This window comes from Triticum aestivum, chromosome 4B, assembly GCF_018294505.1.
Source record: "Triticum aestivum cultivar Chinese Spring chromosome 4B, IWGSC CS RefSeq v2.1, whole genome shotgun sequence".
Classification (NCBI taxonomy): Eukaryota; Viridiplantae; Streptophyta; class Magnoliopsida; order Poales; family Poaceae; genus Triticum; species Triticum aestivum.
The window spans coordinates 558,432,061-558,503,481 of NC_057804.1; the positions used below are offsets into that span (position 1 = coordinate 558,432,061).

The 71,421-nt window shown below is 49.7% G+C and overlaps 3 protein-coding genes and 1 non-coding gene across 4 annotated transcripts; 1 reads left to right on the forward strand and 3 right to left on the reverse strand.

Moving 5' to 3' along the window:
- Nucleotides 1-5,678: 5,678 nt before the first annotated feature.
- LOC123090210 (uncharacterized) lies at nt 5,679-10,626 on the reverse strand. Its single transcript, XM_044511618.1, has 12 exons — nt 10,389-10,626; nt 10,108-10,217; nt 8,361-9,109; nt 7,656-7,748; nt 7,505-7,577; nt 7,298-7,417; nt 7,095-7,214; nt 6,836-6,941; nt 6,594-6,739; nt 6,358-6,507; nt 6,146-6,259; nt 5,679-6,048 (listed from the first exon to the last, which is right to left on the reverse strand). The coding sequence occupies exons 1-12, from the start codon at nt 10,624-10,626 to the stop codon at nt 6,046-6,048; spliced, it is 2,022 nt and encodes a 673-aa protein (XP_044367553.1). The 3' UTR covers nt 5,679-6,045.
- A 13,256-nt stretch (nt 10,627-23,882) lies between these two features.
- Nucleotides 23,883-26,125, forward strand: LOC123095216 (neurogenic locus Notch protein). Its single transcript, XM_044517014.1, has 6 exons — nt 23,883-24,161; nt 24,256-24,402; nt 25,222-25,305; nt 25,407-25,535; nt 25,616-25,732; nt 25,826-26,125. The coding sequence occupies exons 1-6, from the start codon at nt 24,044-24,046 to the stop codon at nt 25,894-25,896; spliced, it is 666 nt and encodes a 221-aa protein (XP_044372949.1). The 5' UTR covers nt 23,883-24,043; the 3' UTR covers nt 25,897-26,125.
- Nucleotides 26,126-30,606: 4,481 nt separating this feature from the next.
- TRNAS-GCU (transfer RNA serine (anticodon GCU)) lies at nt 30,607-30,688 on the reverse strand. Its single transcript has one exon. It is a non-coding gene; the product is annotated as a tRNA-Ser (tRNA).
- Nucleotides 30,689-30,887: 199 nt separating this feature from the next.
- LOC123095217 (EPIDERMAL PATTERNING FACTOR-like protein 5) lies at nt 30,888-32,063 on the reverse strand. Its single transcript, XM_044517016.1, has 2 exons — nt 31,642-32,063; nt 30,888-31,537 (listed from the first exon to the last, which is right to left on the reverse strand). The coding sequence occupies exons 1-2, from the start codon at nt 31,712-31,714 to the stop codon at nt 31,269-31,271; spliced, it is 342 nt and encodes a 113-aa protein (XP_044372951.1). The 5' UTR covers nt 31,715-32,063; the 3' UTR covers nt 30,888-31,268.
- Nucleotides 32,064-71,421: the final 39,358 nt, after the last annotated feature.

Here is a 71,421-nt window from a genome sequence, read left to right on the forward strand (position 1 = left end):
TTGCTAATTCTGGCTTTGGCACTGAAGAAAACAGACGAGGAGGTTAGTACAATAAACCAGTACAAGGCGTCAAAGGTTAAAAATCATATGCTTACCCCGGAACAGTCTTGAGTAAGGGCATTTGTGTGGCTGATGACTCGCCAGAGGATGAATGTGAGGTTCCCTGATAATTTGAATCAGACGGATTAAGAGGATTTCAGAAGTAACCCGCCTTGGGATAAACTATATTAGAAATATAAGAGACCTCTGGACGACGCTTGCGGACCGGAGAATTTGGTAAACCGGAAGAGGTAACTTGTTGGCCACTATGTCGAGTGGTGCGACGAGCTTTAGGCTGTTGTGTCTTCAAAGAAAAGCGTGGATCCAAATAAGCAAGAGGGTGTGAATGTCTTACTTTCCGGACTACGCGATGGAGTTTTTGTACCAATGCATGATTTGAGTCAGAAGATAGAACAATTACCTCTACATCGCCAGCACGGCTAGCTTCCGTTTCATCCTGATAAAAATCATTGTCAATGAGATGTACGAAAAAAGAGCCAAGAGAGTCAAGGTCTACCTCTGACTCCGGGTCATCCATCTCTTCATCATTCGGAATATCAGAAGCATCAGTGGTTTTCTTCTTTGCTGGCCTCTTTGTGACCTTGGTCTTAACACGAGGTGCTCTCACCAGTTTGTCTTGCGGTTTCCTCCTCCAGAACGGATCATTGCCCTACAAAGATGAACAGAGGATCATCAGGAAGTGTTTAAAAGGGGGTGGATTAAAATAGAAAGATGCAATTCTTACAGCTGGCGGTTTGTTGGAGACATAAAAGGGACTCAGCCCTATCTTGCTGCAATCAGATATAGATTCATCCAGCATCTTTTTCACAGCTTTAGTAACTTCGAGGTCAGTTAGCTGCATATCAGTGTGACGTTGAGGGTCGTTGACGTCCCCAGTATATTCACACATTAACCCGGCGCGACGGCTTAAGGGCAAGATGCTCCAAGAAACCCAGCAACGGACAAGGTCAATGCCGGTTAAACCGTTCGCCATAAAAGCTCGGAGCTTAGAAAGTTGTGGTGCATATTTGGATCATTCCTTGGTAGTTAGCCGTTGGGTCAATGGATGATCACTGCTGAGCCGGTGAGCACGATAACCTGGCAGAGGATTTTCATCATCAGGGGCAGTGTTCCGGCAGTAAAACCAAGTCTGATTCCAATCCTTGGGGTGGCTATGATGTCTGGCATGAGGAAAATTGACTTCTTTCCTTTTTTGAATTGACACCCCGCCAAGTTCAGTGTTGGGGCCATCTGTAAATTCAGTACGGCGGTTCAAGTGAAAGAAGTCTCTGAAAAACTCAACGGTTGGTTCTTCTTGCAGATAAGCCTCACAAAACACTTGGAAATTGCAAATGTTGGACACAGAGTTCGGTCCAATGTCTTGAGGGCGGAGTTGGGAGCTGGCAAGTACATCACATAATTTTTTTGATCCGGGAGGGCTAAACCCTCGGTCCAGATGATGTACAAACACAACTACTTCTCCATCTTGAGGTTCAGGAGGATTCTCAGTACCCGGGACTCGCCAGTGGATGTTTTCTTTGCTAGCTAAAGCGCCAGTCAAAACATACCCAGTCAATTGCTCTTCCGTAACCCAGGAGGGAACCCAATTGCAAGCAGAGAACTGTTTGGCCATTGTTGATGACAAGCTATAAAGAAGATTAAAAACCGGTTCATGGTTCAGGGCAGGTATGCATAAACCGACGTCAGGCCGGGGGAAGAAATCGATTAGAGCATAAGTACACGATTAAACCAGATTCTGATGTTAATGTAGAGTTGGCGGTTTAAGCAAGGGCTAATGGTATCTGGCAGATTATCATTCTCTAAAGGTTAAACCGCCTACAGTGATATGGAAGGAACATATCTAAAAATTACTAAGTGCTACAGAAACAGGTTTCACAGACTGATGTTATACTTATGGATCTAGCATAGTTCAGGAAAAGGAAAAAATTTCAAAACCCTAAGTGGTAACAGCGGAACAGGAAAGGTCCAGATGGGATCTGTTTATGGAAGAAGGGATGCTATGGGGAGGGAAAATAAAATTATAAACTACGGCCGCACAGGGAAGATACCAAATTCATCAAGAGAAGATGTAACAATAAGGTCAAGCAATGAACACCGATGAACACTGATGAACATCGACGGATACATGAAACCCTAATGCAGATCTAGGGTTGAAAGAGAAGAGAACTTACTAGCTTCACGGGAGCAGCGGAAAGGTGTTGCAGTTTTCTGGTGCATTCAGGTCGATGCAGCGGCCAGGGTTGGTGCAGAGGTTGAAGGTTGAGGGCGGCGGCGGAGCTCCAAGGCTCGGGCGATGCAAGGTTGAAGACGAGGCGAAGAGGCATGAAAGGGGAGAAAAGAAAAGGGCCTTTGGTCCTATTTATAAGGCGAATGGATAAAACAGCAGGAGCGAGAATCGAGGAGCTCAAAACGGAGAATGGGATACAGCTGTCGCCTCGGTCTTCGGAGGTCAATTAATAAAAATAAGTATTTATAGGTTTTTTATAAGCAGGTGACGTCATGGCAGTTTACGATGATTTCAGAAGATGACGTCATGGCGGTTTACAAGGATAACACGAAGATGTTTAAGATGGAATTTCTCTAAATTGATGAGTGACATGAATAGGTTCAAATCAATTTGGGGCCTAATGTTGGGGATATAGCTACTGAGTATAAACCGCCCAGAAGGGGCTGGGTTATGCTCATAAATGATCATCTACATTGAAGCCCATGAAGACAAAGACTATGGCGCTTTACTATGGAGGCTTAGAGGCCCAGAGCCCAATGGCGGATTAGGGCCTATATATGTAAACCGCCATGAGATATGTAACTTGTGTTGTAAGTTAGGAAATGAAGAAACCGAGCCGGAGTCTTGTATGAGCCGGCCTCGGGATTCTATAGACCGGCCGGGCGTCAACCTATGTATATAAAGGGACGACCCAGTGGCGGTTCAGGAACAAGAAACAATAGCTTGAGAACTAGGAAAAGCGGATTCACTCCCTGGTTATCGAGACCCCATCAATTCCACCATAACTAGATTGTAGGCTTTTACCTTCACTGAAGGGGCCGAACCAATATAAACTCCCTGTGTCCTTTGTCCGGTTTAACCCCTCTAAGCTAACCTAGTCGCGATGGCTCCACGACTAAGTCCTCTCACTAGGACATCTGACGTGATAATTCCACGACACTATTCATGTTTTATCCACTATTTTTATGGATTAAACTAAACGGGAAAATGCCTAATTATTCAACAATCAAAAAACCTTATGTGTGTAGGCAATTTTCTCCAATTGCATTTGCTGCTACTCTTAAGCCTTCTGTGTTCGAGGGTGTGAACTATAAGAGGTGTCATGCGAGGACAGTTCTTTGGCTTACCACCATGAATTGTTTTCACACCTCTAAGGGCAACCCAGAGGGGGGGCTAACTGATGAGCAGGAGCAAGCTTTCTGGGCTACGGACACCCTCTTCTGTGGTGCTGTTCTGAGTGTTCTTGGCGACAAGATTGTCGGCCCCTTCATGACCATCATGGTCGGTAAGGATATGTGGGATGCGCTTGAGGCCAAATTTGGAGTCTCAGACGCAGGAAGTGAGTTGTACGTCATGGAGCAATATCATGACTACAAAATGACTGATGACCGCTCCGTTTTAGAGCAGGCTCATGAGATTCAGTCGCTCATGAAAGAACTTGAGCATCTTAATTGTGTGTCACCGGACAAATTCATTGTCGGAGGCATCATTGCCAAGCTTCCTCCTTCATGGAAGAATTTTGCTACCTATATGAAGCATAAGAGGCAAGAGTTTACTGTTGTCAATCTAATTGGCACTCTTAATGTAGAAGAGAAGGCGAGGGCAAAAGACACATGTGCTCGTTTCCATGAGGGGAATTCCAGTGTCAATTTGGTACAAAAGGGAAATTTCCAAACCCACAAACCCAAGAACAAAAACAACTATTTGTCTCTTATTCTGGTTAATAGATTAGTATTGTGCATCGAACCAAAATAATATAAATTTCAGAACTATTATGAAATGACCTAGTACTTAAGCAGTTGAGCATAATTGATTGATATGCTATCTTCTTGTAGGTTTACTGATTTCACTGACTGCCTAAGCGTAGGTGAAAACATTGGATTGTTTGAGCTTTATTTATTAGTGTATTATTGTGAAAATAAATCAAATAATTAAAAAAAATTCAAATGACTGCTATAATATTTCATTGCAACATCTTACTCGTTCCTTTTATGCTGTAATAGGGTCTTGAAATGGATACAAATGGATATTTCACTGATTTGTTATGGATGACTCACAACCAGCACAAAATACCCAAAGCTTGGGAAAATGTGAGTATCCTTTAAATTTGCATGTCGTCTGTTAAACTTAGTGGTTAACTAAAGACTAATTGTTCTGTGTATTGATGCAGCCTAGCATTTGCTTGAATGTATGGTGTCACCGTGTTGGTATCCCATTTGATCCTCTATGTAGCTCAGCTTTAGAGAACCTTGGTTTTTATCAGATTGCTAAGATTAGGAAAAAATCAATGTCTACAAATATTTGATATCGTCATTGGTGGAGCGTTGGTGGCCCAAGACAGATAGTTTTCACCTATGTGTACTAGAATTTGAAAAATCACTGACAGATGTTTGATGCAATGACGAATATTGCACTTTCATACCTTTGTGTTTCCCTTTTCAATTATTAGTGTGTTGCTTGCACCACTCACTTGGCTCAACATGTGTCAATTTTTCTTGAAATTAACATATAACTCTATGACTTGTCATGTTGTCCGGGACTTGGTCTTTTCAAAATTCATGGCCCATCCTCTTTCCTCATATACTGGAATTAATTGAAAATAATATGGTCCAGGAGCTCCAATATCAAAGCGAGCTGAGGACTGTCATTATCAGTTACAAGTCCTCGGCATGTCTCACTCTTGATGTCTTCTCGAAGCAAACAGAGCAAATGTTAATTTGGGAGGAACACTATACTCCACACCCATGGATCCATGTTGCACTTCACCATCCACCTAAACCAGAACAATTAACATGTTCTTATATTTACCTACAAACATGAACGTGCAGAAAGTGAGTATCTTAATTTTAAATTGATGTACTGTAGACTCATGACTGGAAATTTGGCTTCTCGTAAACTAGCATAACTTAATTTCATAAGGCTTCTATCTGTCGCTAGGAAACGACCTGGTTTAGTCCAATCTGATGGTTGGGCGAACAACATATCTGGACGATATTTGTGATGGCGTCCACACCTGGAGGCTGTTCTCAATAGCATCCAGCCCTGGACGCTAGTATTGTTCATTGCGTCCTTTCCATTTTTGAAATTTCCACCACCCCTTGACTAGTTTCAAGATTAATGAATTATTAATTACTATTAATAAAAATTTCGGCCCTTGGCCTTGTGTGCCATGATAGGACACATTTAACTTGTCTTATCGGTTTCTTTTCATTAATGAAACAGTGGTGTATTGGGCGCCCGTCTGACTTACCCTGGCTTGACCCCTTGAAACATCGACGTACGTAACTGATCCTGTCTGCAACGTACAACCAATCCGATGCATCCCTACGGTACGTACTCGGAGACAGAGTTAAGCCAGTGATACGTGAATATATCCAAGCAACACCCAACCGGAACCAATGCAAAATTGATTAACCAATCAAACTGGCAAATCTATGATCTATCTCACTTGCATACAAGTATCAAGAATCAATCAAAAGGGTTGTACACGTGAAGCCTCTGTTTCTTTTCCTTTCACTTTGGTTAGCCACGCAAAAACAAGTGTTGGACATATGCATGGTACCGCTGTACTGCCTCTGCAAACAAATATAAGACCTTTTGAATCGCTAAAATAGTGATCTAAAAAGTCTTATATTAGTTTACACCGGGAGTATATTCTAGTCTACATTATGCCTATTGCTGTACTTTCAGCAGTCTCCCGTATCGGTGAACTCAGCTTTTAAGTATCGACTCTCTCAGCTTTTTGCTTCCGCTGTCGCTCACTGCAGAAGGAAAATGTTCAATTAGATAAAGATGATAAAGCCCACTGCAAGAGGTGCAGAATACAACGAAAGGAAATTAGATTCTACTCCTACTTACGTGCTGATATAGCCTAACTCCTTTCTTGGAAGAGAGTGCCGCGACTACATTTTCAGAGTGAGTCCAGGTCACTCCAAGATCAGCGTGAGCATAGCTACTGCCCCCTTCCACCATCTGCATTGTGACAACCGGATCACCACTACTTTATAAGGATTTGAGATGCCATGATTGAACTTATAAACTACGCAAGTTATGCTCCATTGTAAGATTACCTTCCTGTCGTAGACGTCATAGCAACTTATCGAGCCATCAACATGTGAAGCGAGGAGCTGACCTAAGTGATTCCAAGACAATGAGATTACCCCTGGAGCACCAACGTTGTACTGATAATATGGAACAATGAGTTTTCTCATATCCCAGATCTGAGGAGAAGCGAAACATCGACGAATCAGTTGCTAAATGCAGTTTGGTTCCCATAACAAATCACAAGAATGATTCTTCGGCATACCGTAACTGCTGCTGAGGCACCATTATCAACTGTTGAAACAGCTGCGTGCATGGGATTCCTCAGACTGAATTCAAGATCTGAGCACATCTTCACTTTTCCGGCTTTGCATGTCTTCAGCGACTTTTTGGCTCTAATATCCCAAAACTCTGCGAAATAATTAATGAGAGAGATAGAGAGAGAAACGCGCACATGCACACACAGAGACACAAACTCACAGAGAGAGAGGGGGGGAGAGAGAGTACTTGTGCTTCCTTTATTAGTCGTGGAGGCAAGAATGCATGGATAAATCTTGTTCCATTTCAGGGATGTGATCTCAGTCTCCACCTCCGACGATCCAGCATCTTTCAACTGAAAAAACATAGCCGAACCTGTTTACTTAACACACCAAAAACCTGATTCTAAGCATTGGGGAGGGCCGGACCATTGAAATATTTACAGTTTTAGCAGAATTAAGCAATGATTTAATGAAAAAAAATTGCTTAGAATCTGGGATATACCTACCTCAAGTGTCAGGTTTGATAGCTTAATCGGATAGCTTAAATCGTGGATAGTAATGGTCTCGTCCGAAGCACCAGTAGCAATCAGGTGAGGTTTGATGTCACTGAAAGATAAACCCAGAACCTGCAGTAGTTTCCAATTTTCAAGCTGGAACGGCTTCCAGATTATGTATGCTGTTTACAGGATTTACAAAGTAAAACACTCACCGGGCCTTCCAAATCATGAGATTCCGTCAGCAGATCCATTTCGTTTGTCACTTGATAATGCACCTCCTTGGGACAGATGTACCACTCTGCGTTTGTATCACGAACATTTGACCCAGTTTTCTGCATTATTTGGTATCGGTGTGGTCAGAATTGTGGAAATTACACTGTTATTCATTTGTACAATACAGGGCTGCACAATATTCATACCTTCCACTTCGTGTTTCTCGATGCCCATTCGATTTTGCCAATTGTGTCGTTCATACCTGAGACAGTTTGTGGGCTGCAAACAAATAGAGAAGTATCAACAAACAAATACTATTCGGAAACAATGTATATATGGCATAGGAAACACACGTACAGATCTTTTTCGTAAACCAGCGCCAATGCAGGGTTGTCGTCCATTTTCAGCACAGGCTTTGGCTTTTCTGCAACGCCCTGATTAAGATCCCAACTGCACAAGCAGCAAATGGTTCTCGTTAGTATTTGATTTTTTGGCTTCTTTTTTGAAAAAGAGGGTGCCACTCCCATTTAATTTAATTGAAACCGCATCGTCTTGCAAAACAAAAAGCGAAAATACAACATCTCCTGACGGGTTTGGCAGGAGAGGAACAAATGCACTTTCGGAGCAAAATTTGCTTCTGAAGTCCACATTCTAGAGGCTGTCAGAAGGGATATTGATATTCTGGCATCCCAAAAGCTATCTGCAAACAGCTACTCTAGCCCCAGGCTAATACTACCCTCTGCCCAGGCGAACGGAAAAGGACGCATGGCGTTCGCCTGGCAGGCTAATCAGCTGCCTGGGCTGTCCAGACCAGGCTTGCTCTATTTTCTTCAGGCAACAACCAAACAAAGCTCAGGCAGCTATCAGGCAAGGTCCAGGCCAGGCAGCATCTAGCGTGGATGCGAACCAAACTAGCTCTAAGTCCATCGAGTCACCCTTTGGATCTACCGCGAGAGATCAGCTAGAACTTACAGCAGGCATGGAACTACAGCGACATTTGGCATCAGGAAGTAAGACACGCCTTGAATCAATTCACAAAAGGGGTCGAGGGGGAAGACTTACAGCAGTGCGGGCTCGGGATTCCAGATACGGACGGTGCCGTCATCGAAACCGCCGGCGAGGAGGCCGGCCTGGTATAGCTCCTGATCGGCGAATGTGAATCCAGGCTCGTAGCCCGTCGGCGGCGCGGACCACGCCAGCCTGCGCAGCCCTGGTGCTCCGACCAGGCAATCCACCTGCAGCGGGTATGCAAGGGGGTGCTCGCCGCTGGGCCGGAGGAGCTGAAGCACATCCACGCGCGACGTCCGTCTCCCGGCGTCACCGCGGCCCTGCGCCGCCATCCCGACGGCGAGCAGATGCTGGCCCGGGCAGAGCGCGAACGGCGCCGCCGTCTGGTGAGTGGTGACCCCCCGCGACGAGCTCCATTCTGGGGAAGAAGCGGAGGAAGGCGGACGAGTAGAGCGCGGCGGTGGCGGTGGAGGCGGAGGGGAGGAGGGGGGCGAGGTGCGCGGCGCGGCGGTGGGGGGTGGAGGGGGGCGAGAGGCGGTAGCCGTGGAGGGGGAGGGACGGGATTGAATCTGGCCAGGAGGATTTGGGGGAGGTCCGTTACGCTCGGCGCCCGCTTCCGTTGTGGGCACGTCAGGCTCGATGGAAGTGCGGTGCGGTGCGGTGCGGCACTGTGAAATCGGACCCGTCACGCCGAGGACTCGCGGGGCTGCCCGCCTCGACGGACGACGCCGCGCCGGTTTTCCCGTGTCGGTCCACGGGAGGAGCTCGAACTCGACCGCGCCGGTGGCCCGGCTCGTCGCGTACTTTTACAAGAGTGCTTCCAGATGTTCCACAGGCCGGTGTTGCTGTCCGGCCGTGTACATCTAGACCTTTTCTTTTTAACAGAACTCCTCCTCCTTTATTCACTTAGCAAAATATTGGCATCGTTTACAAGTAATGGAAGCAGTACATACGGTGCCGAATCCATTCAGATAGAAGGAGGAGAAAACTTAACTATCCTAGCAAGTTCATGAGCTACTTTATTACTCTCTCTATTACAATGATCATAAATTACATGATTAAAATTTGACGACATGAAATAGCAATCATCAATAATTGCACTTGCCACCGAAGAGGAGTTGCCTGCTCTCAAAGCTTCCACAACCTCCATGCTATCTGAGTTGATCACGATCTTGCTGCATCCAATGGTTCTGGCTAGATTCAAACCAAATATGACTATCAATGCCTCTGCAGTGAATGAATCATAGCATATGTCCACTCGTTCATTAGCTGCCGCAATAAATTTTCCGTTGTAATCTCGGATTACTGCCCCCACTTATCCCTCAAGAAGATCACGGTCAAAGCCAGCATCTACATTTAATTTCATATACCCCTGTATCGGCTTCTCGCGTGAACCAACACGTAGCTTTGCCTTAGTGGAGCAAGCAATAATAAAGTTTGCTGAGAGTCCTCGGATAGCGAGAGCAATTTGTGAGGGGTTTTGGGTGTCCTCTTTATGGTACTTTTTTTTTTGTGTTCATACCATAGATACCATGCTGCAGTGGCGTGTACTCCCTCCGTTCGAAATTACTTATCTCGAAAATGGATGTATCTAGAACTAAAATATATCTAGGTATATTTATTTTTACGACAAGTAATTCTGAACGGAAGGAGTACATCTGGACCTGGCTTTGGTTGCCTCGCCTGGAGTACTGACTATACGCGCACGGTACACGGTACAGGGGCGCTGGTCGATTCGATCGATTGTTCCGGCTGGAAGCGCACTCGGTAACACACAGTAGACACCGATTTTGATGCTCACCCTCGTCTCGCAGCCGAACCTGGGCTCAGAGTGGCTCAAGGTCGCCGCCGTGCACCTGGCCCAGAGCCGTGCGCCGATCTCAGTCGCCGCCGATGAGTAGTCCAAGCGCGCTAGGACAACTCCAACACATCTCATATTCGTAAAAAAAAAAAAAGAAGGAAGTTTTGGGGAAAAAACGTCTCCAACGGATCCCAAAACGTGGATAAATTTAGAGGATCTATGAACTTGACCACAACTTCCCTCAAACTTTTTGGCGGCAAGGTAGCCGTCTGAAACTTTACCGTGTGCCGCCACCGCCCCATCGAAACGCTGCTGCTGCCCGCCGACGTCGCCGCACCGCCGATGCGTTGCCGCCCCACCGTAATGTAGTTGCAATGCCATTTTCCGCCTCGTCGCCGCCGATGCGCCGCGGCGCCGCCACTCGTCGCCATGTTGTGCCACCACCGCTGTTGGGCTGCCCCGCATCACCACACCACCTATTGCCAGCGGCCACCGCACTGACTCGTCGGAGGTTGTCATCTGTGTCACTGAATGGCGGGCCCTAGGCCATTATCTAGTTCTATCTACGAAGGATAAAATAAAAACATATTTTAGAAGAAGTTTATTGATGCGGGGCATTCCACGTTCATCCCCATGTACACTCCCACTACTCTCCAAGCCCCAAGTGGACATATGACGAGACCTCGAACAAACGCCATTGGACACAAGGTGAACTCGCTCCTCTCCGAACCTTCACTTCCCACATGTGAGACATGGTTACTACCTCAAATATATGTGCTATGCATGACCAGGAACAATGAGGAAGATCATGGACAAGACGACGAGGACACCAAGTACAAGGACCAAGAGAAGAAGCTGCCCGAAGCTACAGCGGCCGGACGTCCGACCAGGACCGGACGTCCGACGACTCCCAGGCTCCGGACGACCGACCAAGGCCGGACGTCCGATGACCATCAGCCACCGGACGACCGACAACGTCCGGAAATCCGACAAATCCACACCCGAGCCAAATCGCCGGACGTCCGACAAGTACCGGACGACCGGACCCTCGCGAGCCACCGGACGTCCGGTACCCGTCGGACGAACGGCGCCTGTGCGCTGCCATGTGTTGGGCCGCAGCCCATGTACCCCTTCACTTACCCCTTCGTGGCCCTAGACTATATATACTCCTCCACCTCCTCTTAGTTAGGTTTAGCATTGATTTAGCTCATATTTTGTGTGAGAGCCTTGCTCATCCACTTGGTTACTTCTCCTCGGAGCTCACGACCTTTTTGAAGAAAATCCCCCAAGCGGATTCAAGACCCCTTTCTAGGGAAGACTATCAAGACCTCCGTACGGAGAAGAACGGTTCCTTTGTATCCTTACCTTTGTTGATTGTGGATCATATGTTACTCTATGTTGTCGTTGATCTAGTACTTGTGTGATTGATTCATTGTTGGTTTAGTGATTCTCTCCCTCGTTTTCCCCGTGTTTCCCCTTTGTGTTTCCGTGTGTTCTTCGTGATTCCCCGTAGGATCCACTCCAAACGTGAAAGATCGTCCACATAGGGTTCCACCCTACATCATCTTGGTATCGTGAGCCACGTTGATCACGTTTTTGGAGCCCCTACCCCTCTTTTTCTAGCTTGATTTTGTGTGTTCTTGCCTAAATCCGAAAATCCCCACCAAAAATAGTCTCATTTCTTTTGTGATTTGTTGGTTTGATGATGTTTTGTTGATTTTGATCCATGGATTTGCTTGGTTTCAAGTAGATCTAGCATCTCTCCAAGTTTCTCTATCTTTCCTCCACGAAATCTCGTCAATTTTGACCCCGAAATCTCCATTTTCCGTCCAAAATCGCGCCCCCGAACTCGCATCTCGCGTTGACCCCGACCCACCGGACGACCGGCGTTTTACGGACGTCCGGAGCCCCAGGGACGACCGGACATCCGACCTTTTCTGGACGACCGGAACCCCTAACCCGAACCGAATTTACGGATTTCCGACCTTTCCGGATGTTCGACGCCCCGGACATCCGACCTTTCCGGACGTCCGTAACCTATAGTTTCAGACTTTGGCTGATTTTTGTTTTGTCCATAACTAATTCATCCGAACTTCGATTTTGACGTTCTTTAGCTCGTTTTGAAGCTCTTGACATCCTCCTTCCCACAAAAATACCACCAACATCATTTGACACCATCAAATTTTTGAAAATTTGGCAAGTTCACCTAGGCCCTCCACCATATCATCCACATAGCCACCACCGACTTCCGCAACCTAACCCATTTTGTTCACCATAGCAATAGTGGTTGCTTGAGTAGTGATTCGAGTATCCTAAGGTGTTTCGGCTACTTAGGGACGATTGCTTCTTCATCAACCACCACCACCACTTCCGCATAGGCTTACCCACCATACACTTCCACCCCAACTTAACCCAATTTTGTTTGAGCTAGTTTGAGTTGTGGCTTGTGTCTCCTAAGGTGTTTCGGCTACTTAGGGACGGCAACTTCAACTCCGACACGTGTGTGGCCCATCATTTCACTTCCACATTGCCAAGTGCAAACCACCACTGCATTCCCGCTACCACCATTTGACTTTTGTCCTTGAGATTTTGAGTTGTGGTTTTTCCGTCTCCTAAGGTGTTTCGGCTACTTAGGGACGAGTCTTCATCATCTTGGTATCAACATCAAGAACACCGCCACTCATCATCGCAAAGGACGGTAACCTCGACGACACCATTGTATATTCCCCTTGCAAATTGCATTGATAACCCCTAGCCCATTTTGCGTTACTTGCCTATCGAGACTAGCCATTTGAGTATTGCCGGCAACGTTACTTGTGCACATTAGTGATCATACTTCCCATAGCATACATACCATATCATCGTGGTGCATATATTGGTATCACATCTTGTGTCACAAGTTTGTTCCCGCATATACACAATTGCTATCTTGGTTTGTGCATTGTGCAAAAGTGGCCATAGAAAAAAAAAGAAATAAAGCTTTTAAGCAAAAGAAAGAGAGCAAAGAAGCTTGTAAGCAAGTGCCATAGCATCATACCACATTGCATATAAGATTGTCATATCTGATCATCTTGGATCATCTTGAGAGAAACACCGGGAACCATACATACATAGCATACTTGGGATAGAAAGTTTATCCATTTTGCATCTTATAGGTTGTGCACAAGTGTCGTATCCGCCTATTGAGCAATCGTGCTAGCGTCTCTCTTGAGTTGTGCAACACGAGCGTTTTCCGTGGATTCCACATTTTGTGCTCATTCCTTGGTTGCACGACCCCATTTATCTATCCGTGTGTGTGTTTCCGTGTGCCTTCATTTGCTATTGGTCCATTTGTTTCACTTGCGAATTTGTGAATCTCTTTCAACATTATTGACTCTTGCTAACATTTTGCATTAAATTTTTGTGCCACTATCCTCACCGAGCTCCACCATAAGCTTTACTTGTGTAGGTGTGAGAACCGACAAGGATTGGTACCAATAGTGCTATTTTATTGTCCGCATTTGAGTGAACTTGATTCATTGTCAACATCGGTCAAGGTACATTGGTATAAGTTCTTCTCTTTCTCCCACTCATATTTGCTCGAGTCTTGTGATGGATAGGCAAGGCATTTCCTCTCCGGTCTATGACAACAATGATGGCATGAACAACTACATCACCAAAGCGTCACTCTTCGATCTACAACAACAAATACAAGGCGCACAATCAAGATTGCGAGAGCACATCGAGAAGAAGCTTTCCGCACATAAAGAGGAGCAAGATGCAAGGATGGAGGAGATTCGGACCTTGCTCAAGTCTACTTCCCCTTCATCATCTTCAAGGCGGCGACATCCAAGCCACAAGTCTTCGGAACGCGAAAAAGATGCAAGTGCAAATCGTCCTCGTCCACATCTACATGGCGACCACCATCACGTTCGTGATCAACATCGTCATGAAGGGCAAGTCACCGCCAAGCATCATGTGCACGACAACGACGAACACCATGGAGCTCAAGCACGACAACGACATCATCATCATGAAGATGCTCCACAAGCGCAAATGCGCAAGTCCCAACAAGCCATACTCCACGCCAAGTCCAAGCTTCATGAGAAAAAGAGAAGACCGCGAGACGACCACCACCAAGACGGCGCTACGACTACAACCACCACATCGGCATCTTCGCCAAGTGCTATCAAGGCATCTTCGCCTTTGGACGTACGACATCTTCGCCTACTTCCCACGAGTATACCTACATCGACTTCATCAAGTCCAAGGAGACCACCTACAAGTGAGGGCGACACTTCCATCTTCGGAAGCCCCCCCCAAGGAAGATGGTCGAGCATGGGAAACTCCCTTCGGTCATGGAGACGAGCTACGAGGTGCCACATCATATGGGCCTCCAACAATAAGACGACGACAAGACGATTGAGCAAGGGCCATCCCCTTCGACCATGGCGACGAGCGCGAACCTCTTCAACAACATGAAGACGACGCCCACTTTGGACTCATACCCCGAGTCAAGCTACGCGACCGCGCATGGAGACATTTGCACCAACATCTCTCCGACACCCACATATGTTGAGATGCCCCAAGTGCCATGTGAGGAGAGCCACCACCACATGAGTGAGATGAGTGACTCCACCATACATGACATTGAGAGCATTTCCTATGAGAGGATGAGTGTGACCACCACTAGCCCCACACATGAGAGCATGCCACACATCCTATGTGAGGTTGAGCGCCATTTGAGTGACTCCACCAACCATATAAGTGAGAGCATCCTTGAGGGAGTGAGTGAGCCACAACACTTAGCGAGTGAGGTAGTTGACACGGCATGTGAGGCCATTATGATTTCTAATGACTTAACCTCTACTCCTAGTGTGTTTTCTTCTTTGGTGCTAGGTCTCCTACATGACGACATGCCTATACGCGACGAGTCCATCCCTCCAATGGGAAAACCGATGGCCATGGTGGACGATGATGCACCCCCCACATGGTTCCATCAAGATGAAGATGACAACGAGTGGATCTTCAACACCTCACCTACAACACATGAGCGACGCTCCAAAGGTAACATAGGTGATGGTGCTTCTCTTGTCCCACTAGTGGACTCTCTTGACATTGATTGCTCCCATGATGTTGACCCACCTATTCCCATGCTTCATGCTAGTGACACTTCTTCATGCCTTGACTTACCTATTTATGATGAATATGATGATGAGCATGTTGAGTTGCCTAGTTGTGATGCTATGCTCCATAGGATTTCATGTGAAAATTCTTTTGGTCACATCATGTTTGACAATCCATTGAACTTGTCATATGCTATGAGTGAGATCTCCCATATTGTATCTTTACAATCTCAACATAGTAACTATGCATGCCCCATTAAAATCAATCCCATTTGCACTTATGGCATAGATGACGAGATGATGGTCATTGGCTTTTGCTTCTCTTGTGATGATATTGCCATGCTTCCTTTACATGATTTGCGCAATTCATGTACTATGTCATGCCATGATCACATTGTTCCAAATATGCATTGTTTTGGATGTTGTCAATATTCTCCATGTGATGTTTCCACTAATGCTCATGAGGAGACCCCCATAGTTTCCTCATACATATTAGGAGATCTTGATGCATTCCATACTTTGCATGATTTCCATGATTGCTTGCACCATATGCATTCCATGAATAACAATGCTCTAGATATTTCTCATGATGCATTACATCATTTGAGTCTCCATTATGCATACATAATAACAAACCTATCATGATGGATGACATGTTTCTATATCACGTATCTCATTTATTTGAGCATTGGATATTTTGTGCTAACCGACACATGCACATGCGCATCATGATGGATGATGTGTACATATACCACGCACACACAATTTTTCCTTTGTCTTTGTTTTGTGTAGGTACTCATGTATACTCGTCAACCTCTCAATCCCAAGAGTTGACGAAATGAGCTCTTGAGAGCAACGATGCTTTGCGATCCCGTGGACTATCCTTACCACCGTTCCCTTCACGCAAGGACTACGCGCATCTCTTTTACTTGGCTCTCACACGGCTATGTGCTATTTACCACTTGTCACCTTATGCTCATTTTCCTGTGTTCACTTTGCATGTTATTCTTGCTTCTATGCCTTTGCCATGCAATTGTGACCCTTGCTTGCATCTACCAATGCTTCACCATTATGATACTCCTATGTGTATTTGCATGCTTGGTGGAGTTCCTTGTTGCTTTTTCCATGTTTATCATGTGCCACATGCTATAGATGTTTGTTGTGTTGGGAGAGTCATGATGACCACTTGCTATTTACATATGGCTTCTCACCAATACATTCATGCTATGTTCCTCACATCTTGCTTTTATGCTTGTGCTATGACATGTAAATTATTCATGCCCACTATTTGCACACATGACATGCTTGCCATGATTCCTCCTAGTATGTTGCAACTTCGCACTACTAGCTTGCTTAACTTGATTGCTATGATTGCTTGCTATGTTGCATCACCCATGTTCCACTATTACTCGCTTTCTTGGGTTGATGACATATTTGTTCATGCCTCTCACATGATACATCTTCTTCATTGTCGCTTGCCTCCAATTGTTGCATGTATGCTTAGTGCTCTTGGAGACTTGGACACTTTACTTGTGATGCATGCTTGTTTGATTGAGCCTCTTGTATTTGGTTGTTCTTGCATCATATGCCTCCATACTATGAAATGCTCCCTTGTACCTTCTTATGATGAGCATATTGCATACACTTGTTGGGTATATTACCACTCGAATGATAGGTTTTGCATGTCCGCTAACCTCATTTGTTTTTCCAAGTGTTTGTCATGTTCTTTCATTTTGGAGGATTCACAAGGCGGTGCCCTTATGCGACATATTGGTTATGTGAAGGCATACATGATGTACAACTCCAACATCTTTGGGAACTTTCTTGAGGTGAACCCCTTCTCTTTGAGCCATCCTCAAATACGCATATTGGATGGGTCACTCTTTCATTGTTGTTTCCTGCTTGTTGTCTACAGGATACATCTCGTGAACGGAAGAACAACATTGGAGATTGGCTACATGGACCCTCACATTGAGGAGCGCTCGCATTAGATGCACCTTTGAAACTCCACTCATGCCTCGACATCGAGCTTTGGTACACCAACACCTCCATATTTGTTGATTGTGCTCATACATGTCATGCTCGATGGACATATCATACTCACCACAAGTTTGCACCCCATGTATGGATTGACTCACATTATGCTTGTCTTGTTGCATCTATTTCCATGTCATCCATGATATATGAGCTTGTGCACTTCCTTAGCAAATTTGTTGTGATCTACCTTGATGGCATATTCATGCATCATTATCATATTGTCCACCATCAATTGCATGATAGCTTACACATATTGAGCATCCATTGCCATATTCATGCTATTGATAAACCGTCTCACTATGACATCATCTTGCACCGTGGTTGCATTGATCATATTTACAACACATTTGTGTGCACAATGATTGCATTTCCTCCCATGAATGCTTTGCATCTCATTCTAGATCATCTTGATAAGCTTCATGCGCTTTGTCACGACCAATCTTGCCGCACGGACTCATTTTTGCATGATGGACACTCTGTGTGCGCTAACCATTGTATTTTCGAGTGTTGCTTGTGTTTGCTCTTTTTGCATGTCTATCACCCCGGCAACACCTTGGACTACTTGGATTGCGCAATGTCTTCAACTTCGTCCAACTACAAGTCCGTCTACGACAACCGTTTCCATGGTGATGAGGATCACGATCCGAGGTCGGATCTTTCCCAAGGGGGGGGAGATGATGCGGAGCATCCCACGTTCATCCCCATGTACACTCCCACTACTCTCCAAGCCCCAAGTGGACATATGACGAGACCTCGAACAAACGCCATTGGACACAAGGTGAACTCGCTCCTCTCCAAACCTTCACTTCCCACATGTGGGACATGGTTACTACCTCAAATATATGTGCTATGCATGACCAGGAACAAGGAGGAAGACCATGGACAAGACGGCGAGGACACCAAGTACAAGGACCAAGAGAAGAAGCTGCCCGAAGCTACAGCGGCCGGACGTCCGACCAGGATCGGACGTCCGACGACTCCCAGGCTCCGAATGACCGACCAAGGCCGGACGTCCGACGACCGACAACGTCCAAAAATCCAACAAATCCACACCCGAGCCAAATCGCCGGACGTCCGACAAGTACCGGACGACCGGACCCTCGCGAGCCACCGGACGTCCGGTACCCGTCGGACGACCGGCGCCTGTGCGCTGCCATGTGTTGGGCCGCAGCCCATATACCCCTTCACTTACCCCTTCGTGGCCCTAGACTATATATACTCCTCCACCTCCTCCTAGTTAGGTTTAGCATTGGTTTAGCTCATATTTTGTGTGAGAGCCTTGCTCATCCACTTGGTTACTTCTCCTCGGAGCTCACGACCTCTTCGGAGAAGATTCCCCAAGCGGATTCAAGACCCCTTTCTAGGGAAGACTATCAAGACCTCCTTACGGAGAAGAACGGTTCCTTTGCATCCTTACCTTTGTTGATTGTGGATCATATGTTACTCTATGTTGTCGGTGATCTAGCACTTGTGTGATTGATTCCTTGTTGGTTTAGTGATTCTCTCTCTCGTTTTCCCCGTGTTTCCCCTTTGTGCTTCCGTGTGTTCTTCGTGATTCCCCGTAGGATCCACTCCAAACGTGAAAGATCGTCCACATAGGGTTCCACCCTACATCATTTATGGGATCTGGTAATAGTAACTCTGAGGGAACTTCCCCTCAAATTTACAAACACCCGTAAAACCAGTTTTATGGGGTGTTTTTTTAGTAAAGTTGTTGGAGTTGCTCTAAGTCCCCCACGCTTGCCTCTCGGGCACAACAACCTCGCCGGCGAGGAGGCGGACGCATCACCGCTTGTCACTCATCGAGTCCTTCTCACCACCGCCTGCTTCGACATCAACACCAGCATAAGGGTTTTGTGGTCACACTTTCATGGAAAAAAGGTTTTCTCTCTATTTTATCGATAAAGCATGAGACACAAGTACAAGTACAATGCCCCAACAATCACGATTCCTCTTCCGACGAGGACTCTGGAGGTTGTCCCCTGGCTACTAAGTCGTACATCTCCACCATAGCTTGTGATGCCGCCATGGATGTGTTTGTGGCCGTCGAGGAAGAGAGAGGTGGAGGCAGAACGATGCGTAGAGGCACACACCGACGATGATGTGGGCCGCGAGGAACAGATGGGGGCCATATCAGAGCTTTGTGAAGGCGCAAAGACATTGTGTGCAGGCAAGGTCGATATAGGAGTCCCCAACAGGAATGGAGAATAACGACTACGGCATAGATAGGATTTGGGGAGTCAAAGAGGTAGGGGAAGCCGCTGAGATCGCCGAGCCAGAGTGCAAAATAATAAAAACAACAACGTAGGGGGTGTTTTATACGGTATTACAAAGTTTGGGTGACTACAATTCTGGCTTTAAAAGTGAGCAGGTGGTGCAGCCGGAGTGTGATACATTAGGGGGTTAGGGCATCTCCAATGACGTTTTTTAAATCGGACTCACTAGACGCGTAGTGAGACACGTGAGTCGGCCATCCAACCATGTTCATCAAATCTTCGCACCTATTTTCTTTTGGAAGTAGTAGCACCACAGATCCAGGAGCTTGCACGGGGCGTGGTGTTTTAGTCCAACAACTTGAAAAACTTCACCCCACCACCTAGGAACTTGCAGGTGATGTGATGATTTGGTCCAAAGCCAATCAGGACGCGACAAGTTGTCCCATGCTTGTTGAGCCCACCAACAATGCACTTTTGCAGATAGCCCCCTGCTGTTTTTTATAATCAACAACGGCTACCATTTTTTTTCCTTTGCATCTTTCTCGGAGTCCATGTTGCCGGTCACCGTGAACTTGTGGTCAACCAAACAACACGCAAACATCGTATTTTACCCTATCTTCTCTCAACTAAGCCCTGCTCAGCCTATCTCGTTTTACTCCTCTCAACCAGGCCCGGCTCAACCAAACACACCCATATGAGATGTGATGATTTAGTCCAAAGCCAATCAGGATGCGATAAGTGGCGCCATGCTGGTTGAGCCGGTCAACAGTGCACTTTTACGGATAGCCCCCTGCCGTTTTCTGTAAACAACAGCGCTTGCCATTTTGTCAAGAAGAGAGCAAAATAAAGATGTTTGTGTGACGCCTTGCCCATAATAGTCTGGCTAACCGCATGAAAATACAAAAGCTGGGCATGGACTTGGACACTAGATGCCCTGTTTGCCATAGGTTAAATGAAGATGGAGGGCACACCTTCCTGAAGTGCAAGAAAGCTAAAGAATGTTGGAACATTTTGGCTTTGGGAGAGACCCGGGAAAAGCTCATGCTCTGCAATTCAGCCCACTCCATGCTTCAGGAGCTGTGGAGGTGTGATGAAGACACGCAGCTGAAGGTCGTGACCTTTATGTGGGAATGGTGGAATGTTCGCAACAAGGCCAATGCTGGTGAGGCGGCTCCTAAGCCTCAAGCGGTTTATCACCGGGTGGAGAAGATGTTGATTGAGTCCCTGGGCTTGCGCAAACTAAACAAGCCTCCTAGGCCACCGGACATTCACAAATGGAGCAAGCCCCCCGTGCATCATGTGAAAGTTAACTTCGACGGTGCCTTTGATGAAAATACATGTGCAGGGGGCTGGGGCTATGTGGTCCGTGATCAGGCTGGCGAATTTATCGCTGCTGGTGCGGGCAAGTCCGTGAACCTGAAATGTGCTTTGCAATATGAATCTGTAGCCTGCCTTACCGTCATTGATGGGGCGATCAGGATTGGGGCAAATCGAATCATCTTTGAGTCTGTTTCCTCAACCCTTATACAGGCTTTGAAGAGCAACGATTATGACAAGGCAACCATTGGTGTGTTGGTGAAGGAAGCTAGAAGCCTATGCATCCTAAATTTTGATTCCTATGCTTTTTCTTTCAGCCGACGCACTTGTAACTCTGTAGCCCATGAGCTTGCCAAGCTGGGCGTTCATTCTAAGTCAGATGACTCTTTTTGGGAGGCCTCTGCCTCCATTTGCATTGTAAAACTGTTAGCCAGTAACATTGCTGTGCTTGAAGTTTAATGGAATTTCCATTTTCCCGTCAAAAGAAGAGAGCAAGTCGGTGAAGGGCGGGCCTGCACTTTCGGTGGGCCGCGTCGCCCGGCACCTCAAGGTCAGGCGCTACGCGCGCCGCGTGGGCGCGGGCGCCCCCGTCTACCTCTGCGTCGTGTGCTCGGGTAACTCGCAGGCTGCAAGTGGACACGGGAAGCCCACGGTGCCCACTTAAAGGCCCTGGAGCTGGCCAGCAACGCGGCGCGTGACAACAAGAAGACCACGATCTCGCCGCGCCACATCCAGCTCGCCGTCCCCAACGACGAGGAGCTCAGCCGCTTGCTCGGCGGTGTCACCATCGCTGCCGGCGGCGTCTTGCCCAACATCCACTTCGTGCTGCTCCCCAAGAAGCCCGACGGCAAGGGCGCCGGCACCGGCGGGTCCGTCTCACAGTCCCAGGAGTTCTAGAGCGCCAGAGATCTGATGAGTAGTGTGGCGCAGTGATGGTGATTTAGGATGGTACTAGATTAGTTCTTCTTGGCCAATGTTCTTGTTGGTGCTTGTATCGATGGTGGTTCTGGTTGGAATGGAATGCTATCAATCTGGTTCATGCTTGCTGTCTTTGATTTGTCAGTGTGGCAATAGTCTGACCGAGTGGTGATTTTCCCCCTCCGACATCAAATCATCTGCCTTGTGAATTCGCGAGTCCTTTAGTGGATCTGGTTTGGATGTAACGCAATCTGGTTCTTTATGTTCCTTGTTGCCTGCGATTTGTGAATGTTAATCAGAATGAATCCGAAGTGCTAGTGTTCTTCTCTGACGAATGAATGGTGCAGCACTTCCTGCTGTTAAGTATGCATATCTACGCAATCTTGTGATATTTAACTGGTGACGAGTGACGACCACTAGTACTCCTAGTACTACTTTGTAATTTACCATGGCTCACGACCAACCTGTGAACTCTCTCCTCCTGCTTCCCCTTTCTCTGTGTGTGCGCGCGCGTTGGAGGCGTCTTGGTGGTCATAGATATGGACATAAGGGGTTTTGTCATTGCGAAGCAATATTCACTCGGTGTTTGGTTGCATACATGCATAATAGTTAGAGATGCTCATGCCGGAGCCTCCCCGCTGCTGCGCCAGGGGACTACCAAGCTACACGGTGTGCGCCGACCATGGAGTAGTGCTCGAGCACGGCCGAGCATGTGCTCCTCTCTGTCATCGGACCAATCAGCACCAGCACCAGCACCAGCCTACCAAGGTCTCCTGCGCTCCCCTTGACCCCCTTTCTTCTTTTCCACGTGCGTGTGCCCGTGTTAACCAGGAGCGCCATGGATGACCAGCCTCGAAGCTTGCAGCCGCTGTCGTGGGTTGTCCCTGTGCTCATTCGATGACGGCGCATGCAATACGAAAGTCGTATCAAACAGCGAGGTGAAACTACTCCTCAAAGAAACTCCAAATGATCGACCGTGTCTCACGAATTTGTCAAAATTCGTCCAAAAAAGCTTCAAATATGAATACGAAATTCAGCATATAGAGTGAACGAAACTATGATCCAATCGCCTAAATGAAACCATAACATCTAGGCGCATATTTTTCATGTACAACTTATCGCGAACCAGAGCACGATTGCGTAGAAGCGATAAAGGAGACCAGAGAGGTGCTTAGAAGAAAGTACCTTATGTACACGCATGCAGCCACCCACGTGGGCTTGAGAGAATCGCTCGAGCCTGGCTCGCCGGAAACTGTCGATCTGAGCATTTCCAGTGATGCAGACCCAAAAATGTTTTAAGAACCGTGCGAAGCAAGCCAACAGTGTTTGTGTAGAACGAAACACGCCAACAACAAAAAAAGATGCATCCAGCGGCCCTGGTTGGGCTAAATGCGGGCAACCAAACGCGTCCTACAAGTTTCTGGGTGGTGGGGTGGAGTTTTTCAAGTTGTTGGACTAAATCATCACATCCCGTGCAAGCCCCCGAGTCTGTGGTGCTATTGGAGCTTCTGCAGCCGGGCGCCTCAAACGCGCCTCATACGCACGGGCGGGCCGTCCGGTCACTGTCCGGTCATATTTTTTTTTACCCAGACGCCCCTCTCAAACGACCCTCAAACGTCTGGGCTAACCGGCATCCCTCATATCCAGCCCAAATATGGGGCGGATATTGGGGCGCACGGACGCACCCGCCACATCGGACCTGGCCCACGCTGGCCCACTCGATCCCACATAAATTCCTCTCCATCCGCTCGCCAGACCAAACACTAGCCACTTCACTCCCCTTTCCTCCGCCACCTAAACTCGTCTCCGGCTTCTTCCGGCCGTCTCTGGCATGGCGGGCAACGGATACGAGTCCTTCACCTTCAGATCCGTCGACCACGAGTTCATCCCACGTGGCCCCGAGGAGGAGATGATCTTGCGCGAATATATGCTGGTGGTTTGAGGGTCCTCCTTGGAGATACTACTCTCGTAGCCTCTCTTTTTTGGAAAATAACAAAATTATTTCTATATCCATCGAGCTATAGTCACTAATTTCGATAATAGTTTGTGAAAAACACAAGAAGATAGATTTGAAAAGTATCCGGGAGCGCCATCTGGAACGGAACCCACCTTGACTTTGCTCGGCTCCTCGCTGCCAAGTCAATGTTGGAAGCCCCCATAAAACCTCCTCATCTCCCTACCAACTAACTGTACACATCCATCCGCCTCTTTAAGCTCCATCATAACAACCGCCCACACACACACGGGAGCGCAGAGACCGGAAACAAACACCAACGGGCAGCAGCAAAGCAGTACTAGTGGGCTACTTGCGGCTGGAATCGACAGAGAACCCAAGAACCCAAGATGAGACGACTCGCCGGCGGCGCCGCGCTGGTCCTCCTCCTCCTCCTGGCCATCACCGCCAGACCTGCCGCCGCCGACTTCTTCTCCCCTCTCAGCCCCCTCCTCGCCCCCGTCATGGGTACGTCTCCTCGCGCACTTCTCCCCCCGCCCCTCCCAACGCCGCCGGCGGTGTTAATTACGAGCTTGGCCTGAGGGTTGATTGATGCGAGCAGGATCGCTGTGCAAGACGGTGGCGTGCGGGAAGGGGAACTGCACGGTGACGACGGGGCTGCCGGGGTACAGGTGCGACTGCGAGCCCGGGTGGAAGCAGATGCACGTCGGCGACAGCCTCAGGTTCCTGCCCTGCGTCATCCCCAACTGTAAGTGCGCGCTCCTTCTTGCGTACCTCCTTTCTCTTCCTTCATCAATGGGCAGGCAGGCCAGCCCAGATATGCCGGAATTGTTTGTTGTACTGGTGACGGTCCATAACTGCATACCACCTACGTCTCGGGATGCCTAATCTGTCAGCAACTTCTCTGTAGTCGTGTGAGTTTGGTGTGCAAATGGTCAGTGGTTACAGGCCATCTTGCAGAGGATGGGTAATTCTGACCCACGATTAGCTTCTGATGAAGACATATCATCGTTTTGTTGTAAGATTAGTTCTCAGAAAAATAGAATAGTTCAGCAGTCTGAACTGCGCCAGAACTCCCCATGATTTATATGCATCTCGAATACATGGTGATGTGGACTTGCAGAGTCACGAAGTCCATTTTGTACTCAAAAAGGATGTCCCCTTTTCAGTCTGAATAAAGTCGATTTTAGGCACTGAAAGTCCACATGTACATAAATCTCATTGGTCCACCCAAACGCGTAGTAATCACAGTTTCTCAATTCTGTTTGCTGTCTCTATTGTTGAAACAGGCATGGGCCTTAATTTTTAACACGCATCTCTATCAGTCAGAATAGGGACAGGTTACTTTTTAAATGCTTCTGCCTTCATGTCATCTTCAGATTTTTCTTTTCAATCAAAAGTGCTCTCTTCAGAGTTCTTGTTTGTCAGTGTGTTTCTTCCTACACCTGAAGGAACACTTGTGTATACTAATCCAATGCACAGAAATTAATCAATATTATCTGTGCAGAAAATATAACAGACATTGCTTATATCATCCCACATAACCAACAAAAGAATATCCCTGCAGGTACCATTGATCACACATGTTCTAACGACACTTCAGCCCCAACACCGGCGCCTTCACCCAAAAATGTCTCCGTCTCAGCAAACCGTACCACTTCTTGTTTTCCCATTTGTACATTTTGTGATCATGTTGTTTTCATTTAATCCGTAGTCATGTTGATTAATCTCTGTGTACAATCCTATTTACAGCTTGTGACTTAGCTTACTGTGGTTCCGGGGGCACATGCAAGAACGCCACCGGGCTCAGCTACCACTGCGAGTGCAAGGAGGGCTTCAGCAATGTTCTGAACATGACCACAATGCCTTGTTTTCAAGACTGTAAGATCATATGGACACAAGCAACTTCCCATGTGTACAGCAAAACCACGCATCTCACATCTAACTCCTGCATCATTCAGGTTCTTACGGAGCGGATTGCGCAGCCATCGGGATCGTACCATCCACAAACTCCAGTTCTACAGCACCACCAGCTGGCTCTGCAAGTGTTTCAAACAATTGCAATGCACCTGTTCCAGGTATAAAGTCTTGCTTCAGATATGTCTCGACATCTGCATCGCTTGTATATACGGGTTAATTTACTGTCATCGCCTTTGTTATAACATTTGCAGGATCTGTTTTGCGGCAAATTCTGCTTCCTCTGCTGATATTGGCCTCACTGGCCATGGGTCAGGCGACATGAACAGAGGATGGTTTTATACCACGGTATAACACTAGATGGAGTATTTGTTCACGGACAGGGTAGAGCTTTTAGCCCGTTAGAGATGTACTTTGTTGGGTGTATGTCGCTGCTGCAGTATACTTTTGCACTTGTTAATTCTTCTATGGTGCGAGAATTGATGTTGTAGTGTGAAAATGGAATAAACTGTCTCTGTGAATAATTTTATAATATTAAATAAACCGATTGTCTATTTGATCGTTGGTTGGCTGAAACTTTTCATGTTCTTATTTCTGATGTCGATTTCCTCAATGGCAGAATCCTACGCGCTATAAATAGAGCAAAGCAAAAGGAGTTTGATATTTTTATCATAAAAAAGCTACATAGTACTTCTTTTAGATTTTGTTTTTAGGGAAAACACCCGGGCTTTATTAAGGGGGTACAGTAGCAGATACAAAGCCCGGGGGGCTCCAGGAGCGAAACATGGCGGCCTGGACATAAAACTAGAGACATTCTAGCAATATTATGAGCATCTACATTATACACCCAACATCAGCACGAAAAATAGCTGCAGGTGCTTGGCTGCAGCTATTTTTCATGTTTGTTTGGAGGATTTTCATAGGAAACACATAGGAACAAGGATCCCAGAGGAAAATTTCCTATAGATGTGTTTGGTTTGTAGGAAATGTGTACAAGAATTTCGCAGGAATACTATTCATTTCCTGTGTATTTGGAGGAAATTACACATCCACTCAAAGCTTATTTTGGCCGTAGGAACGAGGCGAGACAATTCCTTAGGATGGCAAGTGCCATCCTATAAGATTCCTATACTAGTCCTAATTCCTACGTTACGAAATCCTCCAAACCGAATAAGCCCCTAAGGAAACATCTCGTAGAACCTCCAGCTTGCGCGTGACTTCGGTTAAGATCATGGTTTCCTCTCCTCTGCTTCCTTCATAGATACTTCTGGCAAGCCCCCTAGAATCAGAGGCTATAACAGCATTGTACAGATTTAGGTTCTGCATCAAGCACAACCCTTCGCAGCACGCCATTGCCTCAACACAAACTGGATCGTAAACAGTCTTCATAACCAATGCCGAAGCCCCCAGGTAGGTACCATACCATCATCAGCATGAAAAATAGCTGCGGCCGAGCACCTGTTGTTCTCATATGACAATGTAGCATCAACATCACCTTTCACAGCACCCTTTGGAGGACGGATCCAACGCTGCCTCTCCTGCTGACATCTCTGTTCTGCCGAATCGCTCAAGCCCAGTTCATGCAAAAAAATGTGTTGTAAAATTGCATGTTTCAAAGGGGCTCTAATAAACATCTTGATGTATGATATCCCGCCTTGCCTTCCAGATTGCCCACAGCGTAGTAACCATCTTCACATAATCTGTACTGGATATAGGAAATCATCAATCTCAAACAACGAACTTCTAGCATTTGGCTCACCGCAGCTCCTCAGTTTATCATAGAGTTCTTCATCGACTAGTACCCAAACACATCAAGCCATTCTGCACTCTCGCAATGAATGTCTCCACGAATCCTCGCTCCAGCCACAAATGCTGCAAACACTAGTCGGTGGCATGTTCCTGTGGTGAGCAACATCTGCAGTGGGTAAGCTTTGGCGCGCAAGCCTCCAAGCAAAAACTTTTAATTTAGCCGGTATTGAATGCTTCCACATTCTTGTCCATGATCTTTCTCTTCTTCTTTTCAACTCAGACCCACATGCTCGCCAATCTAGTACTTCTTTTAGATATTACTACTAGTACAATCTGCAGTATTAATACTGGGCCGGAAAAAGTAAGGACAAGCTATGAAGTGCTTGGTTGCCCTTATTGTGGGCCTTCATAGCTGCCTGGTCAATTGGTACTTGGGCCATGAATGAGTTCACCAGTGAAATGTCAGTTGCGAAAAACAAAATCAGTGAAGTGGGTTGGCATGTGTGGCCTAGGACATTCTAGTCAGTGGCGGTGCCAGAACTTTAAGCTTGTGTGGTCAATTTAAAATTGTGTAGTCAAATATGTGAGTTTGTAGTATTTTTTGCAGGATCCATACATGTACACGTTGATTTTAAAGAAAAGTTTAAAACGTGGCTTCGCCACTGATTCTAGTAATTTGTATCGCTGTGAACATTATACATGAATGACACCCCTCATTTCTCTAAATTTTTTTGAAATATGCTGCCTTCGATTCTGTTCTCACTCTAATTTAGTTTTGTTTATTCATGAATGGAAATTCTAGGTAAGATAAATGTCGAATGTGATTCGCTTGGAAAACGGACAAAGTGGGACGCGGTAATTGATAGGTGCGTGCAAGTTTTCGTGAGCAAATGTCATGCACCCAAAGCCTGGGCTGCCGGCGATATCCAGCAATCAGCACACCAAAGCCCATGGGCTGGATCAACTGCTACTGAAAACACTCCGCCTCAGCAAGCATCTCAGCAAACTCTTCGGTTTTTGAGTTCTGTAATTTTAAACATGAGTCTAGGAGCTCCAATTATGAAGCTCACAACTTAGCGAGGCATGCATTATCTCTCGGTGGTGGTCGCCGTGTCTGGTTAGGCCATCCCGGAAACCTATCTTTCGTTCCTGTAAACATTGTGACGATTTAATAAAGCCTCGTGACGTTGTCTCAAAAAAAAAAGCAAGCATCTCAGCAAACATCTCGCGTGGTTACCTGCGCCTAATCCGCTACTGCTTAGCGATACGATGAGCATCTGACAGGGCCGCCATGATCTGCAGATTCAGCGATTCTCACTGTGTGACCACCCAAACGCCCCGCCTCAGACCAGCGAGGCAGAGCTGCTCGCTTGCATCGCACGCACGTACAACGCCTCAGACCTGGCGAATCTTTGCGTCTGCGTGCCGGCGAAACGCTAGCTCGTCTCTGCTCTTGTTTTGATCTGATTCAGTCATACAGTTGCGCTGCTGCGTTGCTCATCTGTTCCGCGTGGAGGCGAGCGAAACCACTACTAGCTTTGCGGCGAGAGCAAGCGACCGCGCTCCCGAGGATACTATCGGTAAACACAGTGCTGAATCCAAGCTTTCGCAGGGGGGAGCAGGTGGCACCCTGCAACGACGTCGACGGGGACGACACTCTTCGCGTTTCTGACGACGAAAAACTGAACACAGAAAGGAGCCGTGCTCCAATAATCTCTAGTACGGTACTATTTTCTTGGAAGAGGACTGAAGAAGCACAAAGATCACACAAGAGGAGAACAGATGCTCCTGCTTCTCAACAGCATTTTATTTATTTATTTATTTATAATAATGGAAGAAATCTACCAGCAACCTCTTATATGATGCAAACAGCCCAACAACACACCTTTCAGTAAGCTAATTCCAGATAAGAATCCGGTGAAATTCGGGCAGCCAGATTCGTGCATGGGAGAGACAGCTCCCATCGAATCAAGTCATGGAATTACTATTAGTTGAACACATGTAGGAACCGTAAAAGAATGAATTGGAGGATGCCCGGGGCCGGATCACCTTTTATTGGGACTCATGTGCCACCACCATCCCTGGCCGGCTCCATGGGCTTTAAAAAATGTTCAGGGACATGGCTCGGTCTCCATCACTGACAGGAGTTAGTACGCCGGCCCCCGGAAATTTTTCACATGAGAGAAACAACTCCAAGAAAAAAAATCACACATCCCCAGCTTGCTCAGCTCAGCTCAGCTCAAAGACACTGTAGGAAAGGGACGAGGTTCACGTCAAATTCCCAGGCCTCTCCCGAGGAAAGAGACGAGGTTTTGACGGAATGACCAAAAGGCGGAGCGATAGGGAGGAAAGCCACCATTTCTGCTCCCTCAGCGCAGAGGGTGTGTCTGCCCCCTCTCACCCGGCCTGCAGCCTCATCGTGCGTGCCTGAATGAATGGCGCAGAACGCTGCCAATATAATTCAGAGATGATTGAGCTACAGCCATGCACATAGATAGGCCTGCCTGCGTGTGAGCTGAGCCTACAGCTAAGTATTGCGTGCAAACAAATGATGGGCGGCGATAATAATTCATAAACAAACACGTAAAAAAAGGACACGGGGTGGCATGGCGTCCAAAGTAGAGTATTCAGGGCCTCCTCCTCCCCTCTCCTCTCTAGGGAACTTATGCTGATTTGACGCGAGCAAAGCAGCAGCAGCAGCGGCAGCTGGGAGTAGTAGCATAAATTAGTGCCACTGCCGGGGGCGAAGCCTACCATGCCATAGGCCACTGTTGCTGTGGCATTTGTATACTAGGCGCGCGCAGGCTTTTCCCTTTGTTTCTTGCTCCTGTGAAGGAAAGACTCTGAAGAAAAGAGGGAGGGGCTCGTGCTCGTGCTCTGCGACTGCAATGGCATGGCATGCAGCTCTTGCTGTTCGTCGCACTGCACCTGTAGCTCTACACTCCTAGGAAGGAGATATCCCTGCTACTGTTCAAGCCTGATCTTTTGGGGGCTTGCCCGGGCGCCTATCCATGGTTTTCTGTACGCGCTCATACTATATGCAGCTCTGCGAGGCACATGCCCTGCCATGGAGTGCGCTTGTGCTGGGAAGATGGAGTAAGGATAAGAAATTGTTCTGAAGTTTTTCATGGGGGAGATTGTTTCTTTGGGTGTGCTGTGGTGCGTGCACCGGCCACAAGATCCAGGGAATCCCTGGAACAATTACAGGCTCCATCCAGACATGGAAAACGCTGGTGGGAATTAAAATTTGGAGACATCCAGCGTAAAAAATAAGAAGAAAAAGAATCGACGCCTGAGAGATTCGAACTCTCGCGGGGAAACCCCATGTACTTAGCAGGCACACGCCTTAACCACTCGGCCAAAGCGTCGTTGGTGGTTAGTTTCGCATATTGAATATTTTTTACGGAAATGAAGCATGCTCGAATTGAGCAAAATGGCGAGGAAGGTGTTTATCCAGGAGAAAGTATCACGGCATAGATTGACGAAAATTAGTTGGAAAATCACTCCTCAAAACCGGAAGTTGGCTTGGCGACTCGAGAAGGAGAAGAACCGGAGAGAGAGAGAGCGTGAACGAACTATCTCGATCCATCTATCCACCTCTTCGGACCCGACAAGACACGACCGGCTAGCTAATTACAACATCACACTGGTTAAAATCTCCAAGAACTGAACAATGTTATTACATACATCGAGGAACCCTCCATGTTTGGTTTCTGTCCATGATTCCATGGATCTCTCTGCGCTCTGCTCCCTCTTCTTCTCTAGCTAGATCCCTCTGGTTGCCGTGCATGTGCTCGATCTCCTGGCCTTGTGCGCGCCGCCGTAGCCTTGAAGAGCTAGCTCCCGCGAGTGAGCTGAAGCAGCCGTAATGGCGGACCGAGTTGGGAGCAGCATCAGGGCATGAAGGGCATACATATAGTATGTGCAGACGGAGCTGTGGGCTGACGGTCATGGCATGAAGAGCCTGTCGCCGCACTTGCAGCGCCAGGCCTCCGGGTAGTACTCGAGCGGGAAGCTGACGCCGGGCTGGATGGCCACGTGCACCGGCCGGCACGGGTGGCACCGCCCGCACCGGCTCCGGCACGTCGGCGGCGACGATCCCGGGCCCACCAGCTCCCTCCGCCGCGCCGCCTCCGCAGGGTCCCCCCACGAGTACTGCTCAAGCGCTGCTTTACCGCCGCTGCTGCCGCTCCTCCGGCTCGTCGCTGCGCACCCACCTGCAGGAGACACGCACATGTGCGCACGTACGTGTGAGCTAGAGCTCGCCATGTATATAATGCCGAAGAAACACGGAGAAAGTGCATGTCGCTGGCTGTCTTACCGAGGGCAGCGGCGAGGAAGAGGAGGTGGAGGAGGAGCGCCAGGGCGAGGCCGCGCCGGCTCGCCCAGCCCATGGGTGGCCGAGCGCCTCCGCACAGCTAGGTCACCAGATCTCGTACACCCACCCAGCGGCCGGCGTCGGTGTCGCGCCTGGCAGGCTAGCTCGAGGACAAGCCGGAGGTGGTGACCGGTGAGGGGGGAGCAGGAGGGAGAAGAAAGCAAAGCAAGAAAAGCAGAGCGAGAGCGGCTAGGTGGGCGGTGATTGCCGCTGGCTGCTGCTGCGGTGCACGAGGGGGACTGACGCGGACGGAAGGGGGTGGAGTGGCGTTTGTGTGCGCGCGCGAGTCAATCCGCACGCACGCACGGAGTAGTCATGGACCGTGCGTGCGGGCTCTGCAGCGCCGGAGGCATAAAGGAGAGAGAGGGGGGAGGGAGAGGAGAGATAAAGAGAGAGAAATCCAGAGCTGGGGCCGGCTGGGGCCGTGTGGTTTTGCCGTGTTTGTGGGTGTAGCGCCGGCGCCACCGCGTGGTGGCTGGCTCGCTCGGGTCACGCGCGGCCGGGCCAAGCGGCGGCAGCAGCAATCCGGCTCGCAGTCTGTGCGCCCATCGGGTCTAAGGCCAACTCCACCGCACCACCTTATCCTGTCCGGCCCTATCCGTTTGAGGCAAAAGGAACAAACAAGGCGGCCAACGCGCGACGGCCTGGACCCATTCTGTCCGTTTTGTATCCGGGTCGATCCATTTCGAGCGCAAACTTGCGCCGGGTTTGGGTCGCGACGGACACCAAACGGACGCGCGCATCGTCCGCGTCGAGGCCGCGTGGCAGGCGGCCACCTACCTCCCACCGGCCAACATCAATGCGCACGAGCGGGCGGCCCCCTCTGTCATCCGCACGTCGAACGGGCGCCGTCCTTTTTTAAGTGGGAAGCGTGGACGGGTCGTCGTCCACACTGTCCCACGCCACCCCGCGGCCTCCTCGAAACCCGGCAGCGCCTGCTCCCAAACCCTAGCCAAGAAACTCGCCGGCCGGCCGCCCGCCCGCAGCCATGGGCCTCTGGAACTGCGACCGCAAAGGCAAGCACGACGGCGAGGCTGGTTCCTCGTCGGGGCGCCGCCGCGGCTCGGTGAAGAAAGAGGAGCCCGCGTCGCCATCGCCACCACGCCGGGCCCCCGCGCCGCCCGCCTTCTCCATCGTGCCCACGTCCGCCGGCGAGCGCGACCGGCATTACATCCGCGCGTCGGTGTGCCGCCGTTATTGGGAGACGAGGACGCCGCTCCCCTGGAGCGACGTCCATCTCCCCAATAACTGGCATCTCTCCGCCGACCGGGTCCCCATCCCGCCGGTCCCGACGAGCGGCCATGCGCGCGATGAGGAGATCGAGCGCCGCCGCCGCCTCCTCCCCGACGACCTCTTCTACGACGCCAGGTACGCCCCCGACTCCGGGCTCTGGGACACCTGGTTTCGTGACGAGCACGACACCAGGCGCGCGTCGTTCTTCGCCGGCACCTCGACGGGGACGTGGCGGCCACGACAGGAGCGCGCAGCGCCTGCTCCCCAGGAGCGCGGGCGTAGGCGGGTGCGCGGCGTCACGCCCACGCCGTCGCCTTCGCCGTCTCCATCGCCACCACCACCTCCTCGCATGACGGAGGAGGAGGAGGCCCGTCTCGTTGCGCGCATCATGGAGGACTCCATGCGCACGCACGACGAGCGCCAGTGGGAGGGCCTCGAGGAGATGATGGCCCGCTCTGCCGCCGGCGAGGTCGCCATTCCCGAGCTCGAGATGGTGGCGAAGGAGGAGGAGGAGGTGGAGGAGCCGCCGGTGGCCGCGTTCCACCCGACCCTGGTTGGCCAGGGGTGGGGCTGGTCGTGCACGACAGAAGAGATGGCCGACGCCGTGGGCGTGAACTGGCGCCCCACGCCGCCGCGGTCACCGAAGCGGGAGGCGTCACCGCGGGAGGAGGTGGTGCAGGCACCTCCCGCCGTCCAGCCCGCCCCCGTCTACCACGCACCGCCGGCCCACCTCTGGACGCCGCCAGCCTACGTCGACCTGGTCAGCGATGACGATGACACCGACGGCCAGTGAGCGGCGTCGGCCACGGCATCGACGGGCGCGGCAGGAGCAGGAGCGCGCGGGATGCGTTTTTCTTTTTTGTTTTATGTTAATTACGAACTGGGCCGTTAAGTGGACTGACAAACTGGGCCGTTTTGTGGCCGTAACCCCTATATATGTTTTATGTTTTTTAACTAAGATTTTTTACTTTTTTAGCCATTTCATTTAGTTTTTAAAATTTTTTTATTCACGTCCACCCCGGACAGGTTTTGGGGTGTGACCGCGCGTTGGGCGCACCCACGACCCATCGGACAAACGCGGACATGGGCGAACCCACCGGCGCTCCAAAGGGACAAAATCCGGCCAAACCGAACATCCGTTTGGGGTCGCGCGGTGGAGTTGGCCTAAGGCCAACTCCACCGCGCGACCCTATCCCATCCGACCCCGTCTGTTTGGGGTAAAAGGGACAAAAGAGGCGGCCCAGCGCGCGGCCTCAAACGAACAAATGTCCGGATTCCGTCTGTTTTCGACCCATCCCCGACCCAAACTTGCGCTCGGTTTGGGGTGAAACGGACGCGCGCGGACGGCCGCGACGCACGCCCTTGTCCCCCCCCCGTGGCCCGCCTGTCGGGGACACTAGCAGTCCCTCCGCTCCCAACGCTTCACCCTCTCTCCCCGCACCGCCCCGCCGTCGGCGCCGCCCCTATTCTCCGGCCGCCTCCTCACCGCGCAGCCCCCCGCCGTCCATACCAAACCATGTCTCGACATGGCCGCCACCACGCCGCGCTTTCGCCGTAGTTTTGGTCGTCTATCGGGGAAGGTTTGGCCGTCGCCATCCTTGCCGGTGGCGGAGGGGACACGACTGTCGGCGACGGACCAAGGCGGATTCCGACGAGAGCTCCAGAGCGGCCAGTAACCGGCCGGCAACCACCCCTGCTGCGTCGAGGTGATCATAGCGGCCTCTTCGCCACCACGACCGGAAGGTGTTCAACCTTTTGCCATCAAAGGTATGGACAGTGGAGACGAGTTTTTCTTTCATCACTTCCTTTGTTCGTCGGACGATTCGTCGTCGAATGATGAAGATCTTGTGGTGGCTACACTGGTCGTTCACGACCATATTCAACGGCAGCTTCCTCGGTACAGGGGGTCACTCCCTAGCCGTGCTCCCAACCTGAACCGCAACAGGGAGAGAGGCCACGCCCTGCTTTATGCCGATTACTTTGCCAACACCCCACTCTTCAACCGGATAAATTTCGTCGCCGTTTTCGTATGGCAAGGCATGTGTTCAATCGTATCCGAGAGGGAGTGGTTGCTCATGACCCATACTTCGGGTGCAAGACGGATGCCCTTGGCAAGCTTGGATTCTCCTCTTACCAGAAATGCACCGCGGCCATCCGCATGCTTGCATATGGTATTCCAGGCGATCTGGTGGACGAGTATGTGCGTATGAGTGAGACAACATGTCTGATGTCAATGTACAAGTTTTACTAGGCTGTGATCGAGGTGTTTGGCCCAGAGTACTTGAGGCAGCCAACTGCCGCTGATACAGAGAGATTGTTGGCGACCAACGCAACTAGAGGCTTTCCAGGCATGCTTGGCAGCATAGATTGTATGCATTGGGAGTGGAAGAACTATCCATTTGCTTGGCAGGGCCAGTACAAGGGGCATGTTAACGGGTGCACTGTCATATTAGAAGCGGTGGCATTGCAAGATCTTTGGATATGGCATTCTTTTTTCGTCATGGCAGGTTCTCACAATGATATCAACGTGCTGCAGCGCTCTCCAGTCTTCGCAAGGCTTGCAGAAGGCCACTCCCCACCTGTCAACTTTGAGATCAACGACCACCAGTACAACAAGGGATACTATCTAGCAGATGGTATATATCCTCAATGGTCAACTTTTGTGAAGACAATCTCGAAACCCCAAGGTGAGAAGAGAAAGAGATTTGCCCAAATGCAAGAGTGTTAGAAAGGATGTGGAACGTGCTTTTGGTGTGCTTCAATCCCGGTGGGGTATCGTTTGAAAGCCTGCACTGTCATGGGATGAAAGGAAGCTTTGGGAGGTGATGACTGCTTGTGTGATCATGCACAACATGATCGTCGAGGACGAGCGTGATGAGAGTATCTTCGACCAAGGATTTGATTATCAAGGTGAAAATGTTGAGCCCCTGCACCAAGACCCGGCCACATTTGAACAGTTTGTCAAATTCCACCGTGAGATGCGTGATTTGCACACTCATTTGAATCTTCAAAATGACTTGGTTGAGCACGTCTGGGATCACATTGGCAACCAATAGATGTATTGGTACAATTTATGTTCAGTCAAGACACAATTTGGTTGTAAAACTATTTTATTAAAGACAATTCCAATTGGGTTGTAAAACTATTTTAATTTTTAGACAAATATTTGGGTTGGAAATTAGTTTTGATGCAAATTTGGGCATCTTTGGCAGGATGGGGAAAATGGATGCGGCCGCGCGCTGGGCGCACGGCCACCGCATCCCAGGACAGGCCCGGACACGACCCCAAATCCCTACCCAAACGGACAGAAATCGGACAAAATGGACGTCCGTTTGGGGTCGCGCGGTGGAGTTGGCCTAAGAGCATCTCCAGCTGTTGGCCCCTCAGGGGCGCCTAAAATCGCCGCCTGGGGTGATCCGGCGTAAAAAATGGGCCTGGGGATGAGTTGGCCCCCAACCGCCGGCCCCAGGACCGCACCTAGGCGCGAAAAAAAATTGTATAGCAAATTTTAGGCAAAGTTCGACTAAAACACGCCAAATTTTGGCAAGCTTGGGCTTTATATTCGCGGATTTAAGTCGAGTAGTCGCCATTACATATAAAAACTAATTAAAAAAACTTGCTGAAGGCCAAGAAGTCGCCGTTGTCGCCGCCATCGTCGGCCTTCTCCTCTTTGACTCGGGCTCCGCTGCTGGACCCCTCCCCGGCTGGTGGCGGCGGCGCGTCATCGTCGTCGCTGTCGTCGATGATGACGATTCCTCCTTCATCGCGGCCTCGGCGGCGCTGCGTGAAGCGCCGCAGGGCGGCGCACTGGCGCTCCCTCGCCATCTTCAGGGAGTCTTGGCGTGCCCATTCAAGGGCCGCGTCGTCGTCGAGCTCGACCTCGCCGTGCTTCGTCTTCAGCAGCGCCAGCCCCGGCTCCATCTTCACCGGTGCGAGACCGGCTCCGTCTTCGGCTTGACGAAGCGCGGGGGAGGAGCCGACGAGGAGGCGCGCCGGTCGCCCTCGCTGATGGACTGGCTGGGGAGAAGAGCTCGGCGGCGGTGCTCGGGAGAGGGAGGGCTGGGGGAGAAGAGCTCGGCGGCGGCGCACGGGAGAGGTAGCACTCATCAGAGGCGAACATGGCCATATATAGCCGCACCGCGTCCATGTGTACGCGTCCGAGGGAGGGGAGGCGTCGGCGTGCCACCCCGTGACGCGCCGCCCGTGAGGAATCAATGGCAAAGCTGACCGGCGGCAGCCTTACCATTGATTCCCCGCGGAAAACCGAGGCGTCAGGAGAAGACGAGGCAGGCGGTGTCGCTGACGCGGCTGGCCCGCGTCGCTTTCGCGCCAGAAACGATTTGCCCGGCGCCCCCGAGCGCCCCCCAGCATGCCGGGTTCGGGTTGGGTCTGCCGGCGCCAATTTCGGCCCGAGCCGGTGAAAAATGGGCCCCTGGGGGCGCGACTGGGCCAATTTTTTGGCGCCGGCGGCCGAAAAGTCGCCTGGGGGGCCTTGTTGGGGGCGCGGCTGGAGATGCTCTAAGAGCATCTCCAACCATTCGTCCCGCCGAAAAAAGCAGCATAGGAGCGTACTGGCACTAGATTGGTCTCTAGGGGTCGTTTCTCCCCAGCCACGCCCCTAGGTGCTGCCCTGAGACGCCCCATATTCAAAAGCGATCGTCCCCGCTAAAAAAAACACAGTTCGGCGATCCGGCGCCACATTTCAGTGATCAAATGAAAGGGCGCGCGGGATTGCATCAAACGGCGATCAAACATATAGCTTGACCTCCGGCGTCGTCGGCGGCGTGCGCGGGCTGGGAGGAGTCAGCGCAGCTTTCGGGCTGGTCGGCGCGACTTCTGTGCTACTGGGTGCACCGGAGCCATCGTCGGCGGGGCTGGGCGTCGCGTAGACGTCCTTTGTCAGGCTGGGCGGCGTTGTCGGCAGCGTCGGTATCTGGTTCAGGATGAGGCCTCGCTCCGCCAAGAACCACGCCTTGAGCTTCTCGTCGCGGCTCTGGAGCATGTCGGCGCCTCCCATCAAGAAAGCATGATCGTTGTTCCTCTTCTTCGCGGCGACATTGGACCGGAGCAGGTCGAGTTTGACGGTGTTGTTCATCATCAAGGCAGCCCACCTCGCCTTCGTTTTCTCTTCCCACTGGGCGGCCTTGGTCTTGGCGTCGGCGATGCAGTTCTGATGGATTCTTGAACGCGCGCGGCAGCCGACTCGGCGTATTTCGCCTTCTTGGCTCCTTTGTTGCCGTCCGGGCGCCCGTCGGCCGCGCCAGCGGTAGGCGCGTCCGGCTTGTACGTCTCCTTGGCCTTGGCGAGAGTGCGCCGGACGCCCGCCCACTTCTCGCACTTGTCGATCCACTTGAAAACATGGAGGTACTTGAACTCTACGTCGCCGTTGTCATCGCGGAACATGGCGAACATGCGCAACAACTACGCCGAGAAAAAGAACGTCATTTGGCACCAAAGCGCACCCGGGCGTGCACACGGCGAAAGGCAATAGTAAGGGCGGCGTGCTATACCCGATCCTCGATGCTGGTGCCACTATCCGGGCAAGCCGCGACCTCTTCGACGATTCCATGCCATTTGTTGCACGCCGTTTGGATGAGCCCCCAATGGTTCGCCATCGCCTTCGACCTATGCTTCATGTGGACGCCTTTGAAGTAGGGGTTGACGAGCTTGCGCTCGTCGAACTCGGCCTTGATGCGGGCCCAATACGTCTCGATGCTCTGTTTCATGCCGGTGATCGGATTGAGGCAGACGACCTTCCACGCCTCGGCGAGGCGCTCCTCTTCCTTGGACGCCCACTCGATGCGCAGCTTGACGGGCTTGGCCGCCTATTTTTTTCTTGTTCTTGCCCTTCCTCATCGGCGCTGGCGCCGGCTCCTCCTCCTCTTCTTCCTCGTCTTCCGGCTCTTCCTCGCTGTGGTCGAGCTCGTCGTCCATGTCGCCGAGGTCAATCGAGCCATCCTGGGTAGTGAACCCAGGTGAAGCGGCGGCGGCAGCTGAGCCGGCCACGATGATGTCTTTCATGTCGGCCTCCATCGCATCCGCGTCACCGTGATGGGACGAGAAGGAGGCTTGCTTGTAGAGGCCACGGTGGAGTGGTGGCGTCGATGAGGCCGCGTAGTCCAGCGACGAGTACGTGTACGGCGGGTACTGCACGCCGGTGAACGTGGGCGAGGGCGTGCGCTGGACTGGGTGCCCATGGGGAAAGGTGATGTTGGTTTGAACCCGCCGTGGGCGTCGGCCTCGGCATAGCCCGGCGACGGCGTGCTCCATGGGTGCGGCGACAACACGAACCCGGCAGGAGAGCCGACACTTTGCTGGCTCCAGGCCGCATACAAGCCGTTCCCACCGGGTCGATTCATCATCGCCGCGCGCGCCGCCTCGGCTTGTTGGGCCGCATGCTCCGCCGCCGCCTGCGCCGCTGCCGCAGCATGCGTTGTTCTCTCCCTGGCCTTCTTGGCCCTGTTGCGCCTATCGGCGGTGACGGCCTCCCGGCGCTCCACATACGCCTTCCACTCGGCGTTGCTCATGGCGGGGGGTTTGGACAGCGCCGCCCTTGGCTTCCTTTGCTTCGGCTGGGCGACGGTGGCGGCTGTGGGATCCGTGGTGGCGCGGGGCATCACATACTTCTTCGGTGGCATGGCGGGCGGAAGGGTAGGGAGGAGTGGGGGTTTGGCGGGAGGAATGGAGAAGAGAGGGAAGCCGGGAAGGGGAAGCGGGAGGAAACGGCGGGAAGAGGGCTTCGCGTCGCCGACAGAGCGGACCCATGGCGCTTTTCGCTTCCGTCGGCGCGCCCAAGCGACACCCGGCCGCTTGGGTTCGGGACGGGAACGCCGGCTCTGGATTTCATCCAAATCGGCGCTAAACGAGATCCTGGGGGTGCGACTGGGCCGAATTTCGGCCACCGGCGCTAAAAAATCGCCTGGGGGGCCTGTTGGGGGCGCGGCTGGAGATGCTCTAAGAGCGGGCACACCTATATATATTTTGTATTGCACGTGTATTGGAGTTATGGCTCACCTCCTAGTCTTGTATAGTTGAGATAGAGGTCTTTCCCTTGTACTCCCTCCGTTCCGAAATATAAGTATTTGTAGAGCTTCCACTATGAACCACATACGGATGTTTATAGATGCATTTTAAGTGTAAATTCGTTCATTTTGCTCCGTATGTAGTCCACCTAGTGGAATCTCTACAAAGACTTATATTTAGGAACGGAGGGAGTATTATATATGCGTGCACCAGCACCCAATCAATACATGGTATTGCAAATCATTTGTTAACATGGTATCATCTCTAACCCTAGGGTCAGCCGCCGCAGCCGCGCCCCACCTCCGCACCTGCCGCCGCCGCGCCCCTCCACCTTCTACACCGCGCCGATGCCGCAAGTGCCTCGGTTCCGCCTCCCGCGCACCTCATGCCACCCGCTAGCCAGCCGCGCCCGCGTTGACCGCCTGCTAGCCAGCCACACCCACATCACCGCTTTGCCAGCCAGCCACACCGCGCTTTGCTAGCCAGCCGCCCCCACTCCTTCAGACGCCGCGCCTTTTCTCTCCGTGCAGCCGCACCCAACGCCGTTGCCACCTCCTCCACAAAACCCTAACCCTAGCCGCTACCTCGCGCCCGCACGCTGCTGCCATGTCGTGGCCGTCCTCCCCCGGCTCCTCCACCACCCACTCGTCCAACCTATTCGCTGGTCCTGAGCTCTCCGCCGCCGCCATCCGTGTCCTCAATATTGAGGCCTGGGTTCCTATCCGTCTCGACAGCTCCAGCACATTGTACTACGTGTGGAAGACCTACTTCAACCTCGTCTTCCGTGAGTACTATCTCACCTAGCACATCTATGGTTCCGTGGACAGCGCGTACATGCGCGGCGACCCAGAGAGGTTCGCCATCGAGGCCACGATTATCCGTTGGTTCCACCAAACGGTCTCGAAGGACATCTTCCACACGGTCGTCGCTGAGGACGACGACGCCTGCACCGTGTGGGCCAAGATCAACGCGCTCTTCACCGACAACAAACTCCAGCGCCTTGTTTTCTTGCAGCAGGAGTTCTTCGGCTGTCACCAGGACAACTCCATCATCGACGAGTACTGCATGAGGCTCAAGATGCTCGCCGACGAGCTTCGCGACATCGGCGCTAAGGTCTCTGACGACCTGATGCTGAGCACTCTCACTGACGGGCTCAATGAGGACTTCGGCAACGCGGCGTCCAACCTCACCCTGCTGTTGCAACCCACTTTCCAGCGCGTCGTCGTGTACCTCAAACTTGAGGAGCGCCGGATGACGAAGCTGAAGCAGCGGGTCTAGCACACCGCTCTCACCGCCTGTACCATTCGCGGCGGCCTTGCTCATCCGGCCGCCCCCCGCCAGTCCGCGCCGCCAGCACCCGCCGGCTACTACCCGCTGTCGCTCGCTTCGCCTGCGCCTCCCCAACAGCCGCAAGGTGGCGGGGCCGACGCAACCGGCGGGGGCCGCCGCCAACAGCAGCCGCCGCCGCAACAGGCGCAGGGCGTAGGGGGGCGCCCCACTTCCAGCAGCCGCCTCCACTGTGGGCCGCCGGGCAGAACCCATGGACGGGCGTCGTCCATTCCTATCACATGCCCGTCCCGCGTGCTCCTACACTCGGTCTCCTTGGCCCCCATCCAGCGGGCCACCAGGCGTTCGTCGCCGCCCCTACCAGCCCTATGGTGCCTCGCTCGCGCCGCCATCCCTCCGTGGCTACGGCGCGCCTGCCCAGGCGCCGCCCTATGGAGGCCAGCTGCCGCCGCCGGCACCTGCACCGTGGGACCCTACCCTCCTAGCTGTCCTACACTCGTCGCTATCGCCGAGCAACTATGGTGGTGGAGACGACTGGTACATGGACTCGGGTGCTACTGCGCACATGACAGCTCATCCCGGTAACCTTTCCTCTTCCACTCCAGTTCACACCCCTACTCGTATCACCCTTGGCAACGGTTCCTCTTTACCCATCACCCATGTCGGTAGCACTAGTTTTCCTTCTAATTCCACACCTATAACTATGTCTAATGTTCTCGTTTCACCCGAGTTAGTCACTAACTTAGTCTCTGTTCGTTGTCTTACTCGTGAGAATCCTCTTACTATGGAATTTGACAGTGTTGATTTTTCTGTGAAGGACGCCCGTACCCAGATGGTGCTTCACCGATGTGATAGTCCTGACGAGCTTTACCCCATGCACGCTGGCGCCTCCACCTCCACACCGTCACCCTCTCCGCCGGCGTCGATCTTTGGCATGCTCTCTTGGGCCACCCCAGCCCCGCTGTTTTGCGTTAGATTCTTAGGAGTTTCTCTTTCTCATGTAATAAGCTCGACGAGCATACTTGTGAGGCTTGTCATTTGGGCAAGCACGTTTGTCTTCCCTTTAGTGCGTCTACTTCAGTTTCCACTTTTCCATTTCAGTTGATTCATAGTGTTGGTTGGATGTCTCCCTTGCGAGTAACACGGGCTATCTATACTATTTGGTGATTTTAGATGATTATTCTCATTATGTGTGGACTTTTTCTCTTCGTCGTAAATCTGATGCTTTAGCCACACTCACCGCCTTTTATTCCTATATCACCACTCAGTTCGGTCGCCCCATACTTACACTCCAAACTGATAATGGAAAAGAGTTTGACAACGTCGCTCTTCGCTCACTTCTCGTCTCTCACGGCACCACCTTGCGTCTGACTTGCCCGTACACTTCACAGCAGAATGGCCGCGCCGAGCGCATTCTCCGCACTCTTAATGACTGTGATCGCATGTTGCTTTTTCACACTAACGTGCCCGCTCGGTTATGGCCCGATGCCCTCGCCACTACCTCTCTCTTAGTCAACATTCGTCCGTGTCGTTCTGGGTGGAACTACGCTCTTCACCACCTTCTTTTCGGTACACCATCGTCCTATGATGGTCTTCGTATTTTTGGGTGTCTCTGTTATACTAGCACCGCGTCCACCATGCCACACAAACTTGCACCCCGTTCCATCCCATGCATCTTCCTTGGCTACCCTCCCAACACCAAAGGTTACTGGTGCTATGATGCTGTCACTCATCGTGTGTACACTTTGAGGCACGTGTACTTTGTCATGACGGTGTTCCCTTTTTTCAGGTTCCTCCGGCCGCGGCTCCTTCGACTCTGGCCCCCACGCCCACTACCTAGCGCGATGCGCGGCGGCACCCTCCGCCCCCCCCCGGCTCGGCGCCTTCTACCGCCCCTCCCGGGTTCTCGACTCCCTCACCCAAGGTTGAGTCTGACCGGGCCCTTGGGTCCCCGGCTTCCTCCCAAGAGGTCGAGCCTGTGGGTACCCTGCCAATCACCCCGGCCGACGTCCCCACTCCTACCACGAGCTCGACCTCGACCTCGCCCGTCGCCTCCTTCGCTGCTGGCTCGGCTGGCGCCGTCGCGGCTCCTAACGCCGCGACCCTCGCCCCTGACATCGCCCCTATTGTGGCTGCGGCCGCCGCTGCCATGGTGCCCGCTGCCCTCGCTGGCCCGGTCACCCATGCCCGTGCAGGAGTGCATCGGCCGAGCACACGCTACTCCTCCGATGAGTATGCGTGCGCTGCCTCGACTTTGACACCATCACCCATTCCCACCTCCGCTCATGCCGCCCTTCGGGATCCCCATTGGCTGGCTGCGATGCAGGAGGAGTTCGACGCCCTACAGCGCAACCGCACATGGCAGCTTGTTCCGCGACCCCTCCGTTCCAACATCATCTCTGGCAAGTGGGTGTTTCGCCACAAGACTTGCCCGGACGGTTCTCTCGAGCGCTACAAGGCTCGATGGGTGGTTCGTAGTTTTTGGCAGCGGTCGGGCGTGGACTTCACCGACACCTTTGCTCCGGTTGTGAAACCGGGCACGATCCACGCCGTCCTTCAGCTGGCAGTCTAGCGCGCTTGGCCTGTGCATCAGTTGGACATTTGCAACGCCTTGTTGCACGGTAATCTCGCCTAGCAGGTGTTCTGTGAGCAGCCTACTGGTTTCATCGACGCCAAGCACCCCGACTTCGTGTGCTTGCTCTCCCGCTCTCTTTACGGGTTGAAGCAGGCGCCTTGGGCTTGGTACCAGCGTATCGTAGCCTTCCTACAGTCTCTGGGCTTTCGGCCCACTCGCTCTGATGCCTCACTCTTTGTGTATCATCTGGGAGCTGGCACTGCATATCTGCTGCTCTACATTGATGACATCATCCTCACGGCGTCCGGCCCCGATCCCCTTCAGCGGCTGACTGCTCGTCTTCGTGATGAGTTTGCCCTCAAGGACTTGGGGCCCCTGCACTACTTTCTCGGCATCGAGGTGATCCGTCGGGCTAATGGTTTCTTTCTGCATCAGCAGAAGTACGCCCACGAGCTCCTTGAGTGTGCCGATATGCTTAACTGCAAGCCGGTGCCCACTCCCATCGACACGAAGGTGAAGGTCTCCTCTCTGGAGGGGTCTCTCGTGTCCGATGGAGCGTTTTATCGCTCTATCGTTGGTGCTTTACAGTAGTCGATGCTGACTCGCCCCGACCTGTAGTACGCTGTTCAACAGGTGTTCCTTCATATGCACGCCCCACGTGACTCTCAATGGACTCTGGTGAAGCGTATTCTCCATTACATATGCGGCACCATGTCGTTGGGACTCACCCTAACGGCCTCCGCTTCCATCGACCTCGTGGCCTATTCGGATGCTGACTGAGCTGGCTGCCCCGACACGCGATGCTCTACGTCAGGCTACTGCGTCTACCTTGGGCCCTCATTGATCTCTTGGTCATCGAAGCGGCAGCCCACGGTCTCCCGCTCCAGCGTCGAGGCAGAGTATCTCGCCGTGGCTAATGTCGTGGCCGAGTGCTCTTGGATACGTTAGCTTCTCCAGGAGTTGCTTTGTGATGTTCACAAGGCCACTCTTGTCTACTGCGATAACGTCAGCGCGGTCTACCTCTCCGCCAACCTGGTACACCATCGATGGACGAAGCATATTGAGCTCGATATTCACTTCGTGCGCGAGCAGGTTGCCCTTCGCCGTGTTCGGGTTCTTCACGTGCCGCCGACACAACAGTTTGCTGATGTGATGACTAAGGGATTGCCTACTCCCGTCTTCGAGGAGTTTCGGTCCAGTCTCTGTGTCTCCGGCGACGCTTCGACTGTGGGGGCGGGGGGGGGGGGGTGCTGAGTATATATTTTGTATTGCACGTGTATTGGAGTTGTGGCCCACCTCCTAGTCTTATATAGTTGAGGTAGAGGCCTGTCCCTTGTATTATATATATGCGTGCACCAGCACCCCATCAATACATGGTATTGCAAATCATCTGTTAACAAAAATGCAATCCACATCCTCAATTACCATATCTCAAATCCATACAAACTCATTCAATCACGTTGACACACACGCATCGTCCGGCTACTCCATCACACTACACTAAGTATGCCATCGGACTACCAAAATTTGACATGTTTGACTATGGTGGAGTTCATCCACGATTGCCCTTGCCCTTCTCGACGCCCTTGCCGTCCTTCTCGTGGAAGTGCCAGTCGAAGATGCAGTACACATCGAGCCGGATCTGCTTGTTGCTGGAATTATCCTCCTTCTCCTTAGGTGGCAGTCCGGTCATGGCACGGACTGCTCGATTCTGCTCAAGGGCGAGGGCGCGTGTGTTCCCCCGCTGTCATTTCTTCACAATGCGGGCGCAAATGGCTTCCTCCTCTGCAGTCGTCGTGATACGGGCCTCGGCGGCCCTTATCCTCTCCTTCCCACAGCGGGACGCCCATTCCCGGTGACACTCACACTCTGCCCGACCGGTGATCGGGAAGGAGAGGTGTTCCGGCAGGGACCGCGAGGATCCAGCACCAGAGGACCCAAGCGCCCGTTGAGCTGACGCTATGGAGTCACGGCGGACGGATCCGTCCGTCGACCGGGCACTGTCCTCGCAGGAGCGCCGGAGTGCAATGCGGACTGCCATTGCCTCCTCCAACCCAAATGGGAGGACACCCCAGTCGACGGATCCGGACTGATTGGAGTCTGATCCGCTGCCTGCCATGGCGGAGAAGTCCGCAAACCGCCGGAGGTGAGCTCGCGTGGCGGAGAGAAGTGGAGGGGAGTGAAGTGAAGTGGCCATGGTTTGCTCCGGTGAGAGGACGGGAACGGATATAGGTGGGTTGGGTGGGCCAGCATGGGCCGGGTTCGACGTGGTGGGCCTGCCGGGCGCCCCATATCCGTCCTATATTTGGGCTGGATATCGGGGTACCGGTCAGTCTGGGCGTTTGAGGGGCCGTTTAAGGGGCCAGTCTAGGTTCAAATTTCACGACCGGTCAGTGATTGGGCGGCCTGCTCGTGCGTTTGATACAGGTTCAAGAGGTTCGGTTCTATATGCTCTAGTCCCACCGACTTAACCATGAGATCGCCATGCTCGCACACAAGCCCTGCATTGCACTGCACTGCCGTGTCACCCTCCCGCATGATGGCTTATCAGCGTTAAAGAACCGGACTTTTTCACTATTCTGACCCTTTCAACAAACTTTGTCACAAAATGAACTCGACGTGAAAGTATTTCATCAAGAAGAAACGCCGAGGTAGCTAGCGTTTCTGACCAAGACGAAACGCCAAAGGCGCTGGCGTTGCTGCCCATAATTGAAACGCCAAGGGACCATGGCGTTGCTCCCTTAACAAATAAGTGACAATAAAAAGAACTTGCTCCAAACGCCACACACTTTGGCGTTTCATACTTGGGAACAAACGCCACACATGCTGGCGTTCCCAGCAACACCACAAGGGCTGGCGTTTCTACATTGAAACCTAGCTATTTGACCAGGCCAGCAACGCTGACTAATTCGGCGTTTTTAAATAGAGCAGAAACGCCACGGCTAGTGGCGTTACCAAAAGGGTTAGATCGTGAAATAGTTTTCGAAGGAGTTCATTTTGTGCCAAGATTTGTTGAGAAGGTCAAAACAGTGAAAAAGCCCTAAAGGACCATTGTCTTCACACCCGTCACTCGCCGTTTCGTCACGTCTCCGAGTTACGCATCTCATCACCTCATGCGTGTACGTACTACACGTAGGTACTTTCCGCACGCATGGCCGTGTTGGTCCTGATGGTGCTTGTCACTGGCCGCAAGATCGATCAGTTCAAGGATGGACGACGGGTCGCACACTCGGAGTGCTGATACTGCTTGTCACCGGCTTGAAATGACCGACGCACGATGAGTCAAGGCACTCGGAGTGCTGATACTACTTGTCACTGGCTGGAAGATCGGCCCATGGACCGAGTGGCTCGATCATCATCTCGTTCTATGTTTGCTCGTCTCTCTTTGTTGTTAAGTTCTTCTTCGTAGGGCGATGGCGCTTATACTCCTAATCTAGGCCACCTAGATTCCGCCTAATCTAGCTGCAATGGCCGTCCCATCAGTCCTTGGCGTCCTGCTCCGCCTCGTCGCACTGTGCCACCTTTCTCGATCTTGGATTAATGAACTCGATTAATCAGACGGACAAGTACGCTTAGTTGGCACATGCATGTCTCCGCAGCTACTGCTGCTCTTCTCTGCTCTTAAACTCCTGCCGGTGGTCAATCCGTAAAGCTAAGCATGAAGCGCTGGTCCACGATTAGTACCACAGTACTACTGGTACGGTCTTCCAGCTCACGCGCCTCTTGCAAAGATATACTCCGTTTCAGTCTCTAGGTGGAATTAATTTGGATGGTTACCCGGGACCTGCCCCAGTCTCGATGCATCCTGAGCGATCATGACACTGCATAGCGCTTAGCTTGACGATGGGCACATTACGCCGTTGGAACCGCTAGATGATGGGTTGGTCGACGACAACGGGGGCCGTCCGCCGAGAAGGGAGCCGTCAAATCAGCAGGCCTGACAGGTCGAGCTCCCAACAAACTAAGCTAGCCAAGTACTCGTAGTGGCAGTACGCGTACTTTCCTTCTACTAGTACGAGTACATCTTAAGAAAATAGGTTTAGATGAGCAATTGAATGCACGAGCATTAACATGTTAAGCCGGGTCAGCGTGCACGACAAGGAAAGGCAAAAGGTGGCCGCGTCTCTTTCCTTCTAGTCGGGATGTCAAATGACCCTCCCAAGGGTTCATTTTCCTGCCTCTGCATACAACCAACAAAAAGAAAATCCTTAGCCTAAAACACATTCTGCGTCCATGGTGCGTGCGTGAACAATTCCCAACTTGATTCAGGCACGGACGTACAACATTCACGCTATTGATATCCCTTTCTTCAACGAGAGAAACACAGACAAAACACAAGCACAGGTCTAGGAAGAATCTACAAAATTGGGGTGGGCCTCTTCATTCCCTTATTACCAATCATAATCCTCCACATCAGCTTGTCTGTAAAAAATTTAGGGGTTTTATCGTTTATGCCACCAGTTCTATATCACTACCCAGTGTTGCCATTAGAAATTACAACTACTCAATAATGCCATCATTCCGTGAGATATTTTCTAAAAAATGTCATTAGATATCTAAAAATACCATCGTTCCATTAGATGTTTGCTCAGAAATGCCATTAGACATCGTTATTGTCAGGTCAAACTCGTTGACCAAGTTATGTGACAAAAATACCCCTATACCCACATGTCAGCTCTCTCTATCTCACAATGATAAGTGTGGACCCCACTTGTTAGGAGTAAGAAAACAAATAATTTTAGAGAAAATAAGAACGCTGTCGGGATCAAGTGGGACCCACACTTTATTGTAGTGAGAGAGCTGACCTGTTAGTCTATAGGTATGTTGGTCATTATGACATGGCAAACGAGATTTGAGCTGACAATCATGATGTCGAGTGGCATTTTTGAGCATGCGCGTAGCGAAGCGATGACATTTTTGAACAGTTAAAATTCTTAGTGGCAAAACTGAGCAGTGAGACACAACCATTGACATAAATGATAAAACCGCCCAAAAATTAACTAAGCTTTTGTAGATGTAGCATTACTCATTAAATATATAGTCAACGTGTACACGAGTACATAAGGGTAATCTTGCGAGTAAGGGCACATTTCTTTGGTTAAAATACATATGGTTCCTGCAAAACAAGAATAACGTCCAACAAAGTGTTGTAAGTATCGACATGGATAGCAACCTTTATTTTTATAATATATAAACCATGCAACTATCTTCCAAACATACACCCATGTCGAGAGGGTGTTAGGAAACGGAGTGGAAACACTCATTTGTGAAGATATTTGGCTTGATGATCTGGCTCTGGCAGAGAGATTTTCTAAATTGTATGTTGTTTCCTTTAGCAAGTTAAGTACTCTTCAATCAGCTAAGAATAGAGGATGTAGTTATTTTGAATTCAAAAGAACCATGTATGGAGACACTGAACAACAATGGGCCTAAGACAAAGACAGGCTGATACGGACTCTAAATGGCAATAGTAAATTTGTGGTGAACCAACTGTATTGGCATTTGAAAGCACATACTTTGATGCGATACAGATTTATCTGAAAGTTGAAGTTGTCATAGAAGATTAAATATTTCCATTGACTAATGTTGAAGGATGGTATCCTGACTAAGATAAGCTGCTCAAAACAGGATGGACTGGCAATGACCAGTGTCACTTCTGTGAGAAAAAAAGAAGAGAAACTAGCCACTTATTATTTGAATGCAATTTGGCCAAATTAATTTGGTAGGTGGTTGCCTGTGGTTTAATAGATAGGGTGCGTGATAGTATAGATGACTTAGTATGAGCTTGGGCTCAGTCCTTCATCAAAGACAGAGAGCTCTGGTGGTGAAGGGAGGAGTTAGTCTCTGTTAGATATTGTGGAGTACTAGAAACAAAGCTTGCTTTGAGAAGAAGTTTCCCAGTGATCCAACTAGTGTTTTTCTTTTATGGTGGCTAGTGTGGTTTCCAACTTTTGTCACTTCGTTATGAGTTGGAGCGTTTTGCAAAAAGAACCAGGGTGAAGAAGAATTTAAGATGTGTGTGAAATGATCAAAGATGGTGCTTCGAGAGGCTTATGCTCAAATGCATGGATGGAATCCTGGAGCTAGAAGACTGGAGTTGTGAAGAGAAGAAAATCTTGCTTCCTGGATGTTTACTTTGGGCTGTGCTTGATGCATATGTAATAAAAAAGGTGATTTAAACGATCATTTCCTTACTTCTGATGTTTTCGGTTGTTCCCCTAGCTGTGCTTTGCTAGAGCACCTAGTTAAGTTGTTCTAGCTAAGCTCATATATCTTGCTACTTCTTGGTCGATCTTTTAGTTGTAGTTGGATATTTTTGTTTCTTTGTTTCATAGTTGACGATGTTGTATATATTTTGGTGATTTCTCTAATAGAAATCAGTGAGCTGGTCATTACTTTTTTTTAAAAAAATCTCCCAAACATATGGATCAAATTATGTGGTGGATACAAATTAGAGATAACTTGAACCGTGGACTAGACAGATTGAGACAACTCGCAATGGAAAACAAATGCCCTCTTTCATGAATTAAGAGTATTTGTTGAGTTAATGTCATCTCCAACCACACATAGCTAATTTTGCATTCTGTATGATACGGCATGGGCGCGTCCCTCAGTGGTCCGCGTTTGCAACCGTGCTCCCCATTTCATAGCTCATAGTTCAGTTTCATAGCTCATAGTTCATCAATAGTATGAACATCGCAATGCTATAACCTAGCAAACTAGAACATAACATAGGGGAGTTCATCATACATACCATCAAACTATCAAAATGATGACATGTTCTACTAGTTCATCAAAACAATAGCATAAACTAAGGTAGGACTATTGATAGGGGAAGTTCACCGACAGCTTACCTTGCCCTCGTTGTTGTCGTAATCTTTGTCATGGAAGTAGTGGTTGATGGTGCCATAGGAGCTGAGGTGGATCTACTTGCTGCCATAGTTGGATGTGTTGGATGCAATACTGACATGTTCTTGCCGGATTTCAAGGGTAGTCTGACTAGGGCACAAACGACCCGGGTTTGCTTCTTCACGAAAACCCGAGCAGCCATAGCTTGCCGCTCCACGAGGATCCAAGCACGGGCTTCCTCCACTTTCACGAGCGTTTTGGCGTTGATCATACTGCAGCGCGCGCTCGACTCATTGGTGGTTAGGGACTGCTGCTTGACGGTGCAGAAGACCGGATCCTCATCTGATCCGAAGGGCACCAACACCACAATAGACGTGGTGGATGAGTAGGAGCCGTGCCACACATTCGCCTTCTCACTGCGGGCACACAACGCCTTGACCTTGAAGGAGCCGCCACATCCGCGAGCATGCGCATTGCTCGCTGGCCTCGGACCCTGAGGCCGACGTTGGCGCGGGGACAAGCACCCATCGCCCGGGTTCGGTTGCGGCGACGCAGCGGACATACGCCATGAGCGTTATGGGCTTTCGTCGGGGTGCGGCGGCACCGCCGTATCCGCATCGGGGAGGCTCTGACGGCGGATCTCGAGTCTTGACCTGGGATTGGCAGAGTGCGAGCCAGACTGTTATCTCCTTCTCGTGCGAGCAGGCGAAGAGTTCCCCATCTATAGATCTAGACCCGATGGACTCAAATCCGCTGCTCACCATGTTGTAGATGACCGAAGATGACCGGAGAGGCGCAGTGCGGAGCAAAGAGAAATGGAGTGTACTATTCAAAAATGACTAAAGTTGCATTCCGGAGTAGAGATAGGGATAGGGATTAATTTTGTGAGATCAATTTGGGTCGGCCCGATGTGGCGGACGACTCAAGATGGCACTAAATTCACGTCACATATGGATTAGGTATTGGGGATCAGCTATGGGACGTTTTTTGTTCAGTCTGTGTTATAGCTGTCGACGCGGACATATGGGGGGAGTATAGTGTTCTATTGGAGATGCTTAAGGGCACCTCCAAGTCGGACCCTCAAACCTCACCTATACATCTGAACCGCGGTGTCCAGACCACTTTTGCCATCCAACGCGACCTGTATATGTACGCGTAGCAGTTAGGATGTATAGATTACGATATCCATGAGACAAACATTGGGAAGTTCTTGATAAATGAATAAAACTATTCCTTGTATTATGTTTAGCATAGGGTACATGGCTATATATATTGGTACAAACCGACTTAGACTAGATATTACAAACCGACATGGACTAGGAAACTTGTGATCCAAGGAATAGTCTAACATCCCCCTGCAGTATCAACGGGAGGCTTGATGGCGTTGAGACTGGAACGTATGCCTTGAAATGGCTTAGTAGCAAGTCCTTTGGTTAAGATGTCAGCAAATTGAGCCATAGTAGGTGAGGGAGTCCTGGATTAGGGGGTCCTCGGACAGCCAGACTATGTACTGGTGCCGGATTGTTGGACTATGAAGATACAAGATTGAAGACTTCGTCCCGTGTCCGGGTGGGACTCTCCTTTGCGTGGAAGGCAAGCTTGGCAATTCAGATATGTGGATCTCCTTCTCTGTAACCAACTCTGTGTAACCCTAGCCCCCTCCGGTGTCTATATAAACTAGAGGGTTTAGTCCGTAGGACAACAACAATCATAATCATAGGCTAGCTTCTAGGGTTTAGCCTCTACGATCTTGTGGTAGATCAACTCTTGTAATACTCATATCATCAAGATCAATCAAGCAGGAAGTAGGGTATTACCTCCATCGAGAGGGCCTGAACCTGGGTAAACATTGTGTCCCCCGCCTCCTGTTACCATTAGCCTTAGACGCACAGTTCGTGACCCCCTACCCGAGATCTGCCGGTTTTGACACCGACATTGGTGCTTTCATTGAGAGTTCCACTGTGTCGTCACCATAAGGCTTGATGGCTCCTTCAATCATCTACAACTGAAAGTGCAACTATCCCTTGGGTGGTTTTGGTAATTCCTAACAACATATATCTCATTGAGCTAATGCTATTTCAAGATAAATATTTCAGGCAAGCTCAATGATTGGCATGGCATGGATGAGAAAAGTGGATCCCTCAAAATGCTAAGGACAAAAGTATTGGCTCAAGGTCAAAGCACAAGACTCTACATTTTCTATTTTAGTGATCCAAGATCACATTGAGTCTATAGGAAAAGCCAATACTATCAAGGAGGGATGAGGTGTTGCTTAATGGCTTTCTTGCTCAAAGTGCTTAGTGATATGCTCCAAAGCCCTCAACTACTTTCTCATATCCACATATGACCCAAACCAAAAGTCTAACTCGGCCCCACTGATTCTTTCTATCCGGCGCCACCGAGTTCAGATGTCATAGCCACTGCCACAAACCCTAGTCAAATCGGTCTCACTGATAGGGATCTCGGTCTCACTGAGATGGGATTGTAATCTCTCTGTTTCCCTTCGTAACATTTTGGTCCAACCGAGATGAGCGATCGGTCCCACCGAGATTGCAATGCAAACTCTCTGTTTCCCTTTCATAACGTTTTGGTCCAACCGAGATGAGCGAATCGGTCCCACCGAGTTTGCCAGACCAACTCTCTGGTTTGCTTATTACCAAAATCGGTATCACCGAGTTTGAGTAATCGGTCTCACCAAGATTATGTTATGCCCTAACCCTAACCATATCGGTCCCACCGAGTTGCATGTCGGTCCCACCGGCCTAACGGTCACATTATTTGCTAAATCGGTCCGACCGAGTTTGACGATTCGGTCCCACCGAGATTGGTAAGTTGTGTGTAACAGTTAGATTTTGTGTGGAGGCTATATATACCCCTCCACCCACTCTTCATTCGTGGAGAGAGCCATCAGAACATGCCTACACTTCCAACATACGTTTTCTGAGAGAGAACCACCTACACTTGTGTTGAGGTCAAGATATTCCATTCCTACCATATGAATCTTGATCTCTAGCCTTCCCCAAGTTGCTTTCCACTCAAATCTTGTTTCCACCAAATCCAAATCCTGTGAGAGAGAGTTGAGTGTTGGGGAGACTATCATTTGAAGCACAAGAGCAAGGAGTTCATCATCAACACACCATTTGTTACTTCTTGGAGAGTGGTGTCTCCTAGATTGGCTAGGTGTCACTTGGGAGCCTCCGACAAGATTGTGGAGTTGAACCAAGGAGTTTGTAAGGGCAAGGAGATCGCCTACTTCATGAAGATCTACCCTAGTGAGGCAAGTCCTTCGTGGGCGACGTCCATGGTGGGATAGACAAGGTTGCTTCTTCGTGGACCCTTCGTGGGTGGAGCCCTCCGTGGACTCGCGCAGCCGTTACCCTTCGTGGGTTGAAGTCTCCATCAACGTGGATGTACGATAGCACCACCTATCGGAACCACGACAAAAACATCCATGTCTCCAATTGCATTTGCCTTCTCAAAGTCCTCCCCTTTACCTTCATATGCAATTGTTTTACATTCCGCTGCTATACTCTTAGAATTTCATGTGGAGGTTGATTGCTTGACTTGTGCTAAGTTGCTAAAATCTGCCAAGAACTAAAATTGGGAAAATGCTAGATTTTTATTTGGTCAAGTAGTCTAATCACCCCCCTCTAGACATACTTTCGATCCTACAAGTGGTATCAGAGCTTTGGTCTCCATTTGCTTTGATTTCTATAGCTTTTGTTAGTCATAGCCTTGGTTTCACAACCTAGGAGAGTATGGCGTCTAGCAAGGGAAATTACCACCATAGAAGTCCTTACTTTGATGGTACTAGCTTTGCTAGTTGGAAGCATAAGATGAAAATGCATATTCTTGGACATAACCCCGCCGTTTGGGCTATTGTGTGTATTGGTTTGCAAGGTGAATTCTTTAATGGGAGAGAACCGAACCGTGAAGCTACCGCGGAAGAGTTGAAGATGCTGCAATACAATGCTCAAGCTTGTGATATCCTCTTCAACGAATTGTGCCCCGAAGAATTCAACAAAATCAGCCGTCTTGAGAATGCAAAGGAAATTTGGGATACTTTGATTGATATGCACGAAGGTACCGACTCCGTCAAGGAATCCAAGTTGGATGTGCTTCAAAGTCAGCTTGACAAGTTCAAAATGAAGGATGGTGAAGGTGTCGCTGAAATGTACTCTAGGCTTGCTCTTATCACAAATGAGATTGCCGGCTTAGGAAGTGAAGAGATGACCGACAAATTCATCATCAAGAAGATCCTAAGAGCTTTGGATGGAAAATATGATACCGTGTGCACATTGATCCAAATGATGCCCAATTACAAAGATCTCAAGCCAACGGAAGTCATTGGAAGAATTGTTGCTCATGAGATGTCACTCAAGGATAAGGAGGAGCTCCACAACAAGTCAAGTGGTGCTTACAAAGCCTCATGTGAAGCTCCCACATCATCAAGTGAGAAACAAACCTTCAATGAAGAATTGAGCCTAATGGTGAAGAACTTCAACAAGTTCTACAAGAGTAGAAGCAAGGAAAGAAGTTCCAAGTCAAGGTCCTACAATGACAAAAGATCTTCTAGTCGTGAGCGTAATTGCTACAATTGTGGAAGACCCGGACACTATTCCAATGAGTGTACGACACCCTACAAAAGAAGAGAAGATTCTCCAAAAAGAAGAAGTAGAAGAGAAGAATCACCATCAAGAGAAAGAAGGAGTAGAGATGATCGTTATGAATGAAGAACATCCCGGAGAAGCAAGGATTCGGAAAGGAAGGACAAGTCATCAAGGAGCTACACAAAACGAAGACATCAAGCTCATGTTGGTGAATGGGTATCCGGCTCCGACTCCGACAATCACTCCGAGAGAAGCTATCACTCCGACTCCGAATATACTCAAGATGAAGGTGTTGCCGGTCTAGCACTTGTGTCAACCAACTCCTACGACATATTTGATTCACCAAATGAAGGACTTGGAAGATGCTTCATGGCTAAAGGCCCAAAGGTATCACACCCCGAGTATGTTGATTTCAATAGTGATGAAGATGACTTGTTAGGTGATGATGATTTACTTGTTGACAACTCTAGTGATGAATACTATGATGAAACGTCAAATAATCATGCTAATCAAGATAAAACGAATGACAATGATAAGGAGAAGATTGAGCTCCTAACTAAAGAACTAAACACTCTTAAGTTAGCTCATGAAACTATCTTAGGAGATCATCGAGAACTTTTAAGGACTCATGAGAAGTTACGCTTTGAAAAGCTCAACCTTGAGCAAGAACATGAGTTTTTAAAGGCAATCAATGATGATCTTCGCAAGAAAAGTTCTTCTTACATTGCCAAGCGTTTACTCTTATCTACTTACATGCCTCAAGTCAAGTCTAGTAACAAGAACAAGAAAGATTCTTCCTCTAGTAGTAACAATAATCATGCTAAATCCAATGTTGTTGCTTCTAGTAGTTCTCTTGATTCCACTAATGATTCTCTTAGCCAAGTTACACTTGAGCAAGAAAATAGCTTATTGAAGGGAATTATAGAGAAAGGTGTTTACAAGAGCCTTGCCGGGAGTAAGCAATTCGAGGAAATTGTACGCAAGCAAGGAAGGCACCGGAAGAACCAAGGTGTTGGTTTTGAACGAAAGTTCAATGCCAATGGAGTTGAGTGGGAAGAAGATCAATACCCCAAGACGAAGTTTGTTCCTCAACAAGAGAAGTATGATCCTACTTCTTTCAAAGGGACACAAGCTCAAGATGATCTTCCACCACAAGACCACAAGCAAAAAGGCAAGGATAAGCTTCAAGAGGAGATTGATGCATTTGAAGAAGCTCCTAAGGCCTTGGTCAAGTGGGTTCCCAAGACTACATCAAGTTCTACTTCATCGAGTACAACTACAACTCCAAGGATTCCCATCAAGATGATGTGGATCCCGAAGAAGAAGAACTAGAGAGTTCTTGAGGGTGACTCCGCCAACATATTTCACTCTTATCATTTTGGCAAGGACAAGTGCAATCAACTTCCACATCTTGCACTAGTTCAAGGAGTCACAAACCCTCTTGTTGGTAAGACAAGGGACAAGGTAACCTAATGCTTTCATAGACATCATCTTGTGTGTGTGCATCACTCTATGTCTATGGATATCCTTGTTTGTTCCTTGTGGGACTAACCCGTGTAGGTATTGAAAGTGCAACTCACTCCAAGGATTGCTCCAAATGATCTACATCAACATTGAGCATCCACATCTTCAACACCTACATGAAGTCATCATCGACAAAACCCAAGGTTAGTTCATCCCTCTTAGGGGGGATCTCACATCTAGGGGGAGCTTTACTCAAAGAATTGAGCCAAAGCAACTCTAATGGTGTGAACACAACAATGCTTTATGTAAAAGTGGTAACCCCACTTGTGCTTAAACGATGAGTATGACCTATGATCAAATGTTCCATTTGACTCCTAAGTCAATATCATATAGATGACCTAGTCATCGCCAATTGCTTGATAGATGCTAGAAATGGTTGTGCATGCTTTGTCACATATTTCATTTGCCATTTTATTGTGTGAGCATGTTGGTTGCATAATTTACTCATTCGAGGACATCCACTTGTAGCTTTGATTGTTTGGTTTCTTTTATTTTGCCAAGTGGATTGACAAGAATGCCTAAGAACCTTCTCTAGCTATCTATGCTTTTCTTGTCTCAAACTCTATTCATGCTATATCACAAAGTTTGATCAAGTCAGATTCGAACCACTCTGTGTGAGGAGCACTCGGAGTCTCTGATTCGTCATAGACTTAAACTTCCAAAACCTCTTTGTGCGTTTCGGTCTGACCGTTTCGGTATGGATTTGAACTTTGTGCTACTCTTAACTCTGACTCCTAGCACATTGCATTGCCATGAATCTTGCCACATTTGAAATCTTCCTATCCAGCAAAACTACTCCATAGATTAGTCTTGGATTGAAAATATAGGGTTAGGTTTCTATCGAATTCATCTCGGACCGACCGAGTTGTTGAAATCGGTCTCACCGATTTGGCTTAGGCCAATGCACAAGCAATTTTTGGTCTGATCAAGAATTGCAAATTGGTGTGATCGAGTTCGATTCTTTGTGAAACCCTAGCAGTCTCGGTGCCACCAAACTATGACTCGGTCTGACCGAGTTCACTAGTTTTGGTTCCAAAAGCTACTTCGGTATCACCGAGTTTACAAATCGGTAGCTCCGAAATGCTTTCTGTGGAAAACTAAAACTAAGTTTTTGACTCAATCTTTTGCAAAAACCTCTGTGCTTTGTGATGCTCATCCACTCTACCTCATCTACATCTATTCACAGGGTCTGCTGTTAGAGTTTGCATCATGTCAGATCAGAGTGACAGTCAGAACAAGTCTGAGGAGCAAGTTCATATGAGTGAGGGCACTAGTCCCTCTAGCAGTTATGATGAGGGTAGCAGGAGCACACCCAACAATTTGCCCAAGGCAGCAACCAGGGCAAGGAAGAAGAAAACTTCAGATTCTGAAGATGAGGACTATGTGGCTGTTGAGGATGAGGCCACTTCTAAGAAGAAGGTGCTGAAGAAGGAATATGGCACAACTGCATCCACTAAGCCAGGAATGCAAAAGAAGGCACCCGCTAGGAGAATTCCCACTTCCAAACCTAGGAAGGTTGCCACTGGTGAAACCATGAAGTTCACCATTGAGTCTGATGATGAAGCTGCTGGCCAAGATAAGAAGAAGAAGAAGAGAGTCAGAACTACTACTGCCAAAGTACTTGGCAAGCCCTCCACGAGAAGAGACTCTGAAGAAGAAGAGGAAGAGGTTGCTGCACCAGCACCTAAAGCTCAGAAGCTGATGGGAGATGCTATAAGATCAGGGGTTGCTCCATCTAAGCCCAAAGATGCTCCCAAGGCTGCTGCTCCTAAGACCAAGTCTGCACCTAAGAGGAACACTAGGAGTATTCCAGCTGAAGAGAAGAACAAGGCCCTAGTGCCTGAAGCTGCTGAAGAAGATGAAGATTCACTTGTCTTGAGAAAGTTGAAGCCCAAGATTCCTGATCATGATGATGCTCATCTAGTAGCAGAGGATATGAAGCCCAGGAAGGATGCTGGACTGAGACTCTGGAGACAGACTAATCCCTATGCTGTCAGAATAAGAATTGCAGTGGACTACAGGTTCCACACTAAGGAACAACAAGACTTCTATGAGACAATGTTGCTTGACAAGAAGCCCATAGTATGTGACATGAGATGGGTTGACTGGGAGTACATCAGGAAGAATGAAGAGCACTCTCCAGGAGTGTATGATTGCTTCAATGACTGTGGAGTAGATGACTTTGTTGGCTAGAAGCTCACAAAGTGGAATGATGAGCTTATTATGCAGTTTTACTCCACAACTCATTTCTACCCAGATGGGAAAATAGTCTGGATGTCTGAGGGTACTAGGTACCAATCAACAGTTAAAGAATGGTCCGAGTTGATAAATGGTCCAAAAGAGAATGAGGATGACTTGGATGTCTATGCCAAGAAAAAGAAATACCACAACTCTATGGCTCACATGTACAGAGAGATCCCAGATGCTGCACTAGAGACACAGAAGTTTGGATCTATACATTACCTGTTGTCAGGATTGCCTACTATCAACTAGATTTTAAGGCACACTTTGCTGCCCAAGTCAGGTGATCACAAGATGATCAGAGGCCATGCAATCAACTTTCTGCATATATTTGATGTGCCTCAGAAATTCAAAGTCATGAGCCTGATTGTGGAAACAATCAAAAGGACTGCTGCTAATCAGAAGAGGAGTTGTGGGTATGCCTCACACATTCAGGAGCTCATAAACTCCAAGATGGGCACTGGCACATATCTTTTGGACAAGGAGCACCTGCCCATCTACCCTGATTTTGAGGACAACACCATTGTGATGGATGAAAATGAACCATCATCTGTGCAAGCACAAGAGAAGAAAGAGAAAGCAAGGGCTGAGAAAGCTGCAAAGATGCCAACTGCTGAAGAGGCATCTCAGATTTTCCTGGAGAGCAAGCAATATCAGCTTGGCTACTTGATTGCCTCCACCTTGAGGATTGAGAAGGGCTTGGCCACCCTGACTCAAAACCAGGACAGCTTGGAGAGAATCATAGAGCAGAAGTTTTATGCTCTTGATGTCAAAGTTACTGAGATCCAAACTTCAGTTGAGCAACTTCAGGAGAATGTGGAGGAGAAGAAGGGCAAGTCTACTACTGATGCTTTTGCTAGAGTGCCCAGGGGACAGAGATCTGCTGCAGTGCCTCTTCCAGACACTAGAGCTACATCATCTGCACCAGCTACAGCTTCAGTGCCTCCAGCTCCAGCACCCACTCCACCAGCTCCAGCTACATCAACAGAAGCCTTCGATCTTGGAGCCATCTCTACACCATCAAATGAAGACCAAGCCTGAGAGTCATTTGGCACTATGCATTTTTATGAACTTTTTGGTAACTTGTTGCCAAAGGGGGAGAAAAATGTATAGATCATAGGCTTCGAGAGAGAGAGAGAGAGTGTGTTGCTTTTGATCTTACGTGTCTTTTTGGTGGTTGGACTTTGTTATTTGTTTGCTTGATACATTATGCCTTTTGTGAGATTCTTGGATGATCATGTGTTTGATCATACGCTATGCTACATTAATGCTTGTTGGATGATATTATCTATTATATTCTCATATGATCATTCACTTTGCTTGGTGTTGAGTGCATGTGTTTAATTATTATCATTTTGAGCGCTCCACCAAGATGTATGTGACATGGAAGAGTAACCCATGATCCTAACTCATTGTGCATATGCAGTCCAAAGCAAATTTTAAATAATGCACAAATTTAGGGGTAGCTCTTACTTTTCACATACTTCTCAAAGCGACAATGTTTTTCAATCTTATTATCATTTGTTGAAGTTTTGATCTATATGTTGTCATCAATTACCAAAAAGGGGGAGATTGAAAGTGCAACTATCCCTGGGTGGTTTTGGTAATTCCTAACAACATATATCTCATTGAGCTAATGCTATTTCAAGATAAGTATTTCAGGAAAGCTCAATGATTGGCATGGCATGGATGAGAAAAGTGGATCCCTCAAAATTCTAAGGACAAAAGGATTGGCTCAAGGTCAAAGCACAAGACTCTACATTTTCTATTTGAGTGATCCAAGATCACATTGAGTCTATAGGAAAAGCCAATACTATCAAGGAGGGATGAGGTGTTGCTTAATGGCTTTCTTGCTCAAAGTTCTTAGTGATATGCTCCAAAGCCCTCAACTACTTTCTCATATCCACAAATGACCCAAACCAAAATTCTAACTCGGCCCCACCAATTCTTTCTATCCAGCGCCACCGAGTTCAGATGTCATAGCCACTGCCACAAACCCTAGTCAAATCGGTCTCACTGATAGGGATCTCGGTCTCACTGAGATGGGATTGTAATCTCTCTGTTTCCCTTCGTAACGTTTCGGTCCAACCGAGATGAGCGATCGGTCCCACCGAGATTGCAATGCAAACTCTCTGTTTCCCTTTCGTAACGTTTCGGTCCAACCGAGATGAGTGAATCGGTCCCACCGAGTTTGCCTGACCAACTCTCTGGTTAGCTTATTACCAAAATCGGTCTCACCAAGTTTGAGTAATCGGTCTCACCGAGATTACGTTATGTCCTAACCCTAACCATATCGGTCCCACCGAGTTGCATGTCGGTCCCACCAAAAATCCTAATGGTCACATTATTTGCTAAATCGGTTCGACCGAGTTTGACGATTTGGTCCCATCGAAATTGGTAAGTTGTGTGTAACGGTTAGATTTTGTGTGGAGGCTATATATACCCCTCCACCCACTCTTCTTTCGTGGAGAGATCCATCAGAACATGCCTACTCTTCCAACATATATTTTTTGAGAGAGAACCACCTACACTTGTGTTGAGGTCAAGATATTCCATTCCTACCATATGAATCTTGATCTCTAGCCTTCCCCAAGTTGCTTTCCACTCAAATCTTGTTTCCACCAAATCCAAATCCTGTGAGAGAGAGTTGAGTGTTGGGGAGACTATCATTTCAAGCACAAGAGCAAGGAGTTCATCATCAACACACCATTTGTTACTTCTTGGAGAGTGGTGTCTCCTAGATTGGCTAGGTGTCACTTGGGAGCCTCCGACGAGATTGTGGAGTTGAACCAAGGAGTTTGTAAGGGCAAGGAGATCGCCTACTTCGTGAAGATCTACCCTAGTGAGGCAAGTCCTTCGTGGGCGATGGACATGGTGGGATAGACAAGGTTGCTTATTCGTGGACCCTTCATGGGTGGAGCCCTCTGTGGACTCGCGCAGCCATTACCCTTCGTGGGTTGAAGTATCCATCAACGTGGATGTACGATAGCACCTCCTATCGGAACCACGACAAAAACATCCATGTCTCCAATTGCGTTTGCCTTCTCAAAGTCCTCCCCTTTACCTTCATATGCAATTGTTTTACATTCCGCTGCTATACTCTTAGAATTGCATGTGTAGGTTGATTGCTTGACTTGTGCTAAGTTGCTAAAATCTGCCAAGAACTAAAATTGGGAAAAGGCTAGATTTTTATTTGGTCAAGTAGTCTAATCACCCCCCTCTAGACATACTTTCGATCCTATAACAATGATGCGATCCAGGGTGAGGTTTTCCTCCCCGGGCAGATCTTCGTATTCAGCGGCTTCGCACTGCGGGCCACCTCGCTTGGCCATCTGGAGCAGATCGATAGCTACGTCCTTGGCCGTCAGGTCAGGTTTGGAAGCCTGAACTACACCACCGACATCCGCAGAGACTTGACCTTCGACGGATTCGAGCCCATGACAGGTGCGCCAAACAGTCATGATGAGCATGACTTAGATCTGCCATCATACGGTGTTCAGGAGATCACACCTGTGACTGCCCCGGCTCTTAATCCGGAGCAGATCGTGCCATCCGAGGACGGGTGGATGGACCCTGCCACGGAGGCCATACACTCAGCAACGATAGAGCCGAACACAGACTTCGCCTTCAATGAGGTCTGCATCATCGGGCCCCCGGACTCGTCTCCGACCACAGGCTCTGAACCGCGTACATCCGCGCCCATCGAATCTAATTGGGCACCGATCATGGAGTTTACCTCCGCGGATATCTTTTAGCACCCACCCTTGGGCAACATGCTAAATTCATTAAAATCCCTCTCCCTATCAGGAGACTCTTGGCCGAACTATGTCCGGCTTGAGTGGGAAGCGGACGACGAAGAAATCTGTTACCCACCCACCACCCACTTAATAGCCATTGTCGACGACTCAACCGACATGCTTGATTTCGACTCCGAAGACATCGACGGTATGGACGACGATGCCGGAGAAGAACATGAACCACCGCCCAAAGGGCGCTGGACAGCCACCTCATCATATGATATATACATGGTGGACACACCCAAATTAAACAACGGCGAGGAATGGAAGGATGCAACGGAGGATAATCCTCTTGAGAAGCAACCAAAGCGCAGACGACGGCGCCTCTCTAAATCTCGGCACAACAAAAACAACGATAATAGCGCAAGAAAGAATAATACCCTGGTCAACTCCAAAGGCAATGATGACCCCATGGACCCAACGATGGAGCAGGATGAGCCAGGGGACGACGAACATAGTTTGGAGCCGCTGTCCGATCACAGCGATGCTGAGGGTAAAGCTGATCAACCTGTCGCCGGAGAGGAGAACAGTCCAGACGATGATGCATTCATCATCCCGGAAAAGCACTTGGAATGAGAGAACCTCCACAAAAGGCTTATCACCACCGCGAGGAGTTTGAAGAAGCAGAAGCAAAGGCTTAAGGCCGCGCAGGATACGCTCAACCGCAAATGGAACAAAGTGCTCTACACTGAGGAAAAATACGGTGGCGATCGCCACACAAAGAGCTACCCAAAGCGCAAGCTACTGCCCAAATTCAACGACGAGGCTATAGAGCCCATTGCGCCGAAAAATAATACTGCCGATCTACCGGACCGACCACCTCGTGGCCGCGACAGGGCGGCTAATGACGCTGCACACAAGTCAGCACACGATTTACGTGAGCACCTGGACAAAAAAGCCGGTATGTCTAGGTCCATCTATGGATTTAGGAAGCGTGCTACACCGCAGGATCACGGCCACCAAATCAATTATACTGATCGGATACCAGCTCGGAATCAACACCGAACACTACAACCATCGGACACATGCCATGACACATCCAAATACAGGGGTGCCACACACCCCTATGCTTCATCGATGAGGTGCTGGATCATGAATTTCCAAAAGGCTCAAAGCCGTAAACATAGAGGCATACGGCGGAATGACGGACCCTGTGGTCTGGATTGAGGACTTTATTCTTCACATCCACATGGCTCACGGAGATGACCTCCATGCCATCAAAAATCTGCCCCTCAAGTTGAAGGGACCAACTCGGCACTGGTTGAAAAGCCTCCCCGAAAACTCAATTGGAAGATGGGAAGAACTTGAGGATGCTTTTAGGGCTAATTTTCAAGGGACCTATGTCGACCTCCGGATGCAGACGATTTAAGTCACATAATTCAACAACCCGGAGAGTCAGCCCATAAGCTTTGGAACAAATTTCTCACCAAGAAGAATCAAATTGTTGACTGCCCGGATGCCGAAGCCTTAGCGGCTTTCAAGCACAGTGTCTGGGATGAATGACTCGCCAGACACCTCGACCAGGAAAAGCCGAGGACAATGGCAGCCCTAACAAGCCTTATGACCCTCTTTTGCGCAGGCGAGGACAATTGGTTGGCCCGTAGCGGCACCAGCGACCCAGGCACAACCGAAATCAGGGACGGCAATGGGAAGCCGCGACGCAATAAAAACAAGCGTCGAAACAATGAAGACAACCCAGACAACACGGCAGTAAACGCCGGATTCAGGGGCTCTCAACCTGGTCAACGAAATAAGCCATTTAAAGGCAGCAGAGATGGACCGTCTAGCCTAAACAAAATTCTAGACAGATCATGTCAGATTCATGGCACCCCCAAGAAACCTGCAAATCACACCAACAGAGAATGCTGGGTCTTCAAGAAGGCCGGCAAGCTAAACGCCGAACACAAAGGGAAGGAGACGCCAAGTGAAGATGAGGACGAACCTCGCCAGCCGAACACTGGGGGACAGAAAAAGTTTCCACAAGAGGTCAAAACAGTGAACATGATTTACGCAACCCACGTACCAAAGAGGAGGCGCAAACATGCACTCTGAGACGTATACGCTGTAGAACCAGTTGCCCCCAAATTCAACGCATGGTCGGCCTGCCCGATCACTTTCGATCGCATGGATCATCCGACTAGTATCCGACATGGAGGATCGGCTGCCTTGGTGCTCGACCCAATAATTAACGGATACCATCTCAGCCGAGTCCTCATGGACGGCAACAGTAGTCTTAATCTGATATATCAGGACACTGTCCGCAAGATGGGGATAGACCCGTCAAGAACCAGCCAAAGCAATACTACCTTTAAAGGAGTAATACCACGCATAGAGGCCCGCTGCACGGGCTCTTTAGTACTAGAGGTTGTATTCGGTTCACCCGACAACTTCCAAAGCGAAGAACTAATCTTCGACATCGCTCCATTCCGAAGCAGCTACCATGCACTACTCGGAAGAACGACCTTCGCTCGTTTCAATGCAGTTATGCATTACGCTTATCTTAAATTTAAGATGCCCGGTCCACGTGGCGTCACCACAATTAGCGGAAATACAGAATGTTCCTTACGTGCGGAAGAATATATGGCGGCTCTAGCAGCCTAACCACTGAACGGCCTCCCCAACCCGAATAAATGATCGGTCATTGAAACCATGGATACGGCTAGACGTGTCTGGCGCACCACTAGTTGTAGCAGCCCAGATGAACCTGAGCTCGATCGACGGATATGCCCCCATAGGTGGTGCTAGGGGCTGCCCGCATGTAAAAGGGTCCATAGTTCGGCTCGACCCTACTAATACACAGTAGATGGAATTCTAATGGTTCATTAAGAATAACCAACTTTTCACATGATCACACAAAATTCTTTCATCTGGGTTTCTCTTTCTTTTTTACAGATGATCATCATGCTCCACCCTTCTAGGATACGGCACAACGGAGACAAAGGCGCAGACGTGTAGCAGGGCCCCGTTCAAAGGTTTCTTTTTAGATTAAGACCCTGTGTAAACCTTTTTATTGTCTCTTGTTGCTTCACACCCTTCGGGTACTTAAAACAACTGAGAGGGATACTGGTGTTATTCACGCCAGATTAATGCACGTACCTAGATATTCAGGGATCATTATCGAGGGCGATATTCAGCCCAGTATATTTTGTAAAGTTTGAATACCTTCGGGAGTGTTCGGCGTCGCGAGTTTGGCCTTATATGCATCAGCTCTGAATCATGTCTTTGGTCAATGGTTGGGTTTGCCCAGCTCCCATGTTTTGGTACCTTACGTTCCGCCCTATCGGCTAAGGTGGCATCGGGAGAACTACTGCGATTGTGCCCTAGTTCACCTGGATGAGCACCTCAGTAGAGAAAGCCAAAAACTGACTGTCATGATAAAGCGGGAGACTGGTCAACCACTCGATGACTCAGCAGAATCTTCGTGATTCCTTCGCATTAACGAAGGACCAGTTTCCCGGTCACGTATGTACGCGCACCATATTCGGATGAACGCGGATGTACCAGGGGCTATATAGTAACCCCACCGTCAAACTCCTATGGCTAAGTGAAAGTGTTAAAGCTATATAGTCCGATTGTCTTGTTCGCCACGCTATCACCTCCTTAATTGACCAAGACGTTGGATCAAGTGTGATTACATGCTTTTACCAAACACCCCTACATTATATGCGTGGGGGCTGAAGCCGACGACTGCAAACTTCCAGGTTATATACATACATACATAAATGGCCGCACAGGAGGCACCACAATACTTTACGGGCAAAAGTATAAATACGACCTCTATTATAAAAAAGCATTGTTTTTACAATCAAGATACATGTCACTGAAACATGGTACTCTTTGAGCACTGAGCCTCTATTAAATGGACACCTTCTAGGACTTCTTCAAAATAGTGCTCGGGCGAGTCCTGGCCTCCGGGCGGACCCCTGGTTGCAACAGCGGTGGCCTCCATCTCAGCCCAATATGTCTTAACACGCGCAAGAGCCATCCGCACACCCTCTATGCATGCCGACCTCTTGGCAGCGTTGATATGCGGCACAACACGAAGAAATTGTTGCACCAAACAAAAATAACTATCTGGACTTGGTTCCTTCGGCCACAACGATCCACGACAGACTTCATGGCAAGCCTAGACAACCTATGGAGCTCGGCCCACTCGGCCATTTGCTCATTCAACAGCAGTGGATGCCTTGGATTACTGAACTGCGACCAGAACAATCTTTCCACCTCATGATCTTTCTGATCTTTGAAATACTCCGTCGCATCAGCAGCACTCCTTGCTAAATCCAAGTATGGTTCTGCCGAACTCCACAATTGATCAAGAGGGGCATACTTCGGATCACCGAACTTCGTCCGCAATAAGGGCTTCCCAGCCGCGATATCTCCAGCTTGATGAAGCTCCTCCCGCGCCGCTCTAATTTTAGAGCGCGTTTCCTTGGCTGCTTCCAAGGCCTTCTTCAGGTCAGTCGTTTTCACTTGACTTTCCCTTTCGAGGAGCTCATATTGGCTGGCGGCATTTTGCAGCTCAAGAGCCATGTTGGCTATTTTATCTTCGCTCTTGCGATGAGCACCCTGTTCGGCTTTTAACTCTTTGGCCGCCTTCAGGGCGGCTGCGTCACTTCTCCTGGCTTGTTCCTTTGCTCGGGCGAGTTCTGCCCGAAGGGTCTCCACGGCGGTAGCTCCATGTGCAGTCAAAGCATATTATAGATACTAGCATCATGCTCCTCTTAATATTTGCTGACCACCCGGATATACATACCCTGGGCCTCGTCAAGGCGCTTGTTCACAGGCTGATGTCCGCATCCTCCGCGTCAAGTTGCCTCCTCAATTCGGCAAAATCAGCAGTCCGGTCAGCCGCTGGACCCTTAGCTGCCTGCGCATGAAGGCAGTGCTATCATTACCCAAAACTATGATCCTCTGTTTTCCGCCTCTAGATGGCAACCAGAGTCTCAGGGGCTACTATCTATACAGAGCACACCTAGCGTGTGCGGTACAGTCATATATATATATATATATACATATATATATAACTTTGCGTACCTCAAATCCTCTTAGTAGGCTCATAAAAGCTTCATCCAACCCGCTTTTCGCGGATGAGATCCTCTCAACCACCGTACCCATTAAGGTATGATGTGCCTCTGAGATGGCTGCTTGCTCCAGAAGATCTATCAATGTCTCCGGTTGTACACCGAACATTCCCAGGCTTCTTCTGTTGGTCTCCTTAGTAGCCGAAGAGTTACCCTCTGGCCTTTACGGATCAGGAGAAATCCTCCGTGAAGACACCTCAAGGTTGTCCATCTCACGAGGCGGGGAAGCAGGAGGAGGCATTTCGCTCTCCATCATCTCCGGAAGAAGATCCCTTGAAGACAAACTTTGTTGAGAAGGGCTATGAGCCGGACTGCAAAACATATGTCTTGGTTGTTATTCTTAGAGAAAAAGTAGGATATATTTACCTAAGTGCCTTTGTTCACTTACGGCTTGGTTGATGGCTGGCCCCCTTGTGAGCACTGTGCGGTAAGGACGCCCTCCGGGGCAGGCCCCCCTGGGGAAGGTTTCTTCCCTCGTTTGGAAACCTCCATTTCCAAGTCTTCAGAGGCGGTCATTTTCTTCCCGTGGGGAGAGGGGATTCTAGATTCACCTCCCCGATCATCCTCCTTCGCGGAGGCACTAATTCCCCCGGTTTGAATGTGTAACGTATGAAGCCCGCCTTCGGCTTCTCTATTCCTCCCCTCACCTTCTCCTGATGGCACTTGATAGGGTGCACGAGCCAATATCCTGGTCAGTACAGGATCCGGCGAGCCTTCGGGAAGAGGGGCCGAACACCTGATCCTCTCCACCTTTCTTATCCAGTCCTGGCCGAGGGCAATTTTCAGAATGATGTTGTGACAAATATAAAGACAACATGTTCGGTCGCGGAATTACTTACTTGGGTATCTGGACGGTTGCAGTTGAGACCCGCATCCTCGGTGGTGTCCGGACACTTCATTCGTGATCCAAAGAATAATCCATACATCCCTTCGAGTGTCACGCTGGAGAAGTGTTGAATAGTTCGTGGTCCTTCCGGGTTGAACTCCCACATACGGAGAGATCGATGTTAGCGTGGCAGGACCCGACGAACTAACATTACTTGTATTACTTTGACGAGACTGACATCCCTCTTGAGGAGATCTTGGATGCGGCTTTGCAATGTCAGCACGTCATTAACTGGCCCCTAGTCCAGCCCTTTGTTGACCCATGACGCCAGTTGGGGCGGAGGGCCTGGGCGAAAGGCTGGGGCGGCCGCCCGCTTTGTACCTCGGGGTGTTGTGATGTAAAACCACTCCCGTTGCCATAAGTCGGACACCTCCGGGAAGGAACCCTTTGGCCATAGGGCATCAGCACCTTTGCTTATTATAGCGCCTCCGCACTCTGCGTGTCGCCCGTCGATCATCTTCGGCTTCAAATTGAAGGTCTTGAGCCATAAGCCGAAATGTGGGGTAATGCGGAGGAAGGCCTCACACACGACGATAAACGACGAGATGTGAAGGATGGAATCTGGAGCTAGATCATGGAAATCTAGCCCGTAATAGAACATGAGCCCTCTTACGAAGGGATCAAGACTAAAGCCTAGCCCTCGGAGGAAGTGGGAAACAAATACAACACTCTCGTTGGGTTCGGGAGTGGGGATTACTTGCCCTGGAGCAGGTAGCCTGTGGGGGATTTCGACGTCAGATACCTAGCCTCCCTAAGCTTCTTGATGTCCTCCTCTGTGATAGAAGAGGCCATCCACCGACCTTGAAGATTGGATCCAGACATGGTTGAAGGTCCGAAGCGCTTAGCCTGAACCTTGGGTGTTGGAACTCGAGGTAGGGGAAGGGAAGGATCGAGCGTGGAAAGAAAAGGACAGGTCTTGGCCCCTTTATAAAGAGGGTGAATATCAAGCGTCCTCTGTGTGGCCGTTTGGAACTTGCCTAAAATTGAGGAGTCATACTAACAAGCACGGTTGGGTTACCCACACCCGTATTGATGAGAATCCCGTGATAAGGGGAACACAATCTCTGCTTCGACAAGACGTGCCAATGAAACCGCCTCGCAATACGTGCGATAGCGGGCTGGGAAAAAACGGTTCGTGTAAGGACCGGGCCGCAGCGTGATGTCACGCTACGAGAAGTTGTCAGCAAATTAGATTTGTGGAATATTGTCCTCTCTACGGTGGTATGTGGAATTTGTTTTGTAGAGCCGGACACGATCCTTGTGCTCGAAATCTTCTATGGAGTATTCAGAGAAGGAACCCACCTTGCAATGCCGAAGACAATCTGCGTGCCGGATTCATCGTCATTGAAGCCTGGTTCAGGGGCTACTGAGGGAGTTCTGGATTAGGGGGTCCTCGTATAGCCGGACTATGTACTTGTGCCGGACTGTTGGACTATGAAGATACAAGATTGAAGACTTCATCCCGTGTCCGGGTGGGACTCTCCTTTGCGTGGAAGGCAAGCTTGGCAATTCAGATATGTGGATCTACTTCTCTGTAACCGACTCTGTGTAACCCTAGCCCCCTCTGGTGTCTATATAAACCGGAGGGTTTAGTCTGTAGGACAACAACAATCATAATCATAGGCTAGCTTCTAGGGTTTAGCCTCTACGATCTCGTGGTAGATCAACTCTTGTAATACTCATATCATCAAGATCAATCAAGCAGGAAGTAGGGTATTACCTCCATCGAGAGGGCCCAAACCTGGGTAAACATTGTGTCCCCGCCTCCTGTTACCATTAGCCTTAGACGCACAGTTCGGGACCCCTTACCCGAGATCCACCGGTTTTGACACCGACAGTAGGTGTTGGGGAACATAGTAATAATTCAAAAAAACTCCTACGTGTCACCAAGATCAATCTAGGAGATGCTAGCAACGAGAGATAGGGAGTGCATCTTCATACTCTTGAAGATCGCTAAGCGGAAGCGTTACAAGAACGCGGTTGATGGAGTCGTACTCGTGGCGATTCAAATCGCGGAAGATCTGATCCAAGAGCCGAACGGACGACGCCTCTGCTTTCAACACATGTACAACCCGGGGACATCTCGCCCTTCTTAATCCAGCAAGGGGGAAGGAGAAGTTGAGGGAGAACTCCAGCAGCACGACAGCGTGGTGGTGGAGCTCATGGTTCTTCGGCAGAGCTTGGCCAAGCTCAACGAAGAAGAGGGGGTATAGGAGGGGGAGGGCTGCGCCAGGGGCTGAGGTGCGGCTGCCCTCCCACCCCCCTGTATTTATAGGGTGAAGGGGAGAGGGGGCCAGCCCCCTAGATTCATCTAGAGGGGGTGGGGCAAGAGGGGAGACTTGCCCCCAAGCAGGTGGGAGGCGCCCCCACCCCCTAGGGTTTCCAACCCTAGGCGCCTTGGGCCCTTGGGGGCGCACCAGCCCACTAGGGGGGCTGGTTCCCACCCATATTCAGCGCAGTTGGTCCTTCGGGGTAGGTGGCCCCACCCAGTGGACCCCTGGACACCTTTCGGTGGTCCCGGTACAATACTGATAACCCCCAAAACCTTTCTGGCGACTGAAACTAGACTTCCCATATATAAATCTTCACCTCCGGACCATTTCAGAACTCCTTG

Coding starts and splice junctions, on each gene's coding strand:
- LOC123095216 (XM_044517014.1), top strand. CDS start 24,044: ATGAGACGACTCGCCGGCGGCGCCGCGCTGGTCCTCCTCCTCCTCCTG. Junction 25,306..25,406: donor TGTCTCCGTCTCAGCAAACC/GTACCACTTCTT, acceptor TCCTATTTACAG/CTTGTGACTTAGCTTACTGT. Junction 25,733..25,825: donor TTGCAATGCACCTGTTCCAG/GTATAAAGTCTT, acceptor TAACATTTGCAG/GATCTGTTTTGCGGCAAATT.
- LOC123090210 (XM_044511618.1), bottom strand. CDS start 10,626: ATGACAACCTCCGACGAGTCAGTGCGGTGGCCGCTGGCAATAGGTGGT. Junction 7,418..7,504: donor CGAGAAACACGAAGTGGAAG/GTATGAATATTG, acceptor CAAATAATGCAG/AAAACTGGGTCAAATGTTCG. Junction 6,942..7,094: donor TATCAAACCTGACACTTGAG/GTAGGTATATCC, acceptor ATGTTTTTTCAG/TTGAAAGATGCTGGATCGTC.
- LOC123095217 (XM_044517016.1), bottom strand. CDS start 31,714: ATGGGCTGGGCGAGCCGGCGCGGCCTCGCCCTGGCGCTCCTCCTCCAC. Junction 31,538..31,641: donor CTTCCTCGCCGCTGCCCTCG/GTAAGACAGCCA, acceptor TGTCTCCTGCAG/GTGGGTGCGCAGCGACGAGC.